This window comes from Lissotriton helveticus, chromosome 12, assembly GCF_964261635.1.
Source record: "Lissotriton helveticus chromosome 12, aLisHel1.1, whole genome shotgun sequence".
NCBI classification, from domain to species: Eukaryota; Metazoa; Chordata; class Amphibia; order Caudata; family Salamandridae; genus Lissotriton; species Lissotriton helveticus.
Genome location: NC_136073.1, coordinates 99139946 through 99212034, shown reverse-complemented (window position 1 = coordinate 99212034; position 72089 = coordinate 99139946). Strand labels below are relative to the sequence as shown.

General features: G+C 44.3%; 1 protein-coding gene across 1 annotated transcript; it reads right to left on the bottom strand.

Moving 5' to 3' along the window:
- Nucleotides 1-35999: 35999 nt before the first annotated feature.
- Nucleotides 36000-63983, bottom strand: LOC144797942 (extracellular calcium-sensing receptor-like). The gene is made up of 4 exons (XM_078668746.1): nt 63258-63983; nt 39100-39327; nt 38063-38186; nt 36000-36904 (listed from the first exon to the last, which is right to left on the bottom strand). Exons 1-4 carry the CDS (start codon nt 63981-63983, stop codon nt 36000-36002), a joined length of 1983 nt encoding a protein of 660 aa, XP_078524872.1.
- Between the last annotated feature and the right edge of the window lie 8106 nt (nt 63984-72089).

Below are 72089 nucleotides of genomic sequence, written 5' to 3'. Positions count from 1 at the left end.
AGACACCCAACAGCAGGTCCAAACAGGACCTATTCCACAAAGAGCAACGTTGGGTTCATAGGTTATCCTCAGACAAGCGGGGACTCAACGAAGATATTCCGTGGGGTAGTCTATGATTGCATGGATGGACTACGCCCCAGACAGGGTACATATTTAACCCTATTTATCCCCTTTTGTCTGAATTATAAGCTTTTTGGACACAGCCACGCCATATCTTCCCAGTTATTTTGCCTAACCTTTGTATAGTACATGGCGAGCTCTAGAGGTAAGGATTCACCCTTTCCGTGTGGCACCTAAGTGTCCTGCCACACATGAGACATGAGGTACCTTGCCTAAATGCTGTTTTTACATAAGAGCATTGACCAACATGGGCAATATAGGGGGACTCACACCGCCAGAGTGTTGTGATACTAACACCCGACTGTAATGCCACCCCACATATTTTGAATTGTGGACGCAATCGTATTGCCTGCTCCAAGATGGCGACCGAAATAGTTCCATCAAACCATGTGACACTGCATTCACTGGGGTGCCTATCCATACTAGTATTTCTTACTTCAATGCAATGTACATCAATATTAACTCCGTAGACAACACACATGGAGCGACTAGGGCGGTAATCTAGAGAAGCCCGGTCTAGCACCATTCAAAGATGGCACCATTAGTAGCATCCGTGTATAACACGATACATGAAGTGCCTTACTCAAAATAAAAGAGAACGTACTGACCGACCCTGCGATTAGTAGGCCTCCGTGTGACACGTACCATCACAGGGGTAGGATATTAATACCCTACTGCATGACAAAACCTTTGAATTTCAAGTGTGGACGCGCTAGTAGCACCCCGCTCCAAGATGGCGCCCACGCGAATACAGCCAACCACGTGACACACGAGCTGCGCGGGTGACGCCCCACAACGTTAACAAAACACCACTGCACCGGGAACCCGGCACTATCCGGATCCCGGTAGTGATGGGTAGGCACAAGAGCTTGGACCAAGGCTCTGAGAAGTAAGTGCGTGGCGGATTAGAGTTAGCAGCCCCAGGGAGCGCAGCGAGGTGACTGTAGTTATATCTGACATCCTGTTCAGCGCGAGAGCGTTGGGCGCGGCTGCAGGCAAGGTGGGCGCCCCTGAATCGGCCGACACGAGTGTGGCTGATTACTAGACACCGAGGATCGGTTAAGACCGCAACCTGAACAAGCGGTCAGCAGGGCATACGAGCGGAACCTTGTGTGCCCACTCTGCACGCTAAGCATTCTCATTTAGATTGCTTAAATACGAATTTCTAAATGGCCAGCAACATACCGAGGCATTGTTGTTGCCATGAGACTGTATATAGACCCTTTGTCCTACATACTAATATTAGCAGGATGAGTGGATAAAGCGGAACCTCTACATTGAAGGGCATGTTCTAACAGTGTGAAATATTTAGCGAAATATTTAGCTTTCCATTTCTGAATGATCTAACACCTTAATATGTAGGGGCCCATGACAGGTTTTGAAAATCCATGCTTCTATCTTCCCCTAGCCATTAAACCCCTATTGGCTCTCTCCCTTGAAGTCACACCTACCGGGTACTGTTGACACCTGTACTCCTTGACCTGTAGGTGAGTATAAAAGAAACCCCATTGGGTTTTACTGAACAGACACCTTGAAAAACTGCTGCAATCATGTTTTACCTTTTATTTTTAATTGTATTTCATTTTAATTTTTATTAGTTGTAAATAAATTAGAGGTGAGATGTGGTACATGTGAATGGAGTTGATACTTAGCGGTCACTGCTCACTGAATATCACAGCCACTGAGTCACTTCTCTTCACACAACCACAGTGTGCTCACGGTCAAGAATGGGAAACTGTTGTCCTTGTATTTTGATAACTCTTCCTTTTGTCTCCTCTAGGCAAGAGCAGTATCAACCAGGTAGTACAACATTAACTAACAATGATGTTCAGAGATTGACACTCTTAGAGGTCTTTCCATGTGATAGATGTATTATTAATTCAATTAGGTCCTGAAGAATCGCAGCAGAATCGCAGAAGCGAGAAACATGTTGACCTCACAGTACGCCCTGTAGTCCTAGATCGTGATACAGAACCTAACTTCTGGCGATCATAGGCTACCCACTGGTTTTACTTATAGCATGGGAACCACCTGAATAAATTGCTCTCCGGTATCCCTTGCTATATTTTAACACACCCACCTGCACTATTCACGTCTTATCTGGCCCCTCACTTGCACTTCACCCACAGGCTGTTGGAAAAAAGATCTCCGGTAAAGAGCCCCTCCTAGAGGTGAGCCCGTTGGACATTGCACCGCCTGTCCAACGAGGAGCAACGGCCGATGATGAAGCATGACACTTGCAAGAGTGTGTGAGGCCATTCATTCCAACTAATGGGATGCCCAGGGTTGTCCTCCACTGAGCACTACCCTCATATCTACCTTTTTCCTCCCGTGACCGTAGCACTCGTTTCTTTTCTTAGGAACAACTGAGTCCCCCCTTTTGCTAGGCATTGCTATAAAGAGGCAAATCACCAAGGCTTATATTGTGAAAAATGCCATCACCCTTACAAAATGTCTGACCGAGTCTACGTGATCAGCAGCAAACACAGTGATAAATTAGGTGGAAGTGATTCTTCCAGGTAAGGTTTGGTTCATTTCAAATTTATTTCTATTCAACTATTCACAAGAAAGGCACTGAAAAGTGAGATTTTAGATTGAATAGGGCATCTGGCAATTAAGTGCTAGTTTTTGGTCTGTGGATGTCACCTTATGCTTATGTTGATGACATGCAGATTATCTTGAAAGTCCAAGGTCCTTTCAGTACTATTCAGACACAGTGCCAAAAGTGCTTTTAGTTGTTAGCTCCCACGATGAAAACCTTAACACAGGCAAACTACAGACCTGAATCTTGTCCTCTTTTTGGTGGCACGGTTCCTTTGGCATGTGCATTCTCAGGTATCACCAGTTCACAACCTGGGAGTCATTTTTTACTCTTATCTCTCTTTTAAGGGCAATTTTTTTAAGCTTACTGATACTTGTTTTTTACATGCTCAAAGTTAAAAAATAGATAATTTCTCTATTTGTCTTCTGAACAGATGTAAGTATTGTCGCTAATTTTTTGTAAACTGGGCTACTGCAATTTTCTTTCTATTGGTTTACTTTCATCTGTTGTTCATAGAGCGCAACTTAATCAAACATTCTTCTATTCTAGGTATCCCATATTCTTCGATCTCTTTGCTGGCTTCCCATTCAAGATGTGCATATTTCAAGGACGCTTCCTTTTGCTACAATGCTCCTTTCTAGTCTCCAACTAAAATATGTGGGTCAGATTTATCATGGTATTGTTTTGCCCTTGGTCACGCATGGTGTTGTAAGGTCAATGCAATATCTCAGTTAGATTTAGCAAGTACTGCAAGGCCACCTTACATGACCCTGTGTTGCTTGGTAAATCTGGAGTAATGCAAGGTAGCACAACTCTTCCCTGGGAAGGCATTCCCTGGATGGAATGTTGGTAGTCCTATGCATTCACTCATGAGTATTGGCATATTCACAGTTTTACCAATACAGGTATACCTGGGAGTGCATCAAAATGCTACACCTTCCCAGGGTGCAATGAAGAGGCATATCTTTATTTCTCCTCCAAGTTTCCTCTTTCTAAGTGTGCTACATTCTGTTGCAACAATAAACTACTTCAAATAATTGCTGATCATTAAGACAACAAAGAGGGTGTTCCATGCTATTGAGCTATTTTAAACGGCCACCACACATGGCCCTAATGAAATTCTCTAACAGATTAGGGAAAAAACCGCCAGTGGAACTGTTGCAAATATATGCTGCGAAGTGCCAATCCACAGCATTATATGGCGCCGGGATTTGGGGACACATAAACACTGCCCCAATCCAAAAAGAGGAAAACATCTTCACGAGATTCCTTCTGTCAACACCACGAGGCACTTCCATCTATGCCTCGCATATAGAATTGGGAATCCCATTCATTGAAGATTTGATTAAAATCCAACCTCTAATGCTCTGGAGAAGAGTCTGGTTATCCGAGGAAAACAACCTGACTAAAAACATTATACGAGACATTATGGAGTTGGACCATGCTAAAAAAATACCTTGGATCTCTTACATCAGAAATTTCTTCCAGGATCTGGGACTTGAGAAATACTACTTTAATCCAGAACTAATGAAAGAAATCTCTAAAAAAGATCTAAAACAAACAGCATTGAGCCACCTGGATTCCCTGAGACTATCAACGCTGGCCAGGAAAAAATCCGTCACGCATGCAATTATTATTCAGCAGACCATGAAAATCCAGCCATATCTTACCTTAGGGATTTCCACCTACGAGAAAATGCTCCTAACAAGGTTTAGGATGAACCTATTTTTCAGACTGGTGACCTTTCCTGAAAAGAATAATTGGAGTACCGATATGGTTCTGTGCCCTTGTGACGAACATTCCCAACAGTCCTCCATCCATACAGTACTTTTTTGTAAGTTCTATCATCCACACCGAAAGACATGGCTTATTCCCTTATTAAAAAAATGGGGCCATAGACAATGCCGCCCAGCGATGTTATCACTCCAATTTTTGGACTCAGAATGCACGGTATATCATGTATTAAACTTTTTAAAATGTATCATGAGACACAGAAACAATCTGTAAATCGTAACTTTTCATCTTTCGCTATTTTTATTCTAAACTGACTAAAATTACCTTTCCGAGTTAAAAAATCAAATGTAAATTTTCCTTTTAATTAACTCAATGTTTTTAAAAATTGTGTTATCTTTTATGGCTTTTCGAACTGTAAAAACCGAATAAAGATTATTATAAAAAAAAAAAAAAAAACACAAGATTAATGGTTTTTGCCTTCTCACATTTTTTGGCTTCCACATGGAATCTAAGGAGATGTTTTAAACTTTGAATTTTTTTTAACTTTTTACTGGGAATATTGGGAGATGCCTTTTAGGATCTCGAAGAGAAATTCTCATTGACAGTTGCAGTTGTTTTTTATTTGTTGTTTTATACACAGGGGGACACCTGAGGGGTTTGGTTAAGACTTTGGACGACAAATTATTATTGAGTCTATTGACTCAGTGATGGAGCGGGTCCCCAGAGCAATAGCTTTTCAGAGGGGGCAACTGACAAGGTTGGGTCTCTTAAACTGGGGGGAGGGAGTAGTGCTAACATCACCTCCCAGATTGGCAAAACCAGTGCCCAGACTAACCAATACTGCATGCCCAACATTAGTCTTTCAATTGTTGTGCCCATAGTAACTCAATTTGATCCCCTACCTCAATCCCACAAGACTACTGCATGCTGCCATTCATGTTCTGTGACTAGAAACCTTCTTCCCTGATGACCTTAGATCTGACAGATTAAAAAAGCCAAGAGCATTTTCAACAGCTTGGTTACTCATATTTCTCCAACCGCAAGCCCTCACAGTGGGCCTGTGGCAATCCATCTTGTGAGTTAGAACACAGCTCATTAAATAACACTACTGGAATATTGTCCTTGACTCTTCTGCGGGCAGTCTAACGGATCAGTATCTGTCTTTTTAAATGTGGGTTTTATTTTGAAAACGTTATGGAATATGTGAATACCCCAATGACAAGGTCTCTTTACATTAAATTTAAACTCAGGATTTAAACAACTGCTTCTTTTGTTAACTCCTTTCATTTTTGCCCCATGGGTTGTTGGTTAGTGGAGAACAACAATCACCTGTTGTGTATACACGAAACAGCATGCTCGCTGGATTATGCCTCTGAGTCTCCTCCTTGGGCTTGACGATAGGCATAATGCCTTGAGAATATGTAGAGCAGAAACTAGGAGCTGTGTTGCTTACTCCTTTTCTAGCTACTTAAACTCTATATGGAATCTCAGAAAAAGAGGTAGTAATACCCTAACGCACCATGCACTTTAAGTTGAATTGGGTTCATGGCTCCATTTTACTAACTGTAGTCCTTAAAGCATGCTGGTCAGCAGGTTTTTTACCTACATGGGCTGAATCAATTATCGTCCCCATTTACAAAAAGGGATATCGATCAAAACCGGCCTGTTATAGGTCAATTTCCCAACTTGATTCCCTAGTGAAGATTGCAGGCCGCATTATCCTGAACATATTACAAGATGGGGCAGATAAACATAACATCCTATCAGACTTACAATATGGCATTCACTCGGGTATTGGAACAATTGAGCAGAGCCTAAATTTAAGCATGGTACTTGGGAAATGTGTTAAAGTCAAAGAAGGAAATATGTATTTAGCTTTTGTTGAACTGTCCTCAGCATTCGATTGCGTTATACACGCTAAATTGTAGTTAACTATGAAAGAGCTGGGGGTAGAGGTGCCGATTATTAATTTCCTGGGGGACCTATATTCTGGCTGTAAAGCTAGAATACGATATGACATTCGAGTGGTAGACAGTGAAGCATTTGGGGTGGAGAGGTGGTTGAGACAGGGCTGTGTTCTGGCCCCCTTCTTATTCTCCCTTCATATAAATTGTGTGGGCGCGATGCTTGCAGCATCGTCAAAGCATCTTCTACAAGTTGGGACTCGCCCTGTAACGATTCACCTCTATGCCGATGATGCCGTTCTTATGGCATGTACCCCTCTTGCCCTCCAGTCCCTCTTGACAAATGTTGCCGTATATATGCAGGATCTTGGCCTTCTAGTAAAGCTGTCTAAAACTTTTGTCATGAAATGTGGGAAGAACACCACCAACTGTCGAAACCTAAATGTACATGGTACAACTATAGGCACTACTAATACATTCCAGTATTTGGGGATTTTATTTGATAATGAAGGCCTATGGAAGAAGGCTATTCTAGATAGTAAGTTGCGGTTTAGTAAAGCCTGAATGGCACTTTAGATATCTTCTCGCCATTTCCGAAAAGTACTTCAGTACATGTATGTCATGCCGAACTTAGGGTACCATGCATTGCAGATTCGATCTTGCTACAGCCTATTCTACTTTGATATAAGGTATGGATGTCGGTATACACTGACTTAAATTGTGCAATAATCAAGGACTGTCTTAAATCAAGTATATACCAAGGTATTCGATGGCTTGTTTATATTCAACGTTTCTATAACTATTTGGGGCACCCTGAGTATTTTGAGAAGCCAGGAACATTAGCTTCAATTAGCAGAGGTTTTATAAAGGATAAAATCTTGACCCATTTAAAGAACGTTAGACTTGCACCTGAAATATTGTAAACCTAGTGTTTTAGTAAATCAAATGATTTTAAGTGTCTATGAGCTGCAATCCTATCTTAAAGCAAGATACAGGTTTGTGCTGGGTACCTTTCACCGACTGACTAGTTTCCTACATGTGAACCATTGGCCCACAATGTTATCTAGTTGCCCTTGCAGTGATGCAATGGAGCAGAATACTATGCGCGTCGTGTTTTTTGCAGGTTTTTTATCCAACAGAGGAATCGTTTTATTATACCCATTATAAGAGGGGCACAATTCAAGCAGTGCCAACCTGCGTACCTATATTTATAATCTCTGCCCACTCTGGAGATTTGTTGTGGTATGGCATCATTTTTTGGGCTGTCTTTTATGCCAGAAAGAAACTTTCTGTACCACTTATATAGCAACAAGACATAATGTGCAATTTTATGTTGCAATGCGGGGTGGTGTCAGGTACAAGTACATTTTATTTATTGTTAATTTATTGTTTCTCAGTGCTACCACAATTGGAAAAAAAATCCAAGTCTGTTTGATGGGGCTGATGGGGAGTGCATGGCAGACCCACTACGAGGTTTTTGTCTCCCCTTCTGTACTCCAGCGTTGGCTTAACTTAACACTATCCAACTATGTTGTTGGAACTTTGTGTGAATATGGGAAACATTTCAGGGTCTATTATATCATGGCGATTTTACTCAAGTACATTTGTCCTTTATCAATGTTATATAGTGGTATTGTTATCTCATTTTAAATTTCAATAACCTATGTAGTCCCTCTGTTTAATTGAGTATATATTTTTTTAGCTCGTTGACATGAATTGCACTTTTAAATTTTTTCTAAATCTTGCACTGTCTTATATATTGTTTTTATGGATGGCTAATTGCCGCTGAATAAAGTTATGTATTGACTATTGTTGTTGTTAAGCCTTTATTTCGACCATACGATCAAAAAAGACAATAAATAATTAACCACTATAAAATGAATGCATAAGATCCAGTACTCAACAAAAACATTACATGGCAAGATGTTACACAAAAAATGAAAAACAACAGTTTATGTGTAGGTTAAGAAGGCTTAAACAAGCTTTTACATTAAAAAGTATAAAATCAATGCAATCTATTGATAATTCATATAGAATACAATGCTGGTGGATCCCGGTACTGGCTGAGAAATAGAATAAAAAACCCGGGCGGGTGGCTAAGCAGAAGACAATGTTTAATCTAAACACTGTCACAGTCTACTTACTTTCGGCCTTATGTCGAATTAAACACACCCAACCTAAAAACTTTGCAAGAGCGATCACAATTGCCATCTGAGTGCTAGTCTTCAGTATTCGCAGTAGCACGTGACCTTGTACCCATGTTCAGGTAAATTGGTTTGAGCCACTTGGTCCGTGGGGAACTATATGCTGGGCATACAATTAATTTGTGAGGGATTGTTTCATCCACTCTTTGGCAGTGAGTACATTTGCCAGGTTTTTGTGAAGGCTATGGTCGGTAGCGCACCTATCTGAAACTGGAAAAAAGGTTTCCTTTCAATGGGTTTAGGCAATGATATCCCAAAATTCTTCATACCGGCGTTCTGGTTTATGATCCAGAAAAGTACTGGTCAAGGATGGAGAGTAGATGGTACACAAATTCCCAGTTCTAACCATAACCCAGTAAGTTTCTCTGTAAGCTTTCTTGGGGGAAAGACATTGTTCACCGGGTCTTCCTATAAGTGCCTTATCCCCATTTTCACCAGGAAACATTTCACCTACTGTAACTATTTGATCTTGTGAGAGGTATCAGCATCGCTGATGTCTTTGAGTGCCAGAGCATAATGAGCCAATTCCGGGGTGGACCAGAGTTTTCTCCAATAGGCCAATGGTCTGAACCTAGCTACCTCAGCCAAAGAATTGCACCGTAGATCAAAATATAAAGGGGGGAGTGGTGTACTTTGGGGAAGACCTATCAGACCTCTAAGCTATATTTTTTGGGGCTGGGCTATTGGGTACAGATTTTCAAATCCCCAAAGTTCCGCACCATACAAAGTGGAAGCCATAACCTTGGTATTATGTATCTTAAACGCAGGTCCAACCGGCTTGGCCCGGGAAAGCCTAAATTTTTCAAGATTGCTCCTGCGAGCTGGGAATGCTTAAGCACTATAATTTCTATTTGGCAATTCCAATCTAGTTTACGGCTTATAGTTGTTCCAAGGTAGGTAAATAAGTCTGTTTGTTCCAGTGGCTCCATGTTCATAACAACCCTAGATTTAATTACTTTACGTTTGTGCAGCACCATAAATGTAGTTTTATCCACGTTTACCCCTAGCTTGCGATCCTTGCAAAACGACTCTTGTCTATTGGCTCCTTTTAAGTGATTTTTAGCTTTTGTTCAAGAACAGTTGCTAGATTTGTCCAAGGTCCTTATCAAGTTTCTTGTTCTTTGGAAACTGAATTTCTTTTTATGCTGTTGTTGAATTGAAATGTTTAAACACTGTCATTGTTTTTACATATGCTGCTAAAAATACATTTATGGCTTTTTTATAACCAAAATAAAGTCAAATGAGGATGATGATTATTGCTTAATGTTTTTCATTGTTGGGTTTAAAATTTTTATTTTTAATATATGTTTTGTATTTTATTGCTTTAAGTGTCATGGGCATTGTCCCACAATAACGTTAAGTGATGTGATGAAAGAGAAAGATAAAGGAAGGCAGAGACACACAAATAGGTAGCATTAAAGTAGCAACAAAGGAGAAAAATGAGACACAAAGAAATGAAGAAAGACTCACAGAGATCAGAAAGAGAGAAAAAGATGTGCTGTAAAAAAATAGATAGATGTATAGGGAGAGAAATAGAGAGAGTGCATGAGAGCAGCAAATTGTGAGATAGTGTGCTTACGGTCTATATACTGAAAAGAAAGGAACCTATATTTCTCTATCGATCTATCTATTGATCTATCTATCTATCTATCAATCTATCTATCTATCTATCTATCTATCTATCTATCTATCTATCTATCTATCTATCTATCTATTTATCTATCTATCTATCTATCTATCTATCTATCTATCTATCTATCTATATCTATCTATCTATCTATCTATCTATCTATCTATCTATCTCTCTCTCTCTCTATCTATCTATCTATCTATCTATCTATCTATCTATCTATCTATATCTATCTATCTATCTATCTATCTATCTATCTATCTATCTATCTATCTATCTATCTATCTATCTATCTATCTATCTATCTATCTATCTATCTATCTCTCTCTATCTATCTATCTATCTATCTATCTATCTATCTATCTATCTATCTATCTATCTATCTATCTATCTATCTATCCATCTATCTATCTATCTATCTATCTATCTATATACACACACAGATGGAGAGACACAAACAGAAGGATTGGTGGCCGGCCAGATTTGAATCAACACACATACCTAGTACCGATGGACATGATGGCACAAGTCAATGCGGTCAGTGCATTCTGATTTTCACCCCTAAAGATGCTGGGGAAAATCTTCAAAGGGCTCCCAAGCATCACTAGAAAAACTGTCACTCATGCCCTAGTCACTAGTAAGCTGGATCCTGGGAACAACCGCTACACTGGACTCACAAAGCAACTCCCTGTAAGATTACAATCCCTCCAGATTTCAACAGCCAGATTCCTCCTCAACCTCCCACACAGAACACAAATGACACCACACCTCAGGGACCTCCACTGGCTCCTGATAAACAAGCATGATCATTTCACATTCCTCACACACACATTCAATGCCTACAGAACTTAGGCCGCACCCACCTCATCAGTTGCATCTCCTTCCACCAATTGCCCAGACACCTTCACTCCACAGTACCCTTAAGCACACATATCCCGAGCATAAACGGACCAGATGAGTGTTCTCTTACATCACCCCTAAAGAGTGGAATGACCTCCCATTCAAGTTCACCACAATTAATAGAAAATGTACCATTCTCACAAATGCTGAGAAGCAAAAGGATTTGCTCCACAAAGGAGGTGCACGAGGAAGATCTAGATCGTATCGAAAAAATTCAAAGACAGAGGGTATCCAGCTAATTGCATAGAAAAAGCACTAATTGAAATCAATCGAATAAACTTCATGAATAAGTTTCTATAAAAGTTCAGCAACGTTATTTAAAACAAGAAGAGTAGTTAAGACATGGACAGCTGTGCCATCGTTAGGGTTGGGATATATTATCACTAACCATATGCTTTAAATAATTATTACACTTAGGGACAGACAGCCCTATGATACCGAATAGCACGCAAAAGGTGAAAAACTGGACCAAACGGACTAAGAGACATCTACAAATTATAATAAAAAAGAGTGCCTGTGGCCACATCGTGTTGTTTTCACAAAGCGCACCTACTTGCCAGGCACAAAATATCCCTTTAATTGCATGTAAGGTACTACTATGGTAGACCTAAGTTAGCCCCAATGGCAGAGTGCAGTCCATTTAAAAGGTAGGACATGTACTGCTGTGTTTTATGGTATACAGACAAAATATCGAATCAAAAATATAGAATAGCACTAATATCGAAGTCAAAATATGGAATGGACAAAATATTGAATGGCCAGAATATAGTCAACAAAAATATCTAATTTAAGGTAAGTAATTTAATTTTTTAAGTGTTTTGTATGTTAGTATATGTGTGAAAAGTGTATATATTTTTCATTATTTAGTTTAAGTAATGAATTTTATGTTATTTAATTTTTGCGTAATTTAATTCTGCAGCCGGTTGTGGGTTTATAGGGGAATAGGGTGGGAAGTAATTTAATTGTAATTAAATAAATATTTTAATTTATTTTTTGGTATTTATTTTGAATTAATTGTTAATTAATTTTTAATTGGTGATTAATTAAATTTTAATTGGTAATTAATTTGTACTAATAGGTAATGGATTTTAATAATTACTTTTTATCTGTATTTTTATTTGATTAATTATGATATTATATTAAATTGGTAATTACTTTTAAATAATGTTTTATTGGTATTAATATTTAATTTATTTTTATTAATATATGAAGTATTTACTTTCCCTACTGTTGCACTCACTGGAGTGGGAATAGTATTTTTTTAACCCCTACGCTATCGAAAGCTTTCCCTACTGTTGCACTCTCTGGAGTGGGAATAGTCATTTTTACCCCTACGCTATCCAACGCTTTCCCTACTGTTGCACTCTCTGGAGTGGGAATAGTAATTTTTACCCCTACACTATCAAACGCTTTCCCTACTGTTGCATGCCCTGGAGTGGGAATAGTAATTTTTACCCATATGCTATCCAACGCTTTCCCTACTGTTGCACTCACTGGAGTGGGAATAGTAATTTTTACCCCTACGCTATCCAACGCTTTCCCTACTGTTGCACTCTCTGGAGTGGGAATAGTAATTTTTACCCCTACGCTATCCACCGCTTCCCCTACTGTTGCACTCACTGGAGTGGCAATAGTAATTTTTACCCCTACGCTATCCAACGCTTTCCCTACTGTTGCACTCACTGGAGTGGGAATAGTAATTTTCACCCATAAGATATCCAACGCTTTCCCTACTGTTGCACTCACTGGAGTGGGAATAGTAATTTTTACCCCTACGCTATCCAAAGCTTTCCCTACTGTTGCACTCTCTGGAATGGGAATAGTAATTTTTACCCCTACGCTATCCAACGCTTTCCCTACTGTTGTACTCTCTGGAGTGGGAATAGTAATTTTTACCCCTACGCTATCCAACGCTTTCCCTACTGTTGCACTCACTGGAGGGGGAATAGTAATTTTTACCCCTACGCTATCCAACGCTTTCCCTACTGTTGTACTCACTGGAGGGGTAATGGTAAATTTTACCCTCCCGCTATCCTACGGTAAAAATATTGTATATTTTTTATTAATATTACGTTAATATATATATATATGTTTTGAAAAATAAAATTGTATGTTTTTTTATAACTCAAATTAATTATTTAATAATTTTAAGGTTATTTGAGTATTTTTAAGTATATTTTAGTTAATTATTTTTAATATTTAATTAATTTTAAATTATTTTTTAAACGTTTTAAAAAATTCGATATTTTGTACTTACCTGTTTGTAGATAGTTAGTCGATATTTTTGCATTCTATATTTTTTCTTCTATATTTTGGTAATTCTATATTTGTGAATTCGATATTATGTCAATGATCCGTGTTTTATATGTCCTGGTGTTGAAATACTGCTAATTTTGCTTTTCACTCCAGCAATGCACATCTCTCCCATTGGTTTTCTTTGGAGCTGCCTTGTAACATCTTCCAGTTGTATCTTCCAATTGGGTGCTGATAGAAAATTGGAGTTTGGGGTCTCTGGACTCACGATTTAAAAATACATCTTTTTGTGAAGTTGGTTATTAGATTGTAGGTCTGAAAATGCCACTTTTAGAAACTTGGCATTTTCTTACTTTAACCATTCTGTACCTCTGCCTGTTTCTGAATACATGTCTGGCTTAGGATGACATTTGGGCTGTATGTGCATTCACTCTAGACAGTCACACAAAGGGAGCTGAGGTGTGCCCTGCCTATCCTTATGGCCCATCACCAGCCTGATGGGACTTCCTGAACTAGAGTGGAAGGAGGAATTGACACTGACACCTGAAATGAGCTGTGCCTGTCCTCAAATACGTCTCTAACCCCTGTAAAGTGTTTGGAGCCAGGGCAGGGGAAAGCAGGGTCATGTGCACTACAAAGACAGCCCTTTGAAGTTTGCCTACTTCAAAGGCTGAAATGGGTATAAGTACTGGAACTCTGACACCATATACTCAGAACACCACTGTGTTGAGGACATTCTGCTAGGAAAAATAGCTGGATTGTTGTCAGAAGACACTGCCAATTCACTATTTGCTTTGCTGTGCTGGCCTGTGTAGCTGTTTCTGAAGTATCACCTCCCCTTCCTAGCAGTAAGTAACAGATGCATCACCTCCCCTTTAGCTGTAAGGAACCAACACATCGCCTGCCTTTGGTGATTTTTGGCACATATAAAGTACTTTGTCCTCAGCAAGCACAACCATTGGTTTTTAAGAACTGAACTATATTTAATCTTTGCAAATTCATATCTTTACTTTTGTATGTTGGATATTTATTGTTATTGATCTTGGTTTATTCAGATAACTATTAGTGTTGTTTCTAAACTTGTGTGGGGTCCTTTTGTAGTGTATTCCCCATATTGCAGTGTGTATGTGTCTGTGTGTGCGTTGGTGTCTGTGTGCGTGTGTGTCTGTGTGGGTGTGTGTGAGTCAGTGTCGGTGTGTCTGTGTCTGTGTGTGTGTCTTCAGATACTTTACGCATTGCTTCTGTGGTAAGCCTGACTGCTCTGTGCTAAGAGACCCCATTTCTAACAATAACATAACAGAGATATATAGAGAGAGCAAAAGTAAGAGGCTAAGAGAGAATGAGAAAGAATTACATTGAGAGAGAGTGCAAATCTGAGAAAGATAGAGGGAGAGAGAGCAAAACAATGAACCAGAGAGAATGCATGACAGCACACTACAAGTGAGGGAAGGTACAGAGATAGAAGAGTAATAGCCTCAAAGAGATAGAAAGCAAGAGCACAAGAGAGAAAGAGAGCAAGCGAGAGACTGAGAAGGGGGAAGCAGGCAAAGACAGACAGATAGATAGATAAATAGATAGATAGATAGATAGATAGATAGATAGATAGATAGATAGATAGATAGATAGATAGATAGATAGATAGATAGATAGATAGATAGATAGATAGATAGATAGATAGATAGATAGATAGATAGATAGATAGATAGATAGTCTGGGGGATGAAGGGAGATTAAGAATTGCAAAGGGATAGCAGAGGGGGTCCCATCAACAGAGACAAAGAGTCAGAGAAAAAGAAGGACATGGATAGAGAAAGAGAGAGAGAAATGGAGAGACGGAAGAGGAAAAAGTAAGAGAGAGGAAGTTAGAGAGAAAGCAAAAATGACATACCAATAACACCAGCGTTCTATTGAGAGAGACATTAAAAAGGAGCTACATAGAGGGTAACAGTAAGGGTAACAATAAAAGTGAAAAAGGAGATAGAACAAGATGACAGAAGAGAGACACAGAGAGAGAAAATGACAACATATTTAGGAAGAGAGACAGGGTTTATGAAAAATTAAGAGAAAAAGACGTTTGGAGAGAAAGATACAGATAAATAGGAAGAGAATATCAGTTATAGAATTGGGGTTTCATTTAGAGAAAAAAGAGAGAGAAACTGTGAGAATATGAACTATCACCTGAAGTAGATGGTAGTCCTCTTCAAAAAATAATTGCATTGTTCCTTACTAGGTCCAGTTAAGTCTTGATAATTTAAACCTGACAAGCGTAACTTAGGAGAAATATGTGACGCATTAGAAAGTACCAAAAGGGTTCAAATGTACAAAACACAACATAGAAAGCCCTACTCCAATTTATAACAATAGAGCCCATTTTAATAAGTAATTAGACACCAAAACAACACACATTGGATGTAGATAATCAGAGATATGTATTGTCAATGTTTTAGATGTTTCTAGTGCCAAAAAGTGCAAAGCAACATCTGCAGCTATCAGGTTATTCTAGACCCGATCAAAAGTTAAGGCCATCTGCGATGGGGCATGGTTCGGATAAAGGGACCAGTTTTGGCCGGATGAAAAGTCCTACCTTCTGATTTAGCCTTCGAAACGGAAGTGGCAGATCTTCAGGGGGCAAGACAGCTGTCTGTTGCCAATATGGGGTTCATGAGGCTGAATAGCCATCGGATGAAGTTCCTATGAAGCAGTTTCTAAGACCCACCGTTTACCATTAGGCAGGAAGAGAACACTCTGGGGTCTATTTACGAAGATGTAACACTATAAATGCGTAACAATAGTGACGCAAAATGATGCTAAATCTTTTTTCACATTTTTACTTTCCAGCGTAAAATCTGTATTATGCTGGAAAATATCTTCAAAGTAATGCAAAGCAGCTTATAGGTTTCTGATGCTAAGCCCTATTGACTTGAATAAGTAAACAGAATTTAGCGTCAGAAAATAGCACTCATTTCAAATAGGTACTCTGAAGGAGAAATTCTTTCACTTCACCTTTCTTTTCCCTCCTTGTATATGTGCTCCATTTTCCAGCACAAATACAATGTCGGAAAAGGTTTCATGTTGGTCTAAGCATGGTATTTTGTACTGGAAGGGTTCCCTTCTGTACCATACCTATGCTAAACTCATGGAGACATCCTTGCTCTGTGGTGCAAAGGTGCATCCATGGCACCCTGCAGCATATTTCTGCAAAAGCACTAGGAAAGGGGAGGAGACTGCCATATTTCTGTAAATATGGCGCTCTCCTTCTCAAACAGCGCTGCATTTGCATCTGCTGCACTGCACTCCATGGGAATCTAGGAAATCTGCCCCTCTGACACTTATCCAAGAGCCCAAGGACTTTACAGACACCACTTAGGGAAGTCAATGATTACATTGTTTAATTTGTAAAAGGATTTAATTAATGACATGAAAGGATTAGTTGGTTGTGGAATTTAAGCTATAGAGTCACATTGTAGTTGTTACCAAATCGAGTGTTTAGGGACTGGACCTTATCAATTCTAACTAAAATGTGAAGATATAAAAGTGGTCATTACCTCCACTAGCTACAAAAGACAGCCAGCTAGCCCACGGGGAACGGGAGAGAAAATATTCTTTGGGGGAAAGATACATTCTCCATATTAAATCAACAACACCCACTAATGGGTTTCCCCACCCAATGATAAAATCAGATGTTCACATGTGCCACTCTCTGCACTGGAAACTGCCATATTTCCTTTGTTTGACCCTCATCTACTCCAGTATTGGCATACTTCATCATAGGGTCTCCTCCTGGTTCTTAAAAACCAGGATAGGCTCAGCCAGGGAGCACTTTGAATAAAGGTAGCACTCGGGGCCTTCTTTTAGAAAATAAACATTCCTTGAGCAACCCAGCTATCCCTTTTAATGGTGGTTGCTCAGGTATGGTTAAAATACAAATAAGGGGGTACAAAATTAAGGAATTATAGTAAATTGAGTTGATTACAGGGAATTCTGACATTTAGGCTATATTTTTTGTCCCACGCCTGTAAACCCAGCGTTACTCATACTTCAACAGAGATTGAACATATCCTTACTTAAAGTGATCTGTTCAATGATTGCTCAATAAATATCTGAGTTTGTATGTCCTTTTTCCAAATAGTGTATGTTTTTCTATCCCCCCTTATTTGAGAGGTAGACACGAGTCAAGACTCCGGGGCACTTTTTGGTCTTGTTCAAAGCCCTGGACCCTGGGTGGCCATCTTTTACAGGCTGAAACATGTTAAAAGATGCATAGCCTCATAGGGTCACTATCCCCCCATCTTCTAAGCCCATAGATTGCTTTTAACTAAACCTGAACAACCCACTAGCACCTTGGGGACGAGCAGGCCTTGGCACCCAGTCTTAGTCACAGGCAGAAGTCTTTCCGAGCATTCCTTCCTCACACAAACCGACTGGATGCTTGACAGTGGACAATATTTGGGGTCTCAAGCCCCCTAGTCCATGGCCTAAGCCCTACTCTTTCTGATTCTCTTATCAACCCCATCTCCTTCCTGAGATGTACCCCATCCCTTCCTTGTGACTGCTATGTAAATAAAGAGCACCCTTTGAAGTGTACTGGGGAGCCTGGCACTCCCTCTTTCCAATGTGTCCCACCCAGCCTACAAAAATGCAGCAAGACACAAACCTGTCTGGGGAATTCCTCTGTCCTCATGTTTCACCATGCAGCCCTGGGTCTCAAAAAATGGAACCAAGAGGCTGCCATGTATTGTGCCATTTGCAGGCACACATGCAACCAGCACATGCATATAACATGAACTTGTTAAAAGCTACGACTGAAACACGTTGGTTTTGTGTTTTGTACCCATGTGAAATTTCAAACAAAGAGTATTAAGAACCTGGGGCAGTCCTGCTGTTTTCCTTCTGCTGTGAATGTATGTTTTAGCATGAGCTACATGATTTGGGGCTTCCTGGGGAGACATTTGATGGAAATAACATATATGCACTGATCAACACTACATCCTTTATTAATTGTACCACTCACAGGCACATATACACCCAGCACTTGCATATGACATGCACAAATTAGATACTACTGCATTATCCCTGTATTGTACCATTCACAGGCACACATACTCAGAGCGCATATACACCACAAGTGCACTGTGCAGCACTAGACACCAAACTGATGTAGGCCAAGGGTGAGTGCAGCACACAGCAGCAGAACTTTAAATGTATACGCCTGTGTGTTGCCACCACCCCGCTCGTGCTGCCTAACTCCTGGTAAAGGCAGTACACTTTCACCAGCATAAGAGGTGTGTTTTTTGTGCCCCTCCAGGTCCAAAAAGACTGCAATCCATTGCCATGCGGAGGACTTTTCCAATCCAACTAATATGGCCATGCATATAGGCTCTGTGCATGTATGCAGGCCCCTTGATCATTATGCTTACTCAAAGGGATCATTTTTTCATGTTTAAATATCATATTTAGTTGAATACTCTAGATTCTGCCAAATGATTTTGGAACAGAACGTGAAAAGGCATATCTTTCCCTACTTCATAATAAAATATAAAAAATATATTTGGACATTGGTATATTGTAATATAGTATTCACTTTTTAAACACAATCGTTCATATATTTTGTATCATGCTATTATGTTTTTTTGTTTAATCTGTTCCCAATTAGTTACATAATATTATATTCCTTGTGTATCTATTTATTGTGTTTTAGGGGCAGTGTGCTAAGTATATTGTTTTAACTGTTTAAATTAAAACATTTAAAGTTGATTGATAGTAATTAAATTGCTATGGGTTAAAATGTCAATGATACACTTATTGGTTTTAATACTTTTTGTACAAACCAATTGCTTTTCTTTTATAAGGTTTTTTTTTATATATAGTAAGTTCTATATTTTGAATTGTATTATATTTATTTTAAACTAGCTGTACCCCGTCACACGTTGCTGTGGCTCAGTCTGGTTAAATGGAAGAGAAAGAAAAGAGTAAGTGCACTTTTCTAATATGTTTAATTTCACAATGCTTGTGGGTACACAATATGTTTTTGTGACTATTGTCTCTATGCGTCCCTTGTAGTTGTTGCGCAGCAAATCGATATGGTCTGTTCGGCCTTTCGATGATAAACACGTGCATATTGTACAAGCGCGTATTCGAATCTAAGGCTGTGTATATATAAACACACGCTAATGTTGCAAAGGGAACCAACTTCTTCCCGCTCCCTCTACCACTTCCCGGGCTGCCATCCTGACACCAACTGTCCTTGCTAATATATGTAGACTACTGTCTAAATGCTTCTTTTCTTAATGTTACAAAGTGAACCAACTCCTCCCCCTCCCTCCACCCACTTCCCGTTATGCCATCCTGACATCAACTGTCCATCCTAATATATGTTGACTATTGTGTATGCGTCCCTTGTAGTTGTTGCGCAGCAACCAAATCGATAGGGTCTGTTCGGCCTTCCGATTAAAAACACGCGCGTATTGGACATGCGCGTATTCGAAGGATGTACGTTGTTACAAGGCATGCTTTTACCACGCATGCCTTTACGACGCAACTTTTACAACGCAAACCATTACAACGCATAGGGCTTAGGGGTGCTGGATAGTGAATAGTTTAATTTACTATTACAACTCCAGTCCCCGTGGACACTAGGGAATGTGTTGGATAGTAAATTAAATCTATTCCCTATCCTAGAGCGCCCCCCAGTGCAATGCGTTGTAATGGTTTTTGTTGTAATAGTTGTGTCGTAAAGGCACTGCATTGTAAAAGTTGTGTTGTAAAGGATGTTTCCCGTATTCAAATCCACCGGTGTGTATATATAAACACGCGCTAATGTTGCAAAGTGATATGGTCTGTTCGGCCTTTCGATGAAAAACACGTGCATATTGTACAAGCGCGTATTCAAATCTAAGGCTGTGTATATATAAACACACGCTAATGTTGCAAAGTGAACCAACTCCTCCCCCCTCCCTCCACCCACTTCCCGGTCAGCCATCCTGACACCAACTGTCCATCCTAATATATGTAGACTATTGTCTCTATGCGTCCTTTCTTAGATCAGATGACAAAATCCATCAAGAAGCAAGACACACATTGTTATTTATCAGTTTCGTTAATGATTTTATGTATTTGTTTTCTTCAGTCTCTAGGCTTGAGATGTCACAATGGCCAAAAAAGTTCAGCTCTATAAAGAACAGCATTAATTTTTTGGGCTTTATAAATGTCTATTGCTGGGGAAATTGTATAAACAGAAGTGCAGTTTACCAACTTAAGAATAGCTGCAGCTGGGAGTTTTATAAGAAGAGAACTTTTTGTTATTTACACGCCATGAGTTACAGTCTGATAACCTAATCTCCAAAGAGTCAAGTTCAGTGACTTTCTCAGGGTGGTAAGCCCCCGACCTCGAAGGTTCCTAAAGTTTTTATTGCGATTGAAGCAGCCAAACATCTTCAGGACAGTCACTTCCAACTTAATCATGTCACAGAAGATAGAAAACCTAGGGATCAATATTTGGAATGCCTTATAAGAGTTTGAGATAAGTAGGGTATCATCGATAAAGAGCAAGGCTGAGATCCTCTTACCAGCTAGTCTTGGGGCATCATTTATACAAGATTAAACATTTAAATAGCCATTGATTAAAAAAAAAGAGGAAACAAACTTTTGCATTTTTACTTGAGCAGAATGCAGAAAATGCATGGAAAATATATGGAAAAAGTCTGTTAGGGCTGTGCGCTTTTTCCTAATATCTATAACTAGTCTGCAACAGGGAGTAATGGGTGGTGAAAGCAGCCAAGATTTTACATAGTGTTGTTGTTAAGGTTAATGAAAATGTGTGTTAAAAGCACTGTTTTTCTTCCATTTTTTTTGTACACATTTTCTTTCAACCTCTCAATTTTAGTTTCTGAAAGTTAGCACTGGTTGGCAGTGGAATGAATTTGTATTCCTCTTGGTTTGATATGGAGGTTTTACTTTTGAAGGCTGCATCATTCTAATTTACTTGTAGGTGAGCAAGATGCAGCACTAAAGGGCAGTGTTGTAATCAATATAAGTGCCAAAAACAAGGTACTTTGTAACACTTTTAACCTTTTCTGTGCGACCGCGATTCCCCCTCCGGTGCTGGGCCCTAATAGAAACGGGCGTGGTCATGACGGAACGGTTCCGTCATGAGCACAGCTCAACCGTAGCTCATGACGGAACCGTTCCGTCATGAGCATGGAAAGGGTTAAGCTTGAGTATGGGCAGCGAATGAGCTGTCTCTTCAAGACATGCTGTAATCACTCTGTGGGCTTACAGCCCATTCAGTGCCTTTTTTTTGGTCCAACAAAATGGGTTGCTTGCTAGTGGCTAATCCTTCTACTTTGTCCTTCCTTATTGTCATTTGTATCCTCCCACTGAGCAGCCCCTAACTACCATATCTTTACACTTTCATCTTCATGTGTTGTTTTTGTGAACTCTTTTTTTCTTTCACTTGCTACTCCCAGCTCGTTGAGGTCTGCAGACGTGCAGGTCTCTGGCTACCAGCATGGTGGTTGCAGCGTTTCCCTTTAATCAGGCATCAGCATGCTGGCACTTCAAGAGGCCGCGTGCTATTCCTTTATAAACATGGTGCCCGCTTTCCTATGTGTGTGTTTCAGGTTCTCCAGCAGTGTCATTTAGAACGGAAATCTTCTCGCCCCATAACGCTACCCTTCTTTTCCTATCTTCCTCTACGCTTCCTAAGCAACCAGCCCTTCCAATCCTAAGAGCGGTTTTTATTCCAATACCGTGATTAAAACTAGGAATAAAAACACATGAGCAGCTGACCCGGCGGACTGACTGAAGTATTTGTAAAGCGCACGAATGCCGCGGCGTCTTGGCACTAACTGACTGCGCTAACGGACCACTGACTCTCTTGACTGACACACAGCTGGCTCTGAACATAGCATGGATGTCCACAGAATGTGCTCCTGAATGTTCACTTAATGGACTCACGCTTCTCCTGAGATACAGAGAGATGCTCACATGTACCCACCCACATTTGTCTTCAAGGGGAAACATCCTTTACCCCACATGCGTAACTCCGCATGCCATTACTCCGCATTTTTTACACTACAAAATCTTTTACAACGCAGGGCGTTACACCGCGAACTATTACAACACATTCCCCAAAGTAATGCCCCTGTTGAGTTAGAATAGTTAAATGTGCTGTAATTGAGAATGCATTGTAATGGATTGCATGGTAAAGCCCTGCGTTGTAAAAGATTTTACGGTGTAAAAACTGCGGGGTAATGGCACATGGAGTAAAAGTGTGCTGGGTGAAGTTTCCTACTCCTACGTTCATGTTTGTGGGTTTTTGTGTCTGTGTTTCAGGAGATAGAGCGTCTGCCACCTGATGTGTACACGCTCTATCTCCTGAAAACAGACACAAAAACCCTCATACACAAACGTAGTTCTCTGAAATATACACAGCCTGTGTCCTTCACCTCTTGAAGTATACTCACAGTCAGTTCCTCTGAAGTATTCAAACTTTGCTATCCCTAAAGTAAGCATAACCTCTGCTCTCTGAGGGAGTGAACAAACTAGCATGTACGAAGCACTCAACCACATTTACATTGAGGACAGTGTCCTCAGAAAGTTGCGTGTGGTGGTGCCTTATGCCACTGAAAGGTTAATTTATTTGCCACAGTGCCTGGCAATTTCCGAACAACACTCAATGTGCGAAGGCTGCCCTGGTATGTCCTAACCACCATGACAGTGATTTCCATAACGGTGTCACAACACCTTCTCACTTTACCAATGCACGTGCCTGTGGAGGTCAGCAACTGTAAAGTAAAGTCCACATTTGTAAAGCGCACAATCACCCGTAAGGGTCTCTAGGCGCTGGGGGCCGTCGGGAAGATTAAGCGAGCTATTGCCCAGAGTCACATGGTGCTGGGCTAACCTGCCACCGGAGCCGGGGATCGAACCGTGGTCCCCAGATTCCAGCGTCAGTCGCCCTGGCTGCGGCGTCACACCTCTCCCTCAGTGTGGTGTGCCACAGTGCACACCACAGCCGCCAGAGAGGCTGACTCTGGAACCCGGGGGCTCACATTTCGATCCTCGGAATCGTCGGCAGATCAGCCCAGCACCATGTGACACTGGGCAATAGCTTGCTTAATCTTCCCTGCGCCCCCCAGCGCCTTGACACCCTCGGGCAATTGTTCTCGCTTTACAAATACTGAACATTTACACCACCTCTGAGCTGGATCTCTCTCCCCCATCCAACTCTAACTCGCTCCCTCTCTCTGTCTCCATCTCCCACTGTCATCGCTACCTCCATCCACCACTCTCCACTTCTCAACCACCTCACATCTGGCTCTTAGGACCTCCCTGGTGCCTGTGGCCCTTCCAGTCTGCAGCTCACACATGGCACAGTACCGACAGAGGGCACCCGAGAATAATTCCTAATACTTGAATGCAGTTCCATTTTGCCAGTGCTTGAAATGGCCATAAGTGCAAGTACATGCTAGTCATATGAATTAGGGTGGAGTTTTAGTGTATTTGTTTGCTTCATGGGCAGTTTTTAAAGCGTATCTATGAAGAGGAAAATGTAATAAAAAAAAATGTTTTCACCTAAACCTGTTTTTGCTGGGTTCATGATTGCAGTAACATGGATAGATAAAAACCTGCCTCAGTATCTGCAGTTTTTTTTTCTATAATAAGTTTATATGGCGTGTGTTTTATTACCATTAGTATAACCTCGAATGCAAAACGAGTTTCAATCATAATGGTCATGGCGTTTTTTATGAACTTGGCAGATCATATAGTCGTGAACAGGTCCAGTTAAATAGCTCAGTGAGAAAAGTGCGAACCGCTCACATCTTTAGGTGAAGATTTCATGTACTGTCATGGCCAAGTCAGTCCCCATTATTAGTTAATACAAGTTACTAAAAAAATCGGGTAATATTAACACGCTGTTTAGTGCCTAACAATAGTAAGTGCAATATTAGCGTTCAATGCAAACTAAATACTGCTTAGGAAGAGACAAAGGAGCGAGAATCGGCTCAATTTATGCTAAAATAGAACTTTGTGTAGTATTTTATTTGCAAAATGTGTTCTCTGAACACCTTATTTCTTTTAAGTGGATAAAGGAATGATTTGTCCCCGAAATGTATTTAAACACAATGTTTATATGACGAGTAAACACTTTAACGGTGACATTACCTCTACGTCCCTCGTCCTCGACCCAGTCATCACACTTGAGCTATCCCACCAGACAGGAAACAAAACAGGAAATGCTTTTAGGCTCCACCCCCCTCCTGCCAGGTGCTATATTACTCCTAACCACCAGAAGCACATCCTGTTTTGTTTCCTGTCGGTGGTTTACGTGATGGGAGACGCTTGGATGAGTGCCGGGCACTTACCTGCTTCGCTTGTCCTGTGGCTTCCTCCTCTGCTGGGCTTTGGGGGCTCCCGTGGACCGTCGTGGGATGCTGTGGAGTTGGGCTGCTGGGCTTCCCTGTCTCCTCCTGCGCTCGGGAGACCTGTGTTGCGTGGCTCCGCTGGCCTCCCTGTTCCTGATGCGTTGTGCCCGGATCGAGTCCTCCGTTTCTTCTGGTGAGTGTGCCGGTCCTGCTGCGAGTATAGGGGGAGGTAGGCGATTGCTGGCTTGGCGCTTGGCCGTCTTTGGGCGTGCTTTTGTCCGGTTTCCTTTCCCGGCGGCGTTCCTCCCTGCCTCCTTCGACGGGCGCCTGTCGTTAAGATGGGCACTGTTTGTGCTCTGTGCTTCGTGCGGCAGCGTCCTTCTCAGCAGCGGGATTCTTTGGCAACCCGCACTTACGGTTTGGACGCGGGTTTCCTTTGGTATACGCCCCTTCCTCTCGCTTCACTTCGCTGCGGCCTCTGTTGTCATTGACCGGCGGCTTGGTTTCGTCTCTCCAGCTGATCGGCTTGCCACTGGGAGTTTCAGGCATTCGGATTGGTCGTTTTTTAATTTGTTTCAGCCTATTCAGTTCCTTCCCTATATATATAAATATTCTGGGCAGGCATTTTCTTTTGTTGAGGCTGGTTTGTGTTTCCTGAGGATTCTGCTGCTGCTGTTCTTTTGTTCATTATGGGCAAGCATCATCGCAAGAGGGAGCATTCTTCTCCTGTGCCTTCCTCTTCCCCATAGTCCGGTGGGGAGTCGGCTACTCATAAGCGTGCCAAAGTGGATGATGATAGGATTAAACGCCTTATCCTGGAGACAATGTCTGATATGAAGGCGAGCAAAAAGGTTTTTGGTGGTCCTCCTGGTGCTGCTACCTTTTACTCGGACATTTCCTCCTCTGATGATTCTGATGAGTCTTCTCTCGCTACAGTTGATCTTCAGGGCAAATACATTTCCAGGGATCTCTTGCCTGATCTCCTTTCCCATGTTCAGGTGAATATGGGGTTTCCGGATGATTCTGCGTCCTTCTCCTCTCAGGATGTGCTCTTGCCGCACTTTAGGAAACCTGTTGCCTCTTCTCTGCCGGTACACCCTTTTGTGGTGGATGTCCTGCTGAAGGAATGGAAGGACCCGGATCACATCACCATGCCCAGGTTTATGTCCAAGCTTTAGCCTTTGCAGGATATGGCGGACTCCTTGCCTGATTCTGTCCCGGTGGACTCCGTTGTGGCCAGTCTTGTGGGGCGTCCTTCCATGGCGGATGATAACATCCCGAGGGACGGTGTGGATAAGAAGATCAATTCGGCTTTAAAGAAGTCTTATGCGGCCCCTCACCTTGCTATTCGAGCCGGTATTTATGGGGCCTATATTGCCCACTCTTTGCTGTCTGATTTCAAGACCCTGTTTTCTACAATGCAGGAGGGTGGCAGCTGTCCGGACTTGCTGTAGTCCATGGAGCGCCAAACTGAATTCCTATCGGACATCGCCTTTGATTCAGTGAGGGCTTCTGCTATGTCCTGTGGTTCCTCTATTGCTGCCCGTCGGAACATGTTGCTGCAGGATTGGAAGACGGACGCGGCTCAGCATTCTATGGCTCTGAAGTTACCTTTCACTGGTACCCATCTGTTTGGTGACTCTCTTGAGGATAAGCAGCATAAGGTCTTTAAGGAGCGCAAGCATTCTTTGTCTTTTTGTGAGCTTCCGTCCCGTGGGGGTTCCTGCTTCTCCAGTGCCAGGTCCTTCCGCCAGCCTTCCAGGTTTCAGCAATCTTCCTTCAGGAGTCAGCGTGGCACTGGTCAGTCCTTTCCGCGGAAGTTTCAGAAGAAATCCCAGCGGGTCGCTGGGTCTGGCCCACAGCGTTCCTGACTATGCCGTCCAGGGGGTCGGTCTCGCTGGTGGTCCACCTGTGGTTGGTGGGAGACTTCGCCTGTTTCTTCCTGCTTGGCGTCTGACGACCTCCGACAAATGGGTGCTGGAGGTTTTGTCTCGGGGTTACCGGATCGAGTTCCTGTCCTCACCCCCTCCGGGGTGGTGGTAACTCTGACTCCTATGGAAGCCTCCCACTGTCTGGCCTTGCTGGAGGGTGTTCATCTTTTGGTCAGCAAGCATGCGGTTGTCCCTGTTCCGGAGAGGGAACCGGGGATGGGTGTCTACTCCATCATCTTTGTGGTTCCAAAGATCAAGGGGGTTTCCGGGTGGCCATCAACCTTCGGGGTCTGAACTTGTTTGTGAAGAAGATCCCGTTCAAGATGGAGACTCTCCAGAAGGTGATTCCACTGATCCAGTCCGGGTGGGTGTTCTCCACTCTCGATCTCCAGGACGCTCATCTTCACGTTCCCGTGGCTGTGGGGGATCAGCGTTTCCTGCGCTTCTGCCTGGAGGGTCAGCACTGACAATGTTGCGTCCTTCCTTTTGGTCTTCGGTCTGCCCCCGTGTGTTCACCAAGGTGGTGGCTCCCTTGGTGGCGCATCTCCATCTCCTGGGGGTGTCCGTGTTCCCCTATCTGGACGACTGGTTGGTCCAGGCCCCATCTCTGGAGATCGTGTCTCACCACCTTCTCTTGACCATGTCTACCCTCAGGGATCACAGGTTCTTGATAAACTTGCCGAAGTGTCACCTTGTGCCTGCCACCCGGAGAACCTTCATCGGGGCCGTGTTCGACTTTGCTGGACAAGGTTTTTCTGCCGGACTCCCGGATTCACCTTCTTCAGTCGTTGTTGAGGAAGTTGTTGTCCCAGTCTGCGGCTCCCCTCCTACAGTGGCTGGAGTTTCAGGGTCACATGGCTGCGTCTGTTTTCACCGTACCCTGGGCCAGGGTTCATCTGCGTCCTCTGCTGTGGCATGTTCAGAGGTGGGTCCCCTTTCCTGTCTTGGACTATGCTGTTCCTGTGCCTGTGTCTCTGGACATTGTAGCTGCTCTCCAGTGGTGGCTGGATTCTTCCCTCCTTTCCAAGGGGATGTGTATCCATCTGCCTCCCCCTCTGGTTTTGACCACGGATGCCAGCGCGTCCGGCTGGGGTGCGACTTTGGATCATTGTGCGGTGCAGGCTCCCATCGGAGTCGCGCAGGTCGTCCAACTGGAGGGAGTTGTCTGCCGTGGAGAGGGCGCTTCGCTTCTTCCATCTTCATCTGAGGGGTTGCCATGTCCTGGTGAGATCGGACAACACGGTGACGGTGGCCTACATCAATCACCAGGGCGGGACCTGCAGTTCTTCCCTTAATCTGGTGGCCTGCTCCATCTCGGATTGGGCAGAGCAACATCTTCTGGCCCTCTCTGCACAGCATATTTGGGGTGTGGACAATGTGGTGGCGGATTCGTTGAGTCGGAGGTTCCCTTCGTCTCTGTCCCTGTGTCTGGCTCCCCAGACTTTTCGGTTGATTTGCCAGTGGTTCGGGACTCCGGCACTGGATCTGTTTGCCTCCCGGTCCAATGCCCTGGTTTCCCTGTTCTGCTCCAGGTCTCCGGAGGAGGGCGCTTGGGGGTGGATGCCTTGTCTCTCCGTTGGCCCCCTTGGCTTCTTTATGCCTTTCCTGCCTTCTTGCTGAAGGTTCAGCGGGTGAGGGCTCAGGTGGTGGCGGTTCTCCCTCACTGACCGCGGAGATCTTGGTTTCCTCTGTTGCTGGGTCTAGCTGTGGGTCCTCCTTGGATTCTGCCCCGCTACCCCTCTCCTCTGAGGTCCCTGTCTCCCTTCCTTCTGGTTCCTCTCACCTTGGCGGTCTGGAGGTTGAACGGTTGTCTCTTGGGGTCCGTGGTTTGCCAGACCACATTTTATCTGTGATGCAGGTCTCTCAGCGACAGTCTACTTTGGCTTCTTATTCCAAACACTGCTCTTCTTTTTCTGGGTGGTGTTCCTCCCTTGCTCTGTCTCCTACCTCTTGCCCTGTGTCTTCTGTTCTTCAGTTTTTTCTGTATGGATTTCAGAAGCGCTTTGCTTTGTCTACCTTGGGGGGTCAATGGTCTGCTATCCGTGCCTTCCGGGATCCGGATTCTTTTCAGCCTTCGGATGGCTTGTTGGTTTCTCGCCTCTTTCGGAGTTTCTCTCTTTCTTCTCCTTCTGTCCGGTCTCTGGTGCCCCCTTGGGATCTCTCCTTGGTGTTGGGTGTCTTGCAGTCCTCCCCTTTTGAGCCTTTGGAGTTGGTAGACCTTAAGTTCCTGTCTTTCAAAGTGGCGTTTCTGGTTGCTATTACTTCTGCGAGAAGGCTGGGGGAACTTACGGCCTTGCGTAGTTCTCCCCCGTTTTTGCGTTTTCTGGATGAGGCTGTGGTCTTCTTTTTGGATCTCGGTTTTCTCCCCAAGATCCGCTCTTGTTTTTATTCCTCTCAGGAACTGGTTCTTCCTTCTTTTGTGTCCTTCTCCTTCTTCTCCTTCTGAGCTCTTGTTTCATTCTTTGGATCTGAAGCGTGCCTTGTCTATTTATGTGGATAGATCTGCGGGGTTTCACTCCGCTGATTCCCTCTTTATGACCTTTGGTTTGGCTGGTCGGGGTAAGGCTGCCTCCCGGCTTACTTTGGGTCACTGGATTAAGGCGGTCATCACTCTGGCTTATCTTGGTGCTGGTTTGCCTTGTACGGCTGGGGTTCAGGCACGTTCCACTCGGGCGTGTCTGCCTCTTGGGCTGCTTTTCATGGTGTTTCTCTTGATGAGATCTGTCGGGCTGGGACTTGGGCCTCCGAGTCCACTTTTGTGAGGCACTACCGGTTGAATTGTGCCCTTTCTGACCGGACCAATTTTGGTCATGGAGTGTTGCAAGCTGTGGGGGTTGCCCCCTCGCTCTGAGTCTGTGTGTTTATTAAAAATTTCACTTGCTGCACTCCTTTGTGTCTAGTCTGTGTTGGGTGTGCCAAAGGCCTTGTTGGGCGTTGCTTTGGTATGCCTCTTGTGTGATTACTGGGTCGAGGACGAGGTACGTAGAGGTAATGCTATGATTACTTTCGGTAATCCCCATTACTCTCAGTCCTGCTCGTCCTGGACCCAGTCATACTTCCCACCCTCCCTCCCTGTCCAGGCCTTTGTTGCTTGGTGTGTCAGGATGTGCTTCTGGTGGTTAGGAGTAATATAGCACTTAGCAGGAGGGGGGGTGGAGCCTAAAAGCGTTTCCTGTTTTGTTTCCTGTCTGGTGGGATACCTCATGTGTGATGACTGGGTGGAGGACGAGTAGGACTAAGAGTAATGGGGATTACAGAAAGTAATCATAGCAACAGTCCATCTTGCTTGAAACATTAAGTTGAACAGCTGACATTAAATGGCCAAGTCAAAATTCTTTCTTCAGGGGTACCATATTACATACATATTGTCATAGAATAGAATCATTTTCAATGCACGTGTTCAAACAAATAATGTACTTATGCTAAAGTACCACTGTATGCCAGAAGAGGCATTGATGCCTATGATGATAAAAACAACTGCCTGTCTATCTTAGTTTGTGTGTTTACGAGTAAACACGAGGGGCCTGTGTACAAGCCCCTATCGCCGAGGGAACGTCGTTAGGGCCCTTGCCTTATGTACAAGGCAGCGTTAAGCCACTTAACGTGGCTTAACGCTGCCTTGTACATAACGCATCCTTTCAAGCTATGTTTAGCGTGAAAGGGGCGTGCAGTGAGTGTTGTTTTGGGCGTTCCACCACAACCCCCATTGTATTTGACGCTGTGCTCTATGTACAAGGGTGGCATACATAGGAGGCAGCGCCAAATTTAAGACCAGGAAAACCCTGGTCTTATTGTGGTGAAATGCATTATTTTTCCTCGGTTTTGCTTTTGCCATGGTTTAATTATGTATAGGAAGGTGTTCCTTCCTGTACATAAACAAACCTTTTTAAGAATGCCATTTTGTAACTTTCATGTGTGCTGCATGAAGCAGCACACATGAAAGTTACAAAATGGCATTTTAGGATTGGTATGTGCAGGAAGGGGCACCTTCTCCCCTGCACACAGACACCCTTGCACTCTGGTGCAAGGGTTCCTGCGTTGGGGCTAAGTTGTGAAACCTAGCGCCATCGCAGGGGGTAACGCAAGGCTGCACCACATCCTTGTAAATAGGGTGCAGCAAGGCTGCACCACATCCTGGTAAATAGGGTGCAGCCTTGCGTTTCCGATGTTTCAGAGCGTGTCGTAAAACCAAGGAGGCTAACGACATGCTTCGCCACTTTGTCGTACATAAGGCCTGGGAAAGGGAGGAATGCCACCAGCACAGAAGTGGGCACTATGTGATGGAAGAGCAACCATGAGTTTAGTTCAATAGCACAATTGTGTTCTGGAAGGAGGTGAGAATTGGGCTATTGTATTCATTTTCTTAGCAACCATATGCTATTATAATCAGCACATTACCTGCTTAATTTAATGACGCAACAATTCCAGTGCTTAAAGCTATGAATAATGGTATGATACAGCAAAGAAGTGGGGGCACCGATATGATTTTGCTCATAAAAATTACCGCACAGCGGGAGAATTCACGCAGCGCCGAAGGGGCTAAAGCTTTGTAAATATAACGCTGTCTTGTCTTCACCTGTCTATATATAGCACCTATTCACCTATGTCACTGGAGCATTAATGTCACTTGTACATAATGCCACTTCAAAAATGTGTTTTTCGAATCATAAAACAGCCATATGAATTATCCTAAAATTCTTTTGAGAAACTGAAAGATTTATGACTTTGCATATACCATTGACTCTTGGTGTGTTTCAGCTGTTTTTTCTTTGCAATTTTGTTGTTTAAGTTATTCCATGGATTAAGTCTGTAAAATGTAAAGTAATTATCTTTACCCAACAGAACCATTGTAGCTTATTTATATACTTACCCAGGTTCTGAGGGACACAGGGTTACCCCATTGTTATTCACAACATCTAGTTGTATTGAGCCACTGAAAGACCCTGTCATCCCCGAATGCCTAAGCAGGTGAGCAAGGTGGATTCCCTTCTATGGAAGGGATCTGTCGAAAGCTGGGAAAGAGACTTAGAGAGAAATACCAGGCTGGATCACACTTCTCACTTCTCAGAAAGGGAACCGTGTCAGTCGAGAGAGGGTGCAACTCAATCTTGATGTTTTAGAGACATGGCTTACTGAACTATTGGCTTGATAGACAGATGATAACAGGTAAGTAATGATCATCAGCCAGTTAAGTCATTGAAAATATATCAATATTTGAGAAGCTTCCAGTTTGAAATAGCATTTGTTTGCCTTGATGAGCCTTACAAAGACTAGGGATTCAACTGAGAGCCCCAGAACACTACCATAAACTCACTGGTCATAAATAAGGAGGTTGTGAAAGAAGCCTTACACAAATGCAGCTACATGCGGGGAATGTCCGATGGGTCTGAGGGGAAATCAACAAATGGTGAAGGGTGGATACAAAATGCAAACTGGTATGAAAGCAAAGAGCCAAAACAACTTACAGCATATCGCAAGCCAAAGGCAATGACCCATGAAGGTCCTTAAATATGATTCTGACACCAGTAACCTGGATGTGACCCAAAACCAAGAAGTGAGTAGATTGGGAATATGGCAATTAGCAGGTTAGTGTTTCCAAACTCTTCAGTTTCCACTGACCTTTCTTCCACAGTCTCCAACCTCTGAGCATCTGCTTGACTACATGTTTGCAATTAGCCTGAATCCTGACATTTAAACAGTTACTTACCCATGCAAATGTGTGTTTTGATTGATTTCATAGTATTAGGCTGATTGGCACACAATTTAATTATAAACCCAGAAGAGTTAACTTAATACTGTACTGTGAGAAAAATGTGGACTGGCCGGAAAGAGGTGGTGAGCACTGGACTGGGGCTGATGTCACTATGTGCATGATGTTTCTTAACAACCAACTGCAGGTACAGTAGCTCTGCACATGCAGGGTTCGTAATATCTCGGGTACTGGTGACTCCTGAAGTACAGATCTACCATGGATAAATACACTGCACTCTAAATGAGACCCAAAGGGGTGCGCATTAAAATGTGTGCAAGTGTTGACTACTTCCGCCAATGCGTAAGGACCGTGTGTTTTAACTTACAATTGATACTTTCTTTAAACAGGGTAATAAAGTGAAGGCTCCTGCCTCTTAGCATGTGTTGTAAATGGGTTCTGCCTATTTAATCCTCCTGGATTTGTCACTTTTTAACAACCTGGTTAGTAAGTCTCATTCACGGTTTAGTTTTGTGAGAATGAACAGAGTGTTCACGGGCAGTGGCCTCCTTTTAAGATAAGGCCCTCTGCTTTTCTGCTTGTCTAAGCGCCTCTGGGTAGGTTACATGTGAATACATGAACACATATGCAGGTTTAGTGTTGTATGGTCCTTGTAATAGTTAGACGTTTCTCAACAAACACCATGTTACTAATGATTCAGGAAGTCAACTGTGGATTGTCTCCTTTGAGGCATCAGATTAATGTTTGATGGTAGGTCAATGAATTGATCAAGCCATTTCTTGTGGGCTAGTAAAATAAATGGTCATGTGCATAAAGTATGTAGGATAGTCTCTTTCTAAAAGAGCACTGTTTTGAGAGAAACAAAGTATAGCCCAGAAGGGTGTAAAATTCAAAGATGATTGGACTTAATGTAAACTGGATAGCTAGGTAATAAGTAAGGTTGACTTTGGCCAAAAGTGTAACAATTTATGACAGTCCAGGCATGCAGATGTTTACTCAGGGCTAATTCACCATCCATATAAAATAGACATTTGAGTGATATTTTCAACTGTTCTTTTGTACAAATCATTTTTCTATAATGCTAAATTGCAAGATGGCCGACTGTAAAAATATTTTCCATGGATCGTTGTTGCTCTTCTTTTTAATTCTATTTCCGTCAAAGTAAGATATTTTGAGGTACAGCACTGAGCCATTTTTTAAGACATACCACATTTTAAGAGGGTTGTTTAGATAGAGCAAATTCTAAACAAACCAGGCCTGAGATATTGCATATGGTAGAGTATAAAATAGTCTATGTATCTTACATTTGGCCAGATCAAAACATTTTGTAAATTTGCCAAGTGTTACTTAAGAGCCTTAGGATTTTGGCCTTGGCAACTCTCAGCAATGTAACTAGTGATGGACAGCAGAGATTTTTTGCCAACATGTTAAAGGAAAAACATTTTCTTAGGTTTTAAGGATGATATGTGTTGTCCGAAATTGGCTCACTCATCAAAAGGTATGTCTAAACACTGGCATGTGAAAACTCCTTCATGTTTGCTATGATGTATATTACACGTGTCAGGGTCTTTACTTTCTGCCCACTGAAAACTACTTTTACCAGATATAGCTTAACTTTCACTAATATTTTGGTGGGAAATTCAAGATTTCATATAAGAAGGAAGTTGGGATGCACATCTTCCTTAGGTTATGCTATAAGTAGTACCTGTTAGCATTGCCAAATGCTGATTTAAATAAAAAATACCAGGCATAACTTAGGGCTTTGGTTCAATAGATTTTTTGTTATAATAGATATTATTATCTTAAATTCCCATAGAAGGTTGAAAGCTTGTTTGGGCGAAGTCTATTCTTTTAGCTCACATTACAGTACTATTCCAAAGAATTTTGCTTTAACATCTAGAAGAGATATAAGGGTTATAGCAAGATGGAATAAGGTCATATTTATAGATTTGATCAAAAATTAGTTCTCGCCAGGACTGAGCAATGATTTAAGTTCAGAGCCATTGTGAAACCTCTTAAGCAGTAATCCAATTACTGTTTTTGATTCCATTCAGCTCATCACACTTCAATATCAAGTGAGTCACTAGTATTTGTTTGCATAATAAGAAAGATTCATCTTGTTTCCAGCACATGTTTCAATATGAACATTATTAAGTGGATGAATTTCTAAAACTTTGAGTGTGTTTAGGGAATCAACTGAGAATACTTGAGAGAACTGATTGCTTACATATAAATGTGATAATTAGTTGGTGATTGACTGGCACAGGGAGATGATGGCTATTGAGTAATCTAGCACTCTTTGTCTACCAATAGAGAAATGGGTGGTGGCATTGGTGGGTCCGATGGCAATTTTTGCATTTAGTACCCTACGACCTGAGGCCTGCGGAATTCATTTCCCAGGTATCCATACAGTCTCCTGTCATCTTCAACCTCTACAAGGAGCCACTTGGTGCTCTACTCACAGATAACAGCATCATGATTCTCTAATTTGCTGCAGAGTAACCTATCCACCAAAATCTAAATAACTTATTTAGTGCTAAACATAATCTGTCCATGTCATGCATTTCCTCTGAAGCTTAAGCATCTGTATGGTAATTATTTTACCACATTGTCAAGTTTGTGAACACCCCCACAATTACAAAGATAATTTTGTTCACAAAATAGCTTTTTTTGCCAGAGTTGGTTTCTTTGGGACCCTGATGTGGTTGTGAATGCAAATCTGGATGCTGATCTTTCTTTCCTATCTTGCCATAATGGATTGATCTAATCACTTAATACACACTATGGCTAAAAGCAATTGCTTTCTTATGGCTGCAATATGTTAAACATTGATTCAGATGAGGATGAAAGAATCGATTGAGAAGGGAACCCTCTTGCCACATAGGCAAGGTGACTCAAGGGCTGGTCGTAATGTGTATACTTTGCGACATGCACCATGAGGTTAACTTGTGAATAAGACTCCCAGTTTTCCCTTTTTATTGACGTTTACAGATAAACACAGGCAAAAAAAATCTGTTTTCCGGACTTTATTTATTTTTAAATATTGATCTAAAAAGAGATTAGGTTGTTTGGAGTGATTCTAAATGATGTCAGTTATGACTGACAGCTGCATATGTGGAGAGGTATTATACTAAAATGTGCACGGTTTCATAGGATTCTGCTGATTTATAATCTATTTGTATTCGTAAGTAAATAAACAAGACTGCACATTTATTTGCTCAATAAATGCGGAAACACTGGCTACAGCAACATTTTATTTGTTGCCAAAACCCAAAATAAATAGTGATGAACACAAAATAAAAACAATACAAAATAAATATGGATGGAAATGTCAATGGCTAAAGGGAAAGATGGAAAGTTAGTACAACACTTATGCCAGGGTCACTCAGCTTTTCAAATCAATGTATGCTGCCCAGAGAAAGTGGTCACTAGCCATAACTGGTAGAGGAGTGCTTGTAAGGTTAGTTACTAAAGCTGGAAGAGGATAATGGATATGTTTCTGGGAAGGGGTATGAAACGTCAATGTACTGCAGACAGTATGTTAGGCTGTCTAGAAAGCAATGGATAATGTTCTTATACAGATCGAAGCTTCATTAAGTTAAAGTCAATGTATCTTGAAAAAGAAGGTCTAGAAAAGACATACATATAACACATACAAAGATTAATGTCAAGGGGGCTAGACTATAGATGTATCTTCATCAATAATCTATGGTCTTTTTCTTCCAATTAATAGTGTTTTTGAATTATTTTCTGGTTTCAGCAAGATGATGTAACACTTTGGGAAAAATATGCAAGACATCAATGCAAAAGTCGAAGACATAATGGCAAAAACTTCCATGGCCACCATGTACTTTCCATGAGTACTGAGGTAGGCTGGAATAAAAGAAAGCCAAACACTGAGGAAGGCAAGCATGCTGAAAGTGATAAATTGTGCCTCATTGAAGCAGTTGGGCAGTTTTCTTGCCAAGAAAGCCACTAGAAAACAAATTGTTGCTAGGAGTCCAAGATATCCAAGGATGCACCAGAAAGCAATGGGAGATCCCTCGTTGCATTCAACTATTATTTTGCCAGGTTCAGTCAAGAGATTGTAGTCCGAGAAAGGAGGATTAAAAATTAGCCAAAAGATGCACATAAGAGCCTGAACAAATGTGCAGGCACTGATCAGTATATAGGAAAGTTGGGGTCCCATCCATTTCCTAAAGTTACTGTTAGGTTTGGTTGCCCTGAAGGCAATAACCACCATGATGGTTTTGGCTAAGATGCAAGAAACACAAAGAGCAAATGTTATGCCAAAGGCAACTTGACGGAGGAGGCATTTCTCTTGTGTGGGATAGCCGATGAAAGCCAGTGAGCTTAGAAAGCACAGGGTTAGGGAGACAAGTAGAAGGTAGCTGAGTGAGCGATTGTTTGCTTTGACTATAGGGGTATTTCTGGATTGTAAAAAGAGCCCTAGAAGGGTAGCAGATAAACATGAGAAGAAAATGCAAAGTATTGTTAAGCTTGCTCCTAAAGGCTCTTCATATGAAAGAAATTCAACCTTCTTCCGGGCACAATGATTCTGTCCTACATTCGGCCAAGAATCCCATGGACACTTGAAACAGTCAACAGAGTCTGAAAGAAAGATATAATATTTAGTATAGTTATCACAAATTACTCTATGTCTTAGAATAACATTATAACCCAGTATTTCTGCTATACTAAGACAATTGATATGGTATCAAAATCTGTGAACCCTGACTATTGATCCCAGAAGATCAATGGGATACAATTGCATGGACGAAATAGCAACATGTACGTAACTCTGTTTGTATGTGGTACAAAAAATCTTCAAGGCACGTAGATGTGGAGAGTTAGGAGTAGTAAATATATACTTTCTTATATGCAGGTATCTTTCATTACTTTCTCCCTTGATATTCTGCCCTCAATGTATCTGTGATTGTTTTTTAGCTCCCTTCACCACCTCAGCTTAGAACCAGCTATATGCACATCAGTCTTGACCAACCCTGGCTGATGAGGGGTGTTACTCTGAAACCGGTCCCAGGATGCTTGTTTCTGGTTCAGGAAAGACCTGGCTTGACAGTTCGGATGGACTGATCCCATGAACCACAAGTCAAGGCTGATTTGCATATAGCTGGGGCTGAACTGAGGTGGCAAAGTGAGCTAAAGAACGATGATGGACTCAACCCCGATATGTGACGCGGGGTGAATGTCTGAAGTGTTTCAGCGCTCCGTCCATCATCTTGTGTTTGCTTTGTTCACCCTAACCTGGCAGGGTAGGCCTAGACATGGGTCCCTTGCTAACTTTGTCACTGGATTCAAGCTAGCCTGCCTGATTAGGGTGTTACCCCAACAACGGTCTCAGGATGCTTGTTTCCGGTTCAGGGAAGACCTGCCTTGGCAGTTCGGGGTGGACATGAGGCACAGGCTCAAGATTGATTTGAATATAGCTGGGTATAGCTGGGTCTGAACGGAGGTGGCAAATTGAGCTAAAGAACGATGATGTGTTTGCCTCAAACTTCTTTTACCAGAATGTTCTGAGGTCCCCAATCAGACGTAGAATAGTACTAAAATATTGCAGTCATAATATCGTCTTACACAAATATTATCTCTTAAATTTATTTGCAAAAATATTGTCCATTGGAGGTATTAAAAGTTAATTTAAACTAAATGGGGCAGTGATGTAAAATGTTTTATGATACATACGACACACTATGCATGTCAAACAATATTTTTATATGAGATATTTGGAAATACAACAATGACAATTACCAGTAAGAGTGGAAATCTCTCCTTGAGGACATGGGGCACACTGGAAGCAGCAGACAGGCTCTCCTTCTCTAGGCACTTTCCTGTAGCCAGTGGGGCAGCTGGGACTGCACGCAGATGCTGGGACCTTTCATAAAAATAATATATTATTAATGACATCGGATTGTTAACATATGTTTAAAAATAATTAATTATTTTGGGCAAAACAATGTGTTGTTTTATGTGCTAGGAGATAAATAGCTATTTAGATTTCTGAAATTTTTTTCACTAACACCTTTTGAGATGTGTAACAATACTGTTGTCCTATCTTTACTAAAACTGTGCCTTGAGGTGATGGGTGAATCTGACGTTTTCAGTTACTGATGCAACCCACATTAGTATAGGTATCAGTGACCAGCTGAAGCTAAAAGGGTGCATCCATGAATTTGCAATAATTTTTTAAAGGTGAGGTTCAATTTCATCCTCAGGATCTTCAAATCATAATCCATGATATGGAGAGATGCATTCAATAGCGGCCCTTTTCGCAAAAATATTTTTAAGGACATAAAAATGTACCCCTGTAGTACTCTTTTATGCACTCTTGTATGTGTTTGTGAATTAGCCTCGAAATACTCAAATTCCTATTAGTAACAGTGCAGAGATGCCACAGTCCTTACCATTATTACTACTTGTATATCAATATTTCCATGTTATTCCCATTTTAGATGTTTTGAGGCTAATTCAAAAACAAATGCAAAAGTTTACCGAGGAGACCTGTAACAATATGTTTTATGCATTCCAAAATGCTTTGAAATAGGCCCCAGAATCAGGCAACATCGATTAACTACAAAATCAGACACATCACCTAAAATTGAAATCATGTTCTACACATAAAGAAGTAGCTTCCGCAGAATAATGCATGCACCCAAGACTACTTGGGATTTTCCATTAACTGTATTAATCCTGAGAGACAGTTAATTACGTTCTGTCTGTAGCACCCAACTATGCCTCTACATTTATATGACTAACCTACATTTCTCTTTCAAAAATCCGTATCTTACCTTTGGCTCCCCTGTAGTCCACTGGATGGCACTACTGTTGATGAAGAGGTGTTTTTCGTGGGGGGAACTAAAGTCATACCCACCCACCTTTACGTACTTCAGTCTGCCCATCAAGCAACACTGCCAATTAACAATATCATACTGCGCAGGGATGCTGCCACTTTTGTCAAAAAATATATTTTCTCCAACATTGTTCTGAAAATTAACCTTCTTGACATAAAGGAGAAGCTAGAGGGTGTAAATAAGAAGACAGAAGTATGAATGCTCGAAATAGTTTGAGAGTTATTTTCTGTATAGATTGTATTTTGAAGATAAGGCAAGATTTTATAACGCTACTGGAGATATATGGTGCTGTATTGTCTTTGAATGCAAGTTGTGAGTTTGTATGCATCAAGTTTGTTGGAGCTAATATGATGTAGTCATATACACATTCAATTATTCACTGCAAAGGTAGAATCATCACCATGCAACTATACCTGTGGGCAGAACACATACTTTTGTGGCCTGAGAAGAAACTCATTGCTCTCTAATGATGTTTCACTATAACAAAACAAACACAACCAGATTAAGGAAATTGGAGATTTAATGTTTATAATTAGTAAATCAAAAAGCAAAAATAATCTGTAAATTGCCTATATACATAAATGTGCATTATAAAAAACAGCCACTAGATGCTACTATCTATACTAATATAATAAAGAGAGAGTCCAAACATTTGAGGAGGGTAATCTCAGGAACCACAGCACCAATCACAACACCCAATACAGCATTGGAAAGGACAGTTGCAGCAGATGGACATAGGCTATACAGCTGGCCACCATATACATTTTATTTTCTTTTTTATAAAGCGCTTGGTTAAGCCATCTCGGCGTGTCCCCGCGCTAAGTGAGAGGGGGATGGCATTTACCGCAACAGTGGGCCAAAGAAAGAACGTTAGAGGAAAACTAGTCCGTTGTGGGCGTGGGCATTCTGCTGGAAAGCCATGGGCGCGTGCATGGGCGCGGCATGCTGGGACTGCTGTCCCAAAACGAGGGGGAGTTGCATTTACCATTTGGGCGTGTGCATGGGCATGTGCATAGAGCGATGGGCGCTACGAGGGGGCATTGTATTTACCATCCGTCGGATGGAGCCGATCCATCCCAATACAAGTGGGCGTCGTCCCAATACAAGTGGGCGTTGCATTTACCATTGTTGTGGGCGTTGCATGTTGACGCGATGTGGGGCGTCTAATTGCCTTCAGCTGGAGCGGAGCGTCAGGTGGAGTGCACAAACACGTTTGCGTCTGCAGCGGACACAAACGTTCCCATATTGCATTGAGGACACGACTTCACAGTGGATGCATTCTTCGGCGGGGGCTGAGCCGGGTGATGAGGCGATTCTGAGTCGCGGGGCCTGAGCCGGGTGATGGGGCGATTCAGAGTAAGTTTAAAAAAAAAACACAGGGCCTGAGCCGGGTGATGGAGCGATTCTGAGTAAGTTTTAAAAACAACGCGGGGCCTGAGCCCGGTGATGGGGCGATTCAGAGTAAGTTTTTTTTTAAAACGCGGGGCCTGAGCCCGGTGATGGGGCGATTCAGAGTAAGTTTGAAAAATAATTTGCCTTGCAAATTTAAAGCATTGCAGACATTCGATTTCATCCCCGGACAACGTCGGGACGGGCTGCTAGTTGAAAATAAAAGTAAAGGCAGTTACAGGCCAAGTGTTCTGCATAACACAGGTTGGGACTGAGGCATCCAGGTGTGCTACCTTGGGAGATGGAACTCTCAAATGCTTGAAACATCTAAGGTTGCTGAATATCTGCAGTATGAGGCCATGAACAGCAATCACCCAAATTAGTATCCAACTACCAACTAATCAGCTGGTTCTTTTTCAGTTTGCTCTTCTTTGCCTTTTTTCCATGAAGTTACGAAAGGCCAGCTGGTCTGACCCTTGACACTCACATTCTGTCCTTGGGGAAAAAGTGGGTACCAAGCCAAGTCTCCATCTTTCACATAGGCATAAACAGACAGCAGACCCTTCCGTTTTTACTCTTCCCCATTTTCAGTTATGTTCTGAATGTTGTTGCTACTAAGCCTTTTTTAACGGGTACACATTGTTGACAGCTTCAAATCTAATCCTAGGAAAATTCCCAGCCCAAACCAGCCTACTTTTTCAGTACTTCCTGTTGATGTTTGGTAACTAATTCCAGGAAACTTTCCTCTAGCATATTTCAAAACTTGTAGGTTCCTTGGCTTAGCACTGTCACCATGCACAGTTTTTTCATCAACACTTTTTTCTGTTGTAATTATATTCTGAAGGATGTCATAGAAAATGTCATTACTAATGTATTATATGGTGAAGTAGTATCGCATAGCAAGGGCATAAGTTATAGTTACCTTAGAGCACAAGTTAGAATTACTTGAAATAACTAACTTTACAGCTGAACTTTTATGGTTTTGTGCATGTAAATCCAGATCCTAACTATAACGTCCCTGTAACCTTTATTGTTTTCAGCGAATTTGTAGTTTTCTTTTAAATATAAAGTATTGAGACTCCTCCTCTGTGCTTGCAGTAGGGGTGTACCTGTTTTAGTGCAGCCGTTGCAGTTGCACACAAAGACAGCAGGGTGCACTGAACCCCATTTACGGCTCCCTTTTCTCACCCACAATGGGATATGTAGGCCAGTTTTTCATTGAGACCCTTGCAACTCCTGACATGTAGAGCACTTTATAACTAGTTGAATATGTATACCAAAACTTTTTTAATATTATTATTTTAAAATCAAGAATAGAAATAATGTGGAAAAAGATGGCATCAAATTGGGTGGTAATATTAGAACTTTGAATAAAAATAATTATCCAAGCCTCAAGTCCTTTAAGTGCAATCCACTGTAATTGCCATATGAGAAAGACACAACAACCCAGTCCCACAAAGTGCTCGGATTAAGATATTATTAAGCCATGCAGAAAGATTATGTGCAGGATAATCACACTCAGGTTTGATTAGCTAATGCACTTCTGAAATGAAGCACTTAGTATAATGTATACGTGCTCTATAAAGAGCAAGAAAAATGCCACTAATTCTAAAATGTTGCCCGTGAGCATTCCTTCTGATAATGTATTAATGATTGCCCTTTCAGAGAAACGAAACAGAGCTGTCTGAATGGGAGACAATACATCTGCATCTGCACACCTTCACATCTAAATGCACAACTGCTTGTATGCCTAAGACCCTCACAGGTGATTTGATGGGCTTTGGAAAATCCTGGTCATCATGTGCCCCATGCTGCCACACTGTTCAAAATCCTGGTCATATGCCTAAGACCTTCATGGGTGACATACTGCATTTTACAAACTCCTGGATTTATAACTGAGAAAATGCAAACAACAGTGGTTTGCATTTTCTCAGTTATTAATCAAGGATTTTGTAAAGCACAGCAAATAACCTGTGACGGTCTCAAGGCACTGAATTGTAGGTACGGGGAGACTATGGGCCATATGTAGGTGGCCAAATACCGGTCGAAAACGGCCGATTTTGGCCGTTACCGACCGGTATTGTGATTTTCAGATGTAGGTGGCCAAAATATTACCGATTCTGTATATTTACCGAATCGGTAAATTTACCGAATCTGTAAATTACCGATTAGGTAAATGTACAGAATCGGTAATATGGGATGTAGGTGGCACTGGAAACAGTGCCACAGGCCCTTAGGAATTCGTTATTTACCATGAAATATTATGGCATGGTAAATAACGAATTCCTGTGTACATGCACATCTGTGCATGTACACCTAAGGGCATGTATGTGTGTCACATGGCATACAAGCCAGAAACAGGGGTGCAACAGGGTGTCAAAGTGACACCCTGTCCCCCTTGTAAAATCGGTAATTTTACCGAATCGGTAATTACCGATTCGGTATTTGCTATTGAATCCTATGGGCTTCAAGGCCCATAGGAATCAATGGCAAATACCGATTCTGTAATTACCGAATCGGTAATTACCGATTCTTACCAATTCGGTAATTGTTACAGAATAATTACCTAAATGGCATTTACCGAATTGTAAATACCGAATCAGTAAAATTCGGTATTTACGATTCGGTAAATGCCATTTACCTACATATGGCCCTAAGTGGTTTCCTGAGAATCACAGGGTGATGAGCTGAGGGTGAGACTCTAACCTGGTTCCCCTAGCTCCAAATGAGGCATATCATGCCGTTATAACACACCGTCTCCTTTTAGACAACCAGAATTACTGTGACATGCAACAGTAAAGAAACTGCCTCATTATTGCAACAAGCTGCCATTGTTCGAACAATCATAGTGCAGCAACATTGGTGGAACAACTGAATTACAGACTTGTTATTAAAAGAATTGACATGCAACCGCAATTAGGACGCAGCAATTTTACAACAACAAGAATTAAGACTCATTTTAAGAGTAACCAAAGTTCAGTAACATTTGTGAAATAATTATGATAGACCCTCATTGTAAAAGCAATTAAGGTACAATCTCAGTGTTGGAGCACAACCACAATGTCATTGTTACAGTAATTAGCATAAAGACTTAGTGTAACAATTATGGCTGCCTAGTTTTATAACAGAGTAAGGTATCAGTACACTAAGAATACAGAACATTTTTACAACACTCAAGATCTAAGTTCCTTGTCAAAATAAATAAGATACAGACTAGTTGATGAAACATTCGATGTGCGACCTGATTAACACAATTATGACATTCTATATGTTAAAGCAATCTGCCTCATACTTAGAACCATCTTAGAGTGGCTGTACTGCTAGAACAGTAGGTATACGGTCTCAGTGTTAGAGGAAGTAAGAGTCTGTTTCTAGAACAATCACAGGGACTCAGTTTTAAAGTAAAGGAAAGTACAGTCTCTGCACATTCGAAAAAAGAAGCAGGACACAAACTCTTAAAACAGTAAAGGGACAGACAACATTGTGTGTTATGATTGAGGTAGATTTGGTGTTACGGTATCTACGTGTTAGAACGCTATGGACCAGACTGCCTGTATCTTAAGGAAAAGCCTCCTCACAGGAGTGGGTTCAGATACAGCTGGTACCAACCCAAAGACGGAACTGCCCAATTGGCAGAAGGCAGGGCCTCTCAGTGGGAGCACCCTCTGCCTGACCAGGCTGGGCATGTTCAGTCTTTCACAGTTATCAAGTCATCTGAGAGTGTTCAAATCGATACCCCCCTCACCCTAGCTCAAATCTGTGAATTTGAGTCCGAAAGAATGGAAGACGCTTGGTCGCATTCCTTGGCATAATATCACACTGCTCAGTGCTGACCCTGGATGGTTCTGGAAATAGGGGGAAACTATACTTACTTCCAGAGAACCCCCACCTCATCACAGGTTGTGATCGTGGCTCTCTGGAAAAGTGAACGGGGTCATTAGTGCAGCAAGTTCCAGAATTTGCCCCTCCCACAGGACTCACCCAGGGGCCAACATTATACATTGCAGGAGACTGTGCATGTTTTTTTAAAAATGTTCATGCAAATGTGCGAATCCGTTGAAATGTTTAAATAAATGCGTTTTGGCCCAGGTGGGGTCCCTGGGGAACCACAGCACCAGGCCTAGGGGGTCAGGGTATTGCTATCCTTCCCCCTTCTCTTTTTTACCTTTCTGTTTGGGCCTCGGTTAAATCCGAGTCCTAAAATGGCTGCCAACACGTCCCGGTTGAAGTGGTGACAACCAATCAGAAGTCTGCATGATATTGTTTGGAATCCCAGAGAATCCATATCCCTAGATATACAACTTTGTTTTTCTTTAAATATCTCAAAAATTACTGAGCAGATTTACACCAAATCACAAAAAGCACTCTTTCTGTACCAAGATCTAGATTTCTGCCAAATTTTGCATAATTCCATTCAGCGGTTCGGGCTGTAGTCGTGTCTAAAATCCCTATGGGAAATTGCATGCAGAAAACATGTTTTAGAGACCCCCTTTATCTCGGCCTCCACTTAAGGAATCCCTCCAAAAAGTTTCACACAGCAGCCGAACTAAGGTGCATACTAGTTTTGAAAATTAAGCGAAGATTCATCAAACGGCACCAAAGTTATTAGCAACACAAAATAAAAATGCTTTTCTTGTGGGAACTAGTTCCTAACTATAACTACCTACTGGTGATTATAATTACCATTTACTGTCCTCTGACAAAGTTATTCAAGCTAAATATAAAAAAGTCTTCAAGAAAGAGATCCTGTAAAATTGACACTAATGTTTGCTTTAGCATGTTCAGTGGAAATAGATATTTCTTTGATGCAAAGTGTTTGATTCTGAGTCATTTAATGCATCCAATGCTGAGAGATCAATGCACTTGCATGTGGATTTGAAAGACTAATTTAGAAAAAGTGAATAAACAACAAAAACCTAAAGTTTTATTGATAGCTCTATATGACTTCTCAAGCCTCTTCATGACTTACAAGCATTGAGAAACAAATGAGATCGTTATGCAATTATGAGGTAGATACCATGAACTTTATGGATATATGTCTTGCTTTATCGTGGAGGAACTGATGAGAAGATGCACTGATGGAGGAGATGACGAAGGAGGAGGAAGGACTAAGATTGTTTGAGGTAAGGCTGTGGCCTGAGGGGGCTTGGAGGCCTGGGAGTAGTGTGGTGGCAGGGTATAAATTAAGTGTGTGAGCATACACAGAGCAGACACAGCGGCTGCACATGGAAAGTCTTGACTCCACTCCTGTTTGCCTTGCCTTGTCCCGTAGGGCCTCCTTCTGCTGCAGCCATTGCTGCCCCCACTGAGACCTGTTTGCTGCATGAACTCTATGAACTGACCATGGATCATAGGCCCAAAATACTATGCCACTGACCATCTCAGGCCCAGAGAAAAGGCCATTGTCACAGGAGCAAAGGAGCCCGCATCCCAAAGAAGTGACTGGAATGTAGGGGTGTGAGTTTCTACTTGCAGGGGGGGAAGAGACTGGTGGCTATGCTAACTATCTAGTAGCCCTAAGCGGTCCAACTGTCTGTGAAATAGACACAACAGCCTAGGGCAACTGGCAAGTGGAAGCAGCCAGCTTCCCCAATATATGTCACTCAAGGACGCTTGCACCCACATACATCTTTTACACTCACTGACTTCATCCTCCAACCAGCTATCATGACTGCCTGTGACAGTGGCCTGCTAAGGCCTCTCAAAAAGCAGCTAAAGAAAAGCACCCTGTCATATCCCTGCAAAAACAAAGAGTGAGGAGGTCAGTCTCACCCTGTAAGGGGTTGTGATTGTGCCATTTACCATCTGCTATTCAGAACTGTATATAATTTAACATAGTTGGTTCCAATCAGACAAGTAGCGGAGAAGGCTGTAACATCACACAAAGTACTCATTAGGAGCTTTAAAATAGATTGTTCCCCACATCACCGCATGGTGCCAGTGTCCACCACAACAAAACCAAAATGTATGCAGAGTAGTTGTTGTGACATAAGATACCCCCTGTTTCCTAATGTTCTACCTCAAAGTTGGAAGCTTGTGCACAATATTTCAATAATGCAGCACAAACATATGGGATTTACTAAAAGAGGCAAGTAACTAAAAACCAATCTAGCACCAAGGTGCCCCCTGAACCTAATGGCCTATTCGGTCCAGCAGATGCTACATATGTAAATGGAAGCCCAAACCACCTGAGAGAGTAACAAAACCAAAGTCCATGATATTCCAATTGGGCAATATTCTTTGGAACACAGTAAGTTAGATGCAGGCAACCAGTTGTAGAATGAATTGGCTGACACTCCTCACAAGTTTTAAAATTCCTTAGTAACACTTAGTGTACCCAACATATTACAGGATGACCAACTCTCAGACCACATGGGAAGGAAGAACGGCAACACAAAGAGGGGTGAACCAGATCTAATAGAGCTCTCCTCAAAAATGTATCCTACCACCCCACTTTACTCACCTCCTACACCTACCACATTGTGCGTTTGCAACTGGCTCAATATGGTTGATTCACAGAAAGGGTGTTGAAAGTACATTTTGCACATAACACAGAGGAGTATGATGGTGACCTTGCAAATGGCAAAGCACTAACCACACAGGCAATAAATGTCTCTCAGTCAGGAGACCGCATAGGTTTCTTGCTGAAAGATACACATGCCAAGATGTTAGATGTGATGATATAGTTGATTGCTGGCTCATCCTCTGGAAAAAAGGTTTCAAGTCCAAGCCTCAAACATGAGTTCAATTAGTTCATATAACATCATTCTGATATCAATTAATGATGGCTGCAACAAATGAGCACGTGATAATCGCACAAACTCAAACTATAAATCGACCTAATGCAATTACTTGCAAATTCCATATCTAATATTGACTCCAAAATTACCAGCCTTGAATTAAAAAAATATATTTCAATCAAACCAGTGACAGTAAGAATTGTGCTTGCACCCCTATTGCTGATAAAGTGTGCACACTCATAGAGCTCTAAGTACTCCTTGTGGAAATTGTTGAATGTACTAACTAGTACAAAGTTAGTCTAAGCATAATTGCTGAGTCACCTATTGACAATGAAAATACAGGAAACAAGAAATCCACTTCAGTCACCAATAACTTGGAGGCCAAGAAAGTGCACACGTTTGATTTTTGGGATCAAGATACTTGATGCGTGGGGCCCAACTGGATATCAACTGTCTAATGTAGCTATGCACAGACAACAATAAAGCTTTCAAAGTATTTCAAATGAAAAAAGAAAAAGAATTACGAAAAATTAAATAAAACCATTAAAAATGTTAGGCAAATTGCTTATACAAAGTTCAGCTGATATGGTAAAATAAAACGCCCTTGTTCGATTGAAAAACTTTCCAATATTTCGCAATCCACAAAAAAGGCAGAACATACAACTGAATCTATCATTAGCAGCAGAATCACAGGCTTACGACCAATAAATAACCTAAATTCTAAGTAGCAAATGGTCCCTGATAACACTCAAACATCCATGGACCAGACACCTGAAACAACCCGAATCAGTAGATGACTAGACGCACAAAGAGATCATAAATCTCGAACAAATATGCAGAATCATGACAAAATGCAAACTGTTGCAAATGATCGATAAAGTCAACATTCAGGACCATATGGGTTCTCAGACAGATCGCAATTACCAGTCATCCGGGGTTGGATGGTCAACAAGGGGTAGCACCCAATTTAAAATCCACAATTAAAAATATTTTTAGATACCAGAACAGCCACTTCTGGCGTCCCTTCCTAATAGCGAGTCAACATGGTGTACTTGTTAGTATGTTGGCAAATATTTTTTAAGAGCAGACAGTGGTCCCAGAGACCACTGCCTGTCCTTGAAAAATGAAACTGAAAGTTTTCATTTTTCTTTTTTAAATGCATTAAAAATAAAAACTGCTTTATTAAAAAAGTAGTCCCAGACATGATGGTTTGCTGAGCGCAGCAGGCCACCATCCCTGGGAGGGCCAGCCATTCTCAATGGGTTCGCAAATTGCGAGAGGCTCATTAATAGTCATGCGCCTCGCAATTTGGGACCCTATTGGGAATCGTAAACAGTGTCAAACACACTGTGTACATGCAAAATAGCGCATTGCAAATTGCGATTCACAAATTACTCACAATTTGCGAGGCACTATTTTGCAGGTTGTACATCTGGCCCCTAGACTGGAGATGGCAATGCTGCAGGACACATGTGAGACATATTCTTGGGCACTTCTTTAACACCTTAGGAGCTTCGTAAATAAACCTCCCAGTGCTGCGCTGTCCATTATCCAGTGCTGAACTGGACGTCCAGCGGTTGCACGCAGCACTGGGGAGGTAGTGCCCGTGACGACCGTTGGCCGACGGCAGCAATTAAGGTGTTAACCCGTTGGCTGCTGCCGTCGGCCAACGGCCGTTGCGAGCACTACCTCGGTAGTGCTGCGCACGTCCGACGTGGCCCCACCCGTTTTTCGAACGTTCAGCACTGGAGCAGAACGTTCGAAGCAGCTACTGGGTTCAAACATGGAGAAACAATGGCAACACAGTCTTCTACAATTACACACTTAGAGGGGAGGGCTAAGCCTCATAAACCATAGATCATATTAATATTGTAGACTGTTGTCTGCCTTCTCCGAATTCATACTTAGCCAGTAGCATACCAGTTGACATCAATAGCCCAGCTCTAAAAGCCATAACAATTAGCAGGTGTTATATCCGTGGTAGACTAAGATGTATTCTACTGAACAATGACAGCAAAACAAGACTAGATGATTATTGTGACACCCTGGATTAACTCAATTGAAAAAACTCAACTTTTAAAGTTATTTTAACTGGAGACTTCAATCTGACAAATCTTGGAGATCAGTAATCCATTGACCCGCAAACAATCCTAAAGGCCAATCCTGGGGGAATGATGACTGACCTCCTATTTTCTGTCAACCTACCCCCCTGCACTCACTACACTGCCTTGTAGGCCCACTACATTCTCAATCACATTCAGGGGTAGCTCGACCCTGTACAATACCTTTCTGCTTAGAACAATACACAACACATACACAGAAATGAAGAATTAACAGGAAAAGGACCACCTTCCACAGAGAATGTGCCTTCAGCTATCTGCCCAGGTAGCCAAACAGACGAAAGCGGTGGGCTTTAGGCAAGGTGAAGAGAACTTTGAATTAATAAGAAGGCTCAAATGGAAAAAGATTAGTTTAGCCGGAAATCATGCATCTGCTGGCCCAAAAGTCAGACCAACTCTGCTGCAGGGTCTACTCCATTGTCTGCCTTTAACAAAACCACAGAATCCATCTACCAAACTCTAAAAGACAGACTGAAAACCACTCCACAAAATAAAGCACACCTGGGCTTTGCCAAAAATCCATGGTACACATCTGACATACGGAAAAGCACCCGGGGGCTGAGATAAGCCTTCAGAGAATCTAACAAAACTAGACACTAAGTGGTGCAGCAATAAAGAGCATATGCTTTAAGGAATCTGCATCGTACTATGGACAAACAATGCTAAATGTCTAGAAACTGAATGGCTACATGTACCCATCCTGTTAAGGCTGCACAACCAGAAACAATTTTGTCAGTACATCAATAAAGAAGATAATGAAGCCTGCATACGGAAGAAAAGAGTGTGCATGGAAAAAAGGATTACCCATGTTGCGGGCTCATATAATGAACAAAAAGGAGAAGATACAAGAATAAGACACCCAAAACAGATCACAGTATTCTCACAAGCACTTTTGACAACACTTCCTATGGGTCAAGCAGCTCTTCTGTGGGGGTTCTGAATGGATCAAGTGTGTGTGTGAGAACCTGAATAACCTGCAAAATAACTGACTTAACCAAAGTGAGACCATGCTGAGTTATACATCCTCCAGTAATATTAAAAAAAGCCATTAGAGAGAATGGGGCACCAGGACCTAATGGCACACCATACTCCATATTTACGTGAACAAAGAATTTTAGGCCAACATCCTTCCTTCTTAGTTCACTCTACCATCCATGTTTTCAAATGGCTTAAATCCGCCCTCCTGGAGAGGGTCCATATCACATCTCATTCACCAAAAGGCCCTGTCACTGATCAACTGAACTAATTGCTTTGTCAAGCGTAGAGGCCAAAGCCTATGCCAAAGTCCTATTGTACAAACTTGAGGCATGGGCCATAGAAGAAAACGTAGTGCCTTACTATCGAACTGGATTTAGGTAAACATCTTCAACAATAGATAACACAATAGCATTATCTTAGTTGGTCCACTGCACCTCTCAGGCCTTTAGTCCTCCCCTTTTCACCTGCTTAATAGACTTCTCATCCACAATTGAAGGTGTGGACCAAAACAGACTTCCCATACTTCGGTATGCTGATGATTTGATCACGCTGGATCACTATGCCACTCGATTCAGGCCAGCATGGCTGATGAGGGATAATATCATGAAACCAGTCCCAGGAAGCTTGTGTTCTGGTGAAGGGAGGACCTGACCTGGTAGTTTAGGCTGGACGGTCCCCATGGGGAGCTGGGTCAAGACTGATTTGTGTATGGCTAGGTCCAAACTGGGGTGGCATGGTGACCCCAGATCTGTGCCTAGGGGTGAATGTTTGACAATGTTCAGCATTCTGTCCGTCATCTTTTTGTGTTGCTATAGTCTCCTTAAGTTAGAAGGGTATGCGCAGATGTGGTTCCCGTGCTCTTTAGGCCACTGGATTCAAGCTAGCCTGCTTGACGCGGGGTGATACACCAAAACTGTTCCCAGGATGCTGGCTTTTATGGTCCAGGGAGGACCTGACCTGCCAGTTCGTGCTGGACTGTGCCAATGGGGAGCAGGGTCAAAACTGATGTGCATATGCCTTGGTCCAAAATGGGCTAGTATGGTGGCTTGCTGACCAACAAAAAATATGAATTTAACCTAGTCTGTGACTGGGGGTGAGTGTTTGACAATGTTCAGCATTCTGTCCATCATCTTTTTGTGTAACTTTAATATTCCACCATAGCATCTTACAAGAAAATCGATACTTGCACACTGTAAATATAACACCCATTTGCATTGCCCTTCAGCTGAAACAATAATAGGAGTCATACGAGCAAAGCTAGCGACAATTATTTCTAATGTGTTAACAACCACCTTCTAGTTTAACTGATAAGGGCCTCCTTAATTGACGTTATTGGCTCCTTCTTTTTTTCTTCTTCTCTCTTACAGGTACCTACGAAACATTCCAGAAACCTTTTCATTAGTCCCTGAACTACTCTTTGTACCTGCTTCACTTGGTACTTCAGTTTTTATATCATTTTTCATTTTCACCCGTTAGGCATCCATTACCCCATGTTGTGCTGTTGTGCTGTCTATGTCCTGATGATGACCTCCAGTCATTCAGGTCGAAATGCCGCGGACTTGCACAAGAGAAATTTAGACTTTGAATTATGACATCATTTTATACATTTTTCCATCAATGTATTAACTCATGCATAACTTAGTTTGCAATTCTCGTCTAAAACGCTGTTGCTTTCTTTATGTCCTTCACTTGCTTTACTTGTGCCATTTTAATATTACTTCACGAGCTTAGTGCACAACTTTAAAGCATGGTTGATGTTGTATTATGATTTGTGACGTCTAATTTCTACATCTTCACTGCCAATATATTTGCATTCAATCATGTTCCTGGTACTGTTTACCATTATTGAATCTCTGTATTGTAATTAATTTACAGTTTGAATCAAATATCCTCATTGAGTCCCTTTGCGACATTGTCACATGTTACTAAACAATTGTTGTGGACATCAAGTCTACTCAGGCGAATTTTAATGTATCAAACTACACATGGCAATCACTGTTACATCTTGAGTTTAGACTGACCAGAGAAGATCTGGAATGCAGGGCACCATTCATCAAATACTACCACTCTTTTGCCACCGTCAACTCAAGAACCTTAAAGAAAACCCTATATGAGATTTTTAGGGTCCCAAACAACCCATGTGAATCACAAGTAAGAAACTCAGATATAACCTAAGGGTGGGCGTCCGAATCGGCTACGCCCACGGAGTAGGCGTAGTGTTGCCTTCTACGCATTTTGCGTAGACAGCGTAGCCGGCAACACTACGCCCACTCCGTGAGCGTAGCCGAGTCGGCCGCCACCCGCCTCCCTCCCGCCCTCCACTAGATACTTTATTTAAACATTTGCACGGATAAAAACAAGTTAAAAGCACTTACCTTGTCCGGGGCTCGTCCGGGTCTTCATCTTTGAATAGCGTCCTTTGCCTGGATACCAATGCGCATGCGCGGGCGGACGCGCATGCGCATTTCTCGGGAGAAATGCGCATGCGCGGCCGCCCGCGCATGCGCATTGGTATCCAGGCAAAGGACGCTATTCAAAGATGAAGACGCGGACGAGCCCCGGACAAGGTAAGTGCTTTTAACTTGTTTTAATCCGTATAAATGCTTAAATAAAGTATGTAGGGGAGAGCGGGAGGGAGGTGCGTAGTGGGGCTACGCGGAGTGCGGGAGTGGGCGTAGCTTCTCGCCCTCTCCGCGTAGCTCCGCGGAGCCCCACTACGCCCCACTACGCCCAGGGTTAATATAACCTAATGGTTAACCTGGAGACAGTAACTACAATGTCTGCTACACCCCAGGCCATTAAAACAACTCTTAAAAACAGGTGCTGGCCAAATCTCAAAAAGCAGACTTGGAGATGTTTTGGGATACACCTAATCGCCAGCTCCTACGACATGACAAAGATGCAGCCCTATCTAAGAGCAGAACCTTGAGGTTCCGTGGTTTTCGGGACCGGACTCCATTTTGTTTGCGTTGTTCAAGACGCCATTTTGTGTTGCTCTCACGTAGGCCGTGGAAGTAAACGAACGAACAAAGTTGCATGGGCTTCGTTGTTCATGTACATATTAACATGGCCTTTTCGACTTGCGAGTGAACTGCAAGATGCTGACCCCGTCACCTGAAACTGACCCTTTCTCGAAGCCAATTTCTCTAGCTGATCGTTGTCTTGGTTTTCCAATCACTGTTCAGGATATCGTTAACTTTTAGTTTCTTGCACATATCTTATCCTACTCAACATCTGAAATGCTCCTTTTCTTATGTCTTTTCATTACATGGGTAGTGCTTTCAATTATCGGTTTGTCCGGCTTTTGGTAATCGAATTTGGGACAGTCCTAATAATTAACTTGTGGGTTGGTACAATCTTAAGTGAGCTTCTTCGAATGTAATAATGTGTGTAAAATGTACTTGATTCGTCAGAATTTGCCGCAGTGGGTGTGCATTTGTAATGAACTGAAATTGTGAATATAAGGTGATGTCTTGCTCTACAAAAATTGAGCAGTTTCCTGAGTTGTACACCGTGTTGTATTGCTTGGTTTAGTGTTACTAGCTGCAGCTAATAAATTTGATCTCTGACGCCACCTAGAAGTATTCCGTGTCTCTGTTTGCCAGGACAGGGGAACTCGAAGACTTCGGGCGTGTCCCTGACGCCGCTGGGTTCTAAGAAAAGCCGGTTCTTCAACCTGTCAAATTCTAATACTTTGTGCATGTTTAATAGTTTTGACAATCAATGAGAACAGATCTAGGCAAATCAGCTTGATCTCTAGAGTTGTAGATTCTGCAATTATAGCATAATTAACCACACTCAGGTATTTACTGAAGCCAATGTTTCTAAAGCAGGGAATTTCAACTTGCTAAAAAACGTGGCCCTGCTGTCTATAGGGCCGATTTAAATCCTGGAGGATGGCCCGTGGGTCCACTAGGGCAACTGAGTAAATTACTCCATTGCTCTGGTGGAAGGACCGCCCTCCGGATTTATAAATGACCACCAGGCAGGTTTCAATGCATTTTACTCTCTACTACAGGGGTGAATCAGCAGAAAGCATCCCTGTAGCACAGAGTATTTCATTTTCTTTTGAAGAAAGGAAATCCCGAAACAGGATTTCTTTTTTTAAAAGAACAAAATATAACAATCCCTTTGCCAAGAGAGTCTTCTCTCATGGCAGAGGGGAGCACTAAAATGATTTTATTGCTCCTTACTGCCAAATTCTACCTGACGGTAACAAACAGTAAAGAAAGACTCCATCTCAGCCCATCTCAATTGGGTGGACAAACATGTGGTCATTTAATCGTTGGCCCTAACTCCCCAAAGAGGTTGGAGAAATGTTGCCATGGAGTAGTCTCCACTGTGGCACACTTAAGAAGCAGCCACGAGGAGGAGCTTGGCGGGCATCCAAGATGGCCGCGTGAGCACAGCGCTCCCCGGACCCCCGCCGCTCCCGGCATAATATCCTGCATGAATCCTGATTTTTCACAAGGATTTGTATAGAGGACGTTGGGCTGATCTACCTGGACCTTTCAGAAATTTATTTTGACACCGGGTGCCTGAGTTACGGTGATTCGAACTTTTGGGCTCCGCCCTTGAGGTGCGCCCGGGACTGGGTGAGGTTCAGTGGCCGTCTTGGAGTTGAACAACAACGGCAGGGGGATTGGACTTGTGGGTCCCCTTCTTAAGTTTCGGTTTCAATTCTGCCTCTGACTGGGACTTCGGCGAGAGGGTCGGGCCAGAGCTGGGTCCAGGGCACGAGTCGGCTGTCGGGCCTTTGGCTGGCCTGTTTTCCTATTTGGCTGTCCCTATCCTAGTGGTACCCCTGTTGCGGTCCTTTGGTCCCGAGGCCTCCCTTTCTGGTGCCCGGTCCGTTGACCCTGGTGAATCTTCTTGTGACGCATCTCCAAAATGGCGGGCAGAGGGGACTGGGAGACGCGGAAGACGAAGACACCTCTGCGCGGGGGTCCAGTCCAATCTAACGTCATGGACCGTTATACCCACTCAAAGGGGTCCCCCGGGCTGCCCTGCCCGGTCCCAGTGCGTCTGACCACGTCGTGGATGCGTCGACGGAGCCTTCCTTGCAGGACAACATGGGCGCCATTTCTGGCATGAGGGAGTCGATAGGCCAACAATATGAAACCTTGGCCCACAAAATTGACACCGTGGCCATCGATGTGAACTTAATTCGAGCCGATCTTTCAAAAACGAACGAAAAGGTGAAGTCATTGGACATCAAATCATCCAGCCTCACGTCGGACGTCTCTGAGATACAGACGGAGATTGGCAATCTCCGTAGGGTGAACGATTTCATGACCCGGCGCTTGGAAGATTTTGAGAACAGGGCACGTCGCTGTAATGTTCGCGTGGTTGGTGTTCCGGAGAATCCAGAACCCCACTCGGTTGATCTCCTGGTTGAAGACCTGATCCAAAACCACCTTTCTCCATCTGGCCTTAGTAAATTTTTCACAGTGGAGCGTGCACATCGTGTTCCGGGGGGCCAGGGTAAGCCAGGTGCCCCGCCGAGACCTATTGTTGCAAAACTTTTCCACTATAGGGATCGGGACGCTATCCTGCAGGCATCACGGGTGAAGGGCCCGGTGGCCTTTGAGAATGCCACGGTGAACTTTTATCCGGACTTTTCCCAACAGGTCCAGAAGCAGCGGATGGGATTTTGTGGTGCCAAGAAGCGTCTTAGGGACCTGGGGATGCGCTACGCTATGCTTTTTCCGATCAGGCTGCGGGTTGAGTATAATGACCTAACTTTCTTCTTTGATCGGCCGGAAGCTGTGAATGACTGGCTGGACTCCTTGCCTGGCCGACCTCCTGAGACTGAGTCCGAAGCCCACCCGGGCGGTGCTGAAGGTGGTGTAGAGAGCTGAACATTTCGTCTTTGCCTGGTGCCTTGTTTTGAATAACTCTTTCCAGGAGTGTAGGCCTACGTTCCTCTACTGCTTATGTGATTTGATGTATGTTCTTTTTTCTCGTTACTGGTCTTGATCGGGGTGGCGGGTGGGACGGAGCCTTTCCTCCTCCTGGGTCTTTGTGTAGAATAGGGGTTCTTGGGCGACAGGCACACTGCAGGTTGGGGTGGCTTTTTAGCTTTTTGCAGGGGTGCAGGGTGGGGGGTGTTTTCTTGTTATTTGGGGGGTGGGCGGTTGGGAAGTTCGTTGTTTGTGTGTTCTGTTTTCAAGGCGACTTTATCCTGTATTTGAAGATGTTTCTTGTGTCATGCTCATTGGTGGGGGGTATTGGCTTTGCTGGGTGGGATGGGGGGTAGCGGGTTGAGATTTGTTTCATGGAACGTTAACGGTCTGGGGGATCGTATCAAACGGAGTGTGGTGTTGAAATGTATACGACGTTTATCTCCTGATATTGTTTTTCTGCAGGAGACTCATTTGGTAGGCAATGTTTGTCATGCGATGAATAGGTGGGGCTATCGCCTCGTAGCACATGTGGGTATCCTTGTTCGGGCTTCCCTCCCCCTAGCTATTGATGATGTGATTCAGGATGATCGGGGGCGATATGCTGTCCTTGTGGGTCGCTATGAGGGTCGTGCCCTCTCCCTCTTTACTGTTTACGTGCCCCCCGGCTTGCAGACTTCTACCTTTTCCGACTTGGGCCGTGTGTTGTTGGACCTCCCTGATAGTACTCTCTTTCTGGCTGGTGATTTTAATTTGGTGTTCTCCGGTCTCCACGATCGCCACCCCCCTAGGGATACTCCTGCGGCCCAACAGTGGTTGGGAGGGTTTTTGGATACCTTTGGCTTGGTGGATTGCTGGAGGCTTTTGCATCCTACTCAGCTTCAATACACCTTCCACTCTGGGGCCCATGGGAGTCTGTCTAGACTGGATTATTTCCTGATGCCTGCAGCTCAGTCGCCAGCGGTGCGTGAGATTGCTGCCCTGCCCGGTCCCAGTGCGTCTGACCACGTCGTGGATGCGTCGACGGAGCCTTCCTTGCAGGACAACATGGGCGCCATTTCTGGCATGAGGGAGTCGATAGGCCAACAATATGAAACCTTGGCCCACAAAATTGACACCGTGGCCATCGATGTGAACTTAATTCGAGCCGATCTTTCAAAAACGAACGAAAAGGTGAAGTCATTGGACATCAAATCATCCAGCCTCACGTCGGACGTCTCTGAGATACAGACGGAGATTGGCAATCTCCGTAGGGTGAACGATTTCATGACCCGGCGCTTGGAAGATTTTGAGAACAGGGCACGTCGCTGTAATGTTCGCGTGGTTGGTGTTCCGGAGAATCCAGAACCCCACTCGGTTGATCTCCTGGTTGAAGACCTGATCCAAAACCACCTTTCTCCATCTGGCCTTAGTAAATTTTTCACAGTGGAGCGTGCACATCGTGTTCCGGGGGGCCAGGGTAAGCCAGGTGCCCCGCCGAGACCTATTGTTGCAAAACTTTTCCACTATAGGGATCGGGACGCTATCCTGCAGGCATCACGGGTGAAGGGCCCGGTGGCCTTTGAGAATGCCACGGTGAACTTTTATCCGGACTTTTCCCAACAGGTCCAGAAGCAGCGGATGGGATTTTGTGGTGCCAAGAAGCGTCTTAGGGACCTGGGGATGCGCTACGCTATGCTTTTTCCGATCAGGCTGCGGGTTGAGTATAATGACCTAACTTTCTTCTTTGATCGGCCGGAAGCTGTGAATGACTGGCTGGACTCCTTGCCTGGCCGACCTCCTGAGACTGAGTCCGAAGCCCACCCGGGCGGTGCTGAAGGTGGTGTAGAGAGCTGAACATTTCGTCTTTGCCTGGTGCCTTGTTTTGAATAACTCTTTCCAGGAGTGTAGGCCTACGTTCCTCTACTGCTTATGTGATTTGATGTATGTTCTTTTTTCTCGTTACTGGTCTTGATCGGGGTGGCGGGTGGGACGGAGCCTTTCCTCCTCCTGGGTCTTTGTGTAGAATAGGGGTTCTTGGGCGACAGGCACACTGCAGGTTGGGGTGGCTTTTTAGCTTTTTGCAGGGGTGCAGGGTGGGGGGTGTTTTCTTGTTATTTGGGGGGTGGGCGGTTGGGAAGTTCGTTGTTTGTGTGTTCTGTTTTCAAGGCGACTTTATCCTGTATTTGAAGATGTTTCTTGTGTCATGCTCATTGGTGGGGGGTATTGGCTTTGCTGGGTGGGATGGGGGGTAGCGGGTTGAGATTTGTTTCATGGAACGTTAACGGTCTGGGGGATTGTATCAAACGGAGTGTGGTGTTGAAATGTATACGACGTTTATCTCCTGATATTGTTTTTCTGCAGGAGACTCATTTGGTAGGCAATGTTTGTCATGCGATGAATAGGTGGGGCTATCGCCTCGTAGCACATGTGGGTATCCTTGTTCGGGCTTCCCTCCCCCTAGCTATTGATGATGTGATTCAGGATGATCGGGGGCGATATGCTGTCCTTGTGGGTCGCTATGAGGGTCGTGCCCTCTCCCTCTTTACTGTTTACGTGCCCCCCGGCTTGCAGACTTCTACCTTTTCCGACTTGGGCCGTGTGTTGTTGGACCTCCCTGATAGTACTCTCTTTCTGGCTGGTGATTTTAATTTGGTGTTCTCCGGTCTCCACGATCGCCACCCCCCTAGGGATACTCCTGCGGCCCAACAGTGGTTGGGAGGGTTTTTGGATACCTTTGGCTTGGTGGATTGCTGGAGGCTTTTGCATCCTACTCAGCTTCAATACACCTTCCACTCTGGGGCCCATGGGAGTCTGTCTAGACTGGATTATTTCCTGATGCCTGCAGCTCAGTCGCCAGCGGTGCGTGAGATTGTACACCTACCCAGGGGTATTTCTGACCACTCTCCGCTCTGGCTCCGTTTTGAGGTTGGAGTGGAGGCAGCGGGCCGGGTGGCTCCCATCAATCCGTGGTACCTTACCTCCCCCGAGACCCGCAGCCTTTTGCTTCAGTCCTTGGACGCATATTTTCTGGATAACGAGGGGTCGGTTTCCTCAGCGGTGTCCCTGTGGGAGGCCTTTAAGACGGTGATTCGTGGGCAGGCCCTCTCCCTTATTGTTGAAGCTAAGAGGGCGAGGAATAGGGAGGTGGTGGATCTTGAGGGGGAGATTTCTGCATTGGAGGATGCTTTGGACTCGGGTGTCACGTCTGCGAAACTCCACGCCCTGGGTCTGAAACAATTTGCCTATAAATCTATGGTCACGGATGCTGCTAAAGTGATGTTTCGGGAACAACAGGGTCGTTTGTATGATGTGGGGGACAAAGCGGGTAAATTGCTGGCATGGCTGGATAAGAAGGAGAGAGCTAATCGTGTGGTGCCCGTGATTCAGTCTTCGAGTGGTGAGAGTGTGACGGACCCGATTGGAATAGTTGACTGTTTTGCTGAGTACTTCCGTGTGGTATATACCCCTGTGTCTGTGAGGGATGTGGCTGACTCTCGCCTTCTATTGCGTGATATAGCTCTGCCCAGTGTCTCCTTTTGGATCGTGTGGCGTTGGATTCCCCCTTTACTGTCGATGAGATAGCTACTGCCATCCGTTCACTCCGTTCGGGCAAAGCATTGGGCCCGAACGGGTTGCCAATTGAACTGTACAAGTTGCGACCCGACAGAGTGGCGCCGTATCTTCGCGCCATGTTTCTGGAGTCCCGAGAACGGCGTATTCTCCCATATGATCAGCGACTGGCCACGATAGTTGTCATCCCCAAGGATGGTAAACCGCGGGACCTTTGCTCATCCTATAGGCCCATATCCCTGCTGAATGTTGAGCCCAAGGTATTGGCGAAACTCCTGGCGTCCCGCCTCCTGACGGTCATTAGTGGCTTGGTCCATCCAGATCAATCCGGATTTATCCCGCATCGCAACACGGCTCTTAACCTACGTCGTCTCCACGGTGTGATTGCGAGGGCGGGGCTTCTGACGGAGCCGGCCATTTTGGCATCATTAGATGCCTCGATGGCTTTTGATACTGTGGAATGGCCTTATCTTTGGGCGGCTCTTGAGAAATTTGGTTTCGGGCCTGAGTTTATTGGTTGGATCCAGTTATTATATGCTGAACCTCTGGCGCAAGTAGTTGTAAATGGTAGAGTTTCGGCCCCTTTCACCCTTGGCAGGGGTACCCGTCAGGGCTGCCCCTTGTCTCCGTTGCTTTTTGCACTCGCCTTGGAACCATTAGCTGCATGGCTTCGGTGGGAGCCTTCGCTCAAGGGGATTCGCTGGTCACCGGACTTTGAGGACCGCGTCTCGCTTTACGCGGACGACATTCTTTTATATCTCACCTCACCGCGTAAATCTCTGACTGTTTTATTTGATGTTCTCACTTCATTTGGTGCCAACTCAGGCCTCGTTATTAACTGGGCCAAGTCCTGCGTGTATGTTCTTTCGGGTGTTTTACCCCCATTGCCGAGCAGACTTCCTATCCAGGTGGTCCAGTCTGGCTTCAAATATTTAGGGATTTTCATTACGCTGGACCCCTCGCTCCGATTTGAGCGTAATCTCCTCCCCCCGTTGCTTAGATTGCGACTGGACGTGGCCCGTTGGCGTAAACTTCCTTTGTCTCCTCTGGGCAGGGCGGCTTTGTTTAAAATGATGTCCTTGCCGCGGTTCCTCTATGCGCTCCAGAATTCCTATGACGACATCCCCAGGACCTATTTCCGAGAGATCGAGAGTCTTCAAAGGCAATTGATTTGGGACGGGCGTCCACGTATTGCCCTCGCGAAACTCACCATCCCTTGGTACGACGGGGGCATGGCGCTCCCCGATATCAAGCGATATTATTGGGCTTCCCAGTTGTCTGCTATTAATCACGTGATGTTTTCACCGGGTCGAAATCCTGCATTCGAGATGGATAGACTCCAGCTGCCGGGTGGGGACTTTAATAGAGCACTTTATTCTCGATCTGCCGGGCGCCATCTCGTGGGCCCGTCCAGGATTGCCGTAACTGTGTGGTGAGCTGCGAATGTGAGTTTGGGATGGGAGGATCGAATGACACTGGCGACGCCGCTTTATGCCTCGGAACGTTTGGGGTGTCTCTGGTCTACTAAGGGCTTCGACCGCTGGGATATGATTGGGATATGTAAGGTGGGTGATGTCTGTTCGAAAGGTAGTGTGAAGTCGTTCCAGGCCCTCCAGGCGGAATACGGTTTGAATGGTAGGGAATTTTTTCGTTATCTGCAGGTCCGACACGCCCTCGCCTCAGTCTTGACTCCTGATGAGGCCCTGCCCGAGTCTTCCCCCCTCGAAGATCGTGTCCTTGATGGGCACCTGCCTGATAGCACTATTTCCCTGATCTATAAGAAGCTGATCAATAATCGGGCGGACTTAATGGTCCGACTTCGGGAGGTTTGGGTCGGCGATGGGTTGGAACTGGACGACGAGGATTGGCAATCGGCACTCTCCTCTCCCAAGGAGGTAGCCATTCCTGCCCGTCTCCGTTTGGTTCAACTTAAAATCCTTCATCGAGTGTATGTCACTGGTCCGCGTCTGCTGATAATGGGCTTTTCCCTGGATGGGTTATGTAAGCGTGGTTGTGGGTTGAGTGCTACTTTTTTACACATTCTTTGGGAGTGCCCAGTTGTGGCGGCCTACTGGACCGCTGTGCTTGAGGTGATGACTGCTGTGACTGGTGTTGCCCTGCGGCCGGAGCCACGACGGTGTCTGTTGAATGTGTGGGAGCCCACTGACTACTCTGTAGCCCAGACCAGATGGGCTACCTTGGGTTACATGATTGCGAAACGGGATATTGCGCAACTCTGGGGCGCATCCAGGCCCCCTGAGGTCTCGAAATGGGAGGACAACATGGATTGGTCCATGTTTCGTGAGAAGACTGTATATGTGGCCAGGGGCAGACCCGGGGCGTGGACGAAGGTTTGGGGCCAGTGGAATGAATATCGTGGGGATATCTGTACCCCTCCCCTTGTAGGCACTACTGATGTTGTCCTATCTCCCTAGGCGAGCGTTCCCGGAACCTTTTCATACTGTTTTGTGAATTTCCGATTCTCCCCGCTGCTCCCCCCCCCGACCTCGTTAGAGCCTCAGGGCTCTTGTTATGTTCTCCTGATTGTTGACCATCCCCTCCGTTCTTTGGGCTGACCTTGATTACTGTGCATTCGCCTTTTTAGTGTTTGTTTTTCTTTTTGTATAAAACAAAATTCAATATGCTCTGTGATCTGTTGGGAGTAATGCTGGGTACTTGATTTGTGCCTGACCACGGGAGTACATTTCTGATTTATTCCTTGTGCCTTATTATTAGCGGCCAGCCCGTGAGGTTGTAGGCCCATTCTTGTATTTTTCTATGCTTGCTCAAATAAAGGTTTTTGAACAAAAAAAAAAAAAAAAAAAAAGAAGCAGCCACAATAAAAATGTAATGGGTGGACCACAATATCAGTGGGGAGGGTACTCTGTGGTCATTGCAACAGACTACCCTTTCTAACAATAAATAAATCAAGCCCCAAGTACTAACATTCCGATGGATAAAGCACAGCTTGGCAAATTTTGTATACATCTTGCACATTACCATAAAAAAAGATGGAGAACCGAGCATGAAAACTAAATGGGCCATTCCTGCACACAAGTTCAAAAATGTATGCCTAATGTTTTCATGTTTTTATTTTTTTATTTTCATAAGGTTTGAATTATTTGTATTTTGTATATTGTTCTGTGTTTTAATCTTGCGTCTATTGCGCCAATTTGTATCATTTGAAACAATAAAACAATCTAGAATCTATCATAGGTATTTTATTTTTCATTCCTCATCTCTATTCAACTTCCCTTTCACTCTTCATTAAAACTGTACTTAATGTTCGATTGTTAGTCCTCACTTGACCACTAGCATTTGTAACCCTATTTTACACTGTACAGCTTAAAACATTCTTCAATAAAAGATTCCCTTAAAATTCCTTTAAAGTGAAAGCAGTAAGACATTCTTACCTGCCATGGCTGAAATTCCATGATGTTTGCACATCTTCCCAGATGGAAGGGGCCCTGTCCCATTCTGCAGGACATTAAATCCTGTAAAGCCAGTGCAATGGCATAGACAGCATTGTAGGTACTGTATGCTCCCCCCAGGTTGTTAGCATCATAATAACCAGTCTTAAGGGAATCCAGGTTCTCTTCTCCTGTACATTGCTGAGTTACATTTTCCAAGGAACCCTGAAGCCTCCCCCCATTCAGCCACTTGCATTCAAAAGATTTTTCCCAAAAGTCTCTAAGCAGGATATCATCTGGGGATCTGGATGGTTTCAAACCATTGAGGTGTTCTTTAAATCCTGGCATCTCTCTCCTATGAATTGCAAACCCAATGGTGCCCTTGAGGATTTCTGAGTATTTTTCTGTAGATATCAGAAGTGATGTTGACCACGACTCACTTGCGATCCAGATTTTACCTGTTACATTCTGCCTGACAATCTCATCAAGAACAACAGCCATAGCAGGATCATTGCAGAAGAAGACTATGGCAATAGCTGTTGAGTGTTTGATAGTTTGTACGATATGATAGGCATTATTGTAAGCTCTGCTGGTGATGATGTTCTCAGAGAAGGCCACACAGGCTCCAGCTCTGGTGAGTTCTTCGTGTAGTATTTGCACACCATGTTGTCCGTAGTCATTATCTTCTGCCAGGAGGCCCACCCAAGTCCATCCGAAATATATCAGCATCTCTGCCAAGCCACGGGACTGGAAATCATCACTAGGGATTGTACGAAAAAAGGAAGGAAACTGATTTCGGTCACTCAGAAGGGGGCTGGATGAAAAATAACTGATCTGTGAAAGTAAAATTGAGAGTATGGAAAGTAAGTCGAGTCTTTCAAGGGTAAACCTTGGTGACCTTTGACTCTGTCACCAGGCAGGTCGCTCCCCTCTCTGCCACGCAGCCCCCTGTGTGACCTGTGACCCTCTGCCGCCGCCGCCGCCGCCCGTGCTCAGCCCGCCTCGCCTGCGCCCCCACTGGTACTTGTCTCATTCCTCTGTGCCCATTTTTTCCTTTTTGTACCCCTTTCCTCTGTGCTCATTTTTTTCCTTTTGTACCCCCTGCTCTGTGCCCTGTTGCTTTTGTACCACCTTCCGCTGTGCCCATCTGTGCCTTTGTTTTTAAATTCCCGCTCTTTTTGGCCCATCTCCCCCCTTGTACCCCCTTCCTTCGTTGCCCCTTACCTCTGTTTCCCGCCGCTGTGCCCCTGCGGCCCCGCCCCTCGCACCCCATTGGCCGCCCCGCTCCCACCTCCCAGCTTCTCCTCCCTCCCTCTGACCCTCATATGGAGGCCGCGCAGCGGTAGAGAGAGCGACCTTTGACCCTGTCACCAGGCAGGTCGCTCCCCTCTCCGCCATGCAGCCCCCTGTGTGACCTGTGACCCTCTGCCGCCGCCCGTGCTCAGCCCGCCTCGCCTGCGCCCCCACTGGTACTTGTTTCTGTCTCATTCCTCTGTGCCCATTTTTTCCTTTTTGTACCCCCTTCCTCTGTGCCCATTTTTTCCTTTTGTACCCCCTCCTCTGTGCCCTGTTGCTTTTGTACCCCCTTCCTCTGTGCCCATCTGTGCCTTTGTTTTTAACTTCCCGCTCGTTTTGGCCCATCTCCCCCCTTGTACCCCTTCCTTCATTGCCCCTTGCCTCTGTTTCCCGCCGCTGCGCCCCTGCGGCCCCGCCCCCTCGCACCCAATTGGCCGCCCCACTCCCACCTCCCAGCTGCTCCTCCTTCCCTCTGACCCTCATATGGAGGCCGCGCAGCAGACGCGCGCAGCGGGCGCACCGCTGGCGCGCTAAAGCCAAGCCCGTCTGCACCCGTCCGCGCCTGGACCGCGCCCAGCACCAGAACCACTGGACCCCGCACCCCCGCAAAGCCAGACTGCACTACGACTCCAACACCCTCCACGTACTCAACACCGGACAAGACCACCCCTGCTACCGGGCCACCCCGAAGTGCACCCAAGGGCCCTTCGCCTGCCGGAGCTGCAGATTCACCAGCATCCAGCCCACCAGGCCACCAACCAGAGAACCCAACCACCTCCGCTGCATCCTCCTCAAAACCCGCTCCGCTCGCAAGCACGCCATCGAACTCTGGGACCTCCTAGACTCCACTGCCCCGACGTGGCCTTCCTGACGGAGACATGGCTGAACGTCACCTTGGAACCAGACATCGCCATAGCCATCGCACAGGGCTACAAGATTACCCGGAGGGACCGCACCAACGGAGTTGGAGGGGGAATCGCCATCATCCACAAGGACACCCTCAGAGTCTCGACCAACACCGACGACACCCTCACCACTGCCGAGCACATGCACTTCCAGATCCACACCGACCCCAACACCACCCTCAGAGGAACACTCGTCTACAGACCTCCTGGACCAAGACCACAGTTCAGCAACACCATCGCTGACCTCCTCAGCACCCACGCCCTCGCTTCCATGGACTACATCCTCCTCGGGGACCTGAACTTCCACCTCAAGAATAACAACGACGCCAACTCCACCGCCCTGATAGACAACCTCGCAAACCTCGGACTCAAACAGCTCGTGACAACTCCCACCCACGCCGCCGGACACACGCTGGACCCCATCTTCTCCACAAGCCCCCACGTCTCCCTCAACCACACCACCGGACCCCGCTAGACCTATCACAGATGCGTGCACTTCACCTTCAGGAAACACACCACACACCACCACACCCAACAGCTGCCACAGCGCTGCTGGGGCAAGGTCACCAAGGACCAATTGACTACCACCCTCGCCCTGAGACCACCCGCTGACGCCACCAACCCCGACACCACCGCGACCAACCTCAAGCAGAGGATCAATGACTGCGCCAATGCCCTCGCCCCTCTCAAGACCTCCACAACCAACCACACCAACAAAAAAGCCGCCTGGTTCACTGAAGACCTCCGGACCTCTAAGAGCACCTGTCGGAAGCTGGAGAAGAAATGGCTCCGCGATCGAACACCAGACAGCCACACAGCCCACAAGAGCGCCACCCGCAAACACCACCAACTTATCAGGACCGCCAAGAGGACCGCGAAGAGGACCGCCTAGACAACAACGCACACAACACCAAAGAGCTCTTCAGCATCGTGAAAGAACTCTCCAACCCCAGCTCAAACACCAACGACATATCACCATCACAAGACCTGTGCTACTCCCTGGCCACCTTCTCCACCACAAGATCACCAACATCCACAACAGCTTCAACTTCGAGACCCCCACACCCACCACCGAGTCCACCACCCCCGCGACCACCACCTGCACCAGCCGCCTGGTCCAATGTCAGCGACGAAGACACCATCAAAACCATGAACTTGATCCACTCCGGATCCCCATCCGACCCATGCCCTCACCACGTCTTCAACAAAGCCAGCACAACCATCGCCCCCCACCTACGGAAAACAATCAACAGCTTCTTCGAGACAGCAACCTTCCCGGAAAGCTGGAAGCACGCCGAGATCAACGCCCTTCTTAAGAAGCCCAAGGCGGACTCCAAGGACCTAAAGAACTTCCGGCCCATCTCCCTGCTCCCGTTTCCAGCAAAAGTGACAGAGAAGATTGTCAACAAACAGCTAACCCGCTGCCTCGAAGACAACAACATCCAGGACCCTTCCCAATCCGGTTTTCGCAGCAATCACAGCACCGAGACCGCCCTCATCGCCGCCACCGACGACATCAGGATCCTAATGGACAAAGGAGAAACAGCTGCCCTCATCCTCCTGGACCTATCAGCAGCCTTTGACACAGTCTGCCACCGCACCCTATCAGCACGCCTCCATGACGCCGGAATTCAAGAGAAGGCCCTGGCCTGGACCACATCCTTCCTCTCTGGCAGAACACAGAGCATCCGCCTCCCACCCTTACGCTCAAAAAACACCGAGATCATCTGTGGCGTCCCACAAGTATCCTCCCTCAGCCAGATGCTGTTCAATATCTACATGGCACTGCTTGCCCACGTCGCACGTCAACATAACCTCAACATTGCTCCTACGCCGACGACACCCAGCTGATAATATCCCTCATCGAAGACCCCCACACCGCCAAAGCCAACCTCCACAGAGGAATGAACGCTGTAGCCGACTGGATGAAGGACAGCAGACTGAATTTGAATTCAGACAAGATTGAGGTCCTCATTCTCGGACCCACCCCATCGACCTGGGACGACTCTTGGTGGCCCACATCGCTAGGCACAGCCCCGCAACCCACAGATCACGCACGCAACCTGGGAGTCATCCTCGACTCCACCCTCTCCATGACCAGGCAAGTCAACGCCGTCTCTGCATCCTGCTTCAACACCCTCCAAATGCTCCACAGGATCTTTAAGTGGATCCCCCCCGACACGAGAAAAAACGTCACCCAGGCCCTCGTCACCAGCAGAGTCGACTACGGGAACGCTCTCTACTCAGGAACAACAACCAAGCTCCTGAGACGACTACAACGAATCCAGAACGCCTCGGCGCGCCTGATCCTCGACGTCCCCCGACGCAGCCACATCACACTCCACCTGAGAGGCGTGCATTGGCTCCCCGTCAACAAGAGGATCACCTTCAAACTTCTCATCCATGCACACAAAGCACTACACAACGTCGGACCTACATACCTCAACAACCGACTCAACTTCCACATCCCCCCCCGAAGCCTCCGCTCAGCCAACCTCGCCCTCGCCACAGTTCCTCGTATCCGAAAAACCACAGCCGGCGGCAGATCCTTTTCCTACCTCGCCGCCAAGACCTGGAACGCTCTCCCCATCAGCCTACGACAGACTCAGGACCTGCTGGCCTTCAGAAGACTTCTCAAGACCTGGCTCTTCGACCAGTAGCGGGCCCCCCCTAGCGCCTTGAGACCCTCACGGGTATGTAGCGCGCTTTAAAAATGCATTGATTGATTGATTGATTAAACAACACTCCTCTCATCTCTATCATAAATAGTTTTTGGGGACATGAATCATAATCACACCCTTCCACTCCCTCATCACATTATTGATTTTCAATTAGATTCTTAGTTTTATGTCTATTGTTACCAAAACACCTCAGAGATGTCTTGCTGAGAATCAAAAAACATCCTAATGCTGATGAGGTAACTGATGGTCACTGAAATGGTTCTGATTTGTTCTGCTTCTTCCATCATATCCATTCAGTTATATGCTGGTTGTTTGGTTTTGATGATGTACTGACTGGCCCTGCTAAATGCTGTATCTTCATCTGTGTACAAACATGGTGCCAATAACAACTATTGTTTACAACAAGGGGTGGTGATGGACAGAGTCTCTGAATTAAGCAGAGTACTCTCACCCAGTCAAGAGATCGGGGCTAGATCCAACACCGTTTTTTAGCTCATTGCACCATCCCAGTTTCAGAACCTGGCTGTATGCAAATTAGTCTGTCCCTGGCCCAGTGCATCATGGGAACAGGGCAGACCAGACTGCAAAAGCCAATTCTTACACTGGGAAGGAAACAAGCTTCCGGGGACCGGTTTCTGGCATTTCAGCCGTCTTCGGCCCGGCTTGCTTGAATCCTGATGGTGCAATGAGCAAGGGACTCACATCTGAGTATACCCGTCCACGCTTAGGGTGGACAAAATTATTTACAACAAGGGGTGGTGATGGACAGAGTCTCTGAATTAAGCAGAGTACTCTCACCCAGTCAAGAGATCAGGTCTAGATCCAACACCGTTTTTTAGCTCATTGCACCATCCCAGTTTCAGAACCTGGCTGTATGCAAATTAGTCTGTCCCTGGCCCAGTGCATCATGGGAACAGGGCAGGGCAGACCAGACTACAAAAGCCAATTCTTACACTGGGAAGGAAACAAGCTTCCGGGGACCGGTTTCTGGCATTTCAGCCGTCTTCGGCCCGGCTTGCTTGAATCCTGATGGTGCAATGAGCAAGGGACTCACATCTGAGTATACCCTTCCACCCTTAGGGTGGACAAAATTATTTACAACAAGGGGTGGTGATGGACAGAGTCTCTGAATTAAGCAGAGTACTCTCACCCAGTCAAGAGATCAGGGCTAGATCCAACACCGTTTTTTAGCTCATTGCACCATCCCAGTTTCAGAACCTGGCTGTATGCAAATTAGTCTGTCCCTGGCCCAGTGCATCATGGGAACAGGGCAGACCAGACTACAAAAGCCAATTCTTACACTGGGAAGGAAACAAGCTTCCGGGGACCGGTTTCTGGCATTTCAGCCATCTTCGGCCCGGCTTGCTTGAATCCTGATGGTGCAATGAGCAAGGGACTCACATCTGAGTATACCCTTCCATGCTTAGGGTGGACAAAATAATTTACAACAAGGGGTGGTGATGGACAGAGTCTCTGAATTAAGCAGAGTACTCTCACCCAGTCAAGAGATCAGGGCTAGATCCAACACCGTTTTTTAGCTCTTGCACCATCCCAGTTTCAGAACCTGGCTGTATGCAAATTAGTCTGTCCCTGGGCCAGTGCATCATGGGAACAGGGCAGACCAGACTACAAAAGCCAATTCTTACACTGGGAAGGAAACAAGCTTCCGGGGACCGGTTTCTGGCATTTCAGCCGTCTTCGGCCCGGCTTGCTTGAATCCTGATGGTGCAATGAGCAAGGGATTCACATCTGAGTATACCCTTCCACGCTTAGGGTGGACAAAATTATTTACAACAAGGGGTGGTGATGGACAGAGTCTCTGAATTAAGCAGAGTACTCTCACCCAGTCAAGAGATCAGGGCTAGATCCAACACCGTTATTTAGCTCACTGCCCCATCCCAGCTCAGAACCTGGCTGTATGCAAATTAGTCTGTCCCTGGCCCAGTGCATCATGGTCTGCCCTGTTCCCATGAGGCACTGGGCCAGGGACAGACTAATTTGCATACAGCCAGGTTCTGAAACTGGGATGGTTTCAGAACCTGGCTGTATGCAAATTAGTCTGTCCCTGGCCCAGTGCCTCATGGGAACAGGGCAGACCATGATGCACTGGGCCAGGGACAGACTAATTTGCATACAGCCAGGTTCTGAGCTGGGATGGGGTAGTGAGCTAAATAACGGTGATGGATCAAGCCCTGATCTTTGGACTGGGGAAGAGTGGTCTGCTTAATTCAGACACTCTGTTCATCACCACCCCCTTTTCTGAATCATTTTGTCCACCATAAGCGTGGAAGGGTATACTCAGACATGAGTCCCTTGCTCACTGCTCCATCAGGATTCAAGCAAGCCGGGCCGACGACGCCTGAAATGGCAGAAACCGGTCCCCGGAAGCTTGTCTCCTTTCTGGTGAAGAATTGGCTTGGTAGTTTGGTCTGCCCTGTTCCCATGATGCACTGGGCCAGGGACAGACTAATTTGCATATAGCCAGGTTCTGAGCTGGGATGGGGCAGTGAGCTAAATAACGGTGATGGATCAAGCCCTGATCTTTGGACTGGGTAAGAGTGGTCTGCTTAATTCAGACACTCTGTTCATCACCACCCCCTTTTCTGAATCATTTTGTCCACCATAAGCGTGGAAGGGTATACTCAGACATGAGTCCCTTGCTCACTGCTCCATCAGGATTCAAGCAAGCCGGGCCGACGACGCCTGAAATGGCAGAAACCGGTCCCCGGAAGCTTGTCTCCTTTCTGGTGAAGAATTGGCTTGGTAGTTTGGTCTGTCCTGTTCCCATGATGCACTGGGCCAGGGACAGACTAAGTTGCATATAGCCAGGTTCTGAGCTGGGATGGGGCAGTGAGCTAAATAACGGTGATGGATCAAGCCCTGATCTTTGGACTGGGTAAGAGTGGTCTGCTTAATTCAGACACTCTGTTCATCACCACCCCCCTTTTCTGAATCAATAACAACTATTGATCACTACTACTCAATACACTAAAACATTGTGGACATTGACAGAAGATTGGAATTCTGATATTTCTTCCTTAATGAGCATCAGGGTCGCTCTGTGAAGTCTTTGTTCCTGATGACAGGGCAGACAGCGGTACCAATCTTTTTGCTTAAATTAGCTGTTTCTAGCAAATTAATCTGTAGCTTAGACTGAGGCACATCATTGCTGTTTAGCAGAATAGTCACACTTCTCTAGTCAGTATACATATGTAACAGTAAAATATTCATCAATCAGAAACTGCAGTAATAGTGGCAAAATATTCACAAATGAATAAATACACAGAAAGACAAAATTTCAACTACTTTAAGGGGCATGGCTTATGGGATATTTGATGGAAGAAAGCTAGTGTCTAAATAGTCCAATAATTATATGTTGTCTAATTGAAATCTGCAAAAGCTGAATTCTGTTTTAATATGATTTGCTATACTCCTGCAAAAATAGTTTTCATGTGAATGGATTCGGTTAAGAATTCCTGATAAGTTAATAAACAAAATTATCTTCAGGATATAAATTGGTGGCTTTTAGTCAAGAAACTGAAAATAGTTTTTCCTAAATAGAGAGAATTAACTCTGTTCTTGGTGGAATTTCTACTTTCATGAAAATAATTGTGGCTCCTATAAACACATTTTCCCCAAATGATCCTAATAACCCCTATTAATAAAGTCCCATTTAATTCAGGAAATTTCTTATCAAATAAATTCAGCGTCACCATGTCTCTCCCACAACTACGGTAGCAACTTAGAAGTCTACCTTCCAGGCTCCAATATCTTGAAAAAAAGTGTTGTCCTTGTTTTATTATGTTTTTTACTATTCATTGTTTCTGATGTTATGGTTTTGGAGAGATAATCCAATGCTGAAAAGTGTATGGAATCTTCATTGTAAGTATATTTAATTTTTGCCTGCAAAATTATAGAGGTAGTACCTCAATTAATCAGAACCTAATGGATAA

What these genes read in the sequence shown, in the direction of transcription:
- LOC144797942 (XM_078668746.1), bottom strand. Translation starts at nt 63,983, where the DNA reads ATGCTGATATATTTCGGATGGACTTGGGTGGGCCTCCTGGCAGAAGAT. An exon ending in GGACTACAGGGGAGCCAAAG is followed by an intron (nt 38,187 to 39,099) that starts GTAAGATACGGA and finishes TTTTTATGAAAG; the next exon opens with GTCCCAGCATCTGCGTGCAG. An exon ending in AGAGATTTCCACTCTTACTG is followed by an intron (nt 36,905 to 38,062) that starts GTAATTGTCATT and finishes TCTTTCTTTCAG; the next exon opens with ACTCTGTTGACTGTTTCAAG.